The 62,027-nt window shown below is 31.8% G+C and overlaps 4 protein-coding genes across 6 annotated transcripts; 2 read left to right on the top strand and 2 right to left on the bottom strand.

Moving 5' to 3' along the window:
- Nucleotides 1-11,531: 11,531 nt before the first annotated feature.
- On the bottom strand, nt 11,532-17,205 carry LOC126841825 (N-alpha-acetyltransferase 25, NatB auxiliary subunit). The gene is made up of 15 exons (XM_050578496.1): nt 16,987-17,205; nt 16,817-16,902; nt 16,625-16,763; nt 16,366-16,559; nt 16,161-16,298; nt 15,733-15,887; nt 14,456-14,712; nt 14,210-14,379; nt 13,737-13,900; nt 13,507-13,679; nt 13,264-13,433; nt 13,019-13,186; nt 12,266-12,958; nt 12,065-12,196; nt 11,532-11,981 (listed from the first exon to the last, which is right to left on the bottom strand). The coding sequence occupies exons 1-15, from the start codon at nt 17,054-17,056 to the stop codon at nt 11,631-11,633; spliced, it is 3,060 nt and encodes a 1,019-aa protein (XP_050434453.1). The 5' UTR covers nt 17,057-17,205; the 3' UTR covers nt 11,532-11,630.
- Nucleotides 17,206-17,287: 82 nt separating this feature from the next.
- Nucleotides 17,288-26,531, top strand: LOC126841826 (PHD finger protein 12). 3 transcript variants are annotated; one of them, XM_050578499.1, is made up of 12 exons: nt 17,289-17,557; nt 17,640-17,835; nt 20,106-20,281; nt 20,352-20,415; nt 21,164-21,434; nt 21,496-21,707; nt 21,813-21,956; nt 22,622-22,680; nt 23,187-23,239; nt 23,944-24,120; nt 24,670-24,752; nt 24,954-26,531. In XM_050578499.1, exons 2-12 carry the CDS (start codon nt 17,788-17,790, stop codon nt 26,355-26,357), a joined length of 2,691 nt encoding a protein of 896 aa, XP_050434456.1. In that variant the 5' UTR covers nt 17,289-17,557; nt 17,640-17,787; the 3' UTR covers nt 26,358-26,531. The 3 variants fall into 3 exon arrangements, with proteins under 3 accessions (XP_050434457.1, XP_050434456.1, XP_050434454.1); XM_050578500.1 differs by having other exon boundaries at nt 17,288-17,835; nt 21,819-21,956; XM_050578497.1 differs by having other exon boundaries at nt 17,289-17,835.
- Nucleotides 26,532-27,238: 707 nt separating this feature from the next.
- Nucleotides 27,239-29,761, top strand: LOC126841858 (protein ABHD11-like). Its single transcript, XM_050578598.1, has 5 exons — nt 27,239-27,444; nt 27,540-27,816; nt 28,903-29,076; nt 29,141-29,311; nt 29,384-29,761. The coding sequence occupies exons 2-5, from the start codon at nt 27,580-27,582 to the stop codon at nt 29,705-29,707; spliced, it is 906 nt and encodes a 301-aa protein (XP_050434555.1). The 5' UTR covers nt 27,239-27,444; nt 27,540-27,579; the 3' UTR covers nt 29,708-29,761.
- A 361-nt stretch (nt 29,762-30,122) lies between these two features.
- LOC126841857 (nuclear pore complex protein Nup88) lies at nt 30,123-60,334 on the bottom strand. Its single transcript, XM_050578596.1, has 10 exons — nt 60,029-60,334; nt 40,608-40,777; nt 32,755-33,074; nt 32,258-32,475; nt 31,949-32,192; nt 31,614-31,882; nt 31,055-31,168; nt 30,770-30,996; nt 30,444-30,692; nt 30,123-30,374 (listed from the first exon to the last, which is right to left on the bottom strand). Exons 1-10 carry the CDS (start codon nt 60,230-60,232, stop codon nt 30,302-30,304), a joined length of 2,088 nt encoding a protein of 695 aa, XP_050434553.1. The 5' UTR covers nt 60,233-60,334; the 3' UTR covers nt 30,123-30,301.
- Between the last annotated feature and the right edge of the window lie 1,693 nt (nt 60,335-62,027).

Raw genomic sequence — 62,027 nt, 5'->3', positions numbered from 1 at the left:
CGACCGGGTCGAGTAATTATTGTATCTCTTTATCGATAAATTATTATTTAAATTAAAATTTTTGCGAGTTCTCTAATACTTTTCGATATTTCAATTAAAAAAAATAATAACACCGTCAATCATCTCTGATTATACTAATGTCATCGTTTGATTTCCTAATTGTAACTTACATGTTATATGACGGTTTTTGGTATTTAAAATATTAATAAGTAATGAAAAGTGTATTGAACAAAATTAAATCTTATGTAAATTTAAATCTTCTTCTTGGCATTCTACGCATTATTTAGGTCCATAGTCGACTACCAGCTACCTTCAACTATCCCTATCGTTTTCTAACTGTTCTCCATTTTTTAACGGGATCTCCTAATTGGAATAAGTCCTTGGCGATCCTATTTCTCAAGCGTTGCCTGGGCCGTCCTCTTGGCCGTGTTTTGTGTTTGGACTCTATGTTTTAATACAAATTAAATATTCGCTATTCATTACTTAAAGCATTTGAAATATTTATATAGCTGTCATAAATTAAAGACAAACTAAACAGAATTTTGATTTGTATTTTATTTACGTTTAATATATTTTATATTTAATTATTTAGTCATAAGTGAAATTTGTAAAAAAATAATATTTGTTTAGACGTTCTATTTAGTTACTATTTGACTACTGTCATTTATTAAATATTATACCTATTTTATTTGTACAAAACGATTTCTAAAATCAAAATTATAATAGTTAATATACGTTATTATAGCAAACACTAAATATCGTAATTTAAAATACATTAAACGTGCGCTATGGCGCTCTGTATATCATTTTCCTCGCTTGAAACCGTGAAACCCTATAGCGACTAATCTTGTTTAATTTAGAAAAAAAAATATTATTTATCAATGAAATAATGATAAATAAGATCATTTATTTGGCAAGTATGAATTGCATAATAATTAGAAAACGCAAGTCGAAATAGCCACATTTCCCATTAAATAAGTTAGGTACGAGCCTAAGGCTCCCAAATTAAAAGGGCCTCCCTTCAATTATTGTACATTCATTAATCAAATAACCAATAGTTTTTTCTTATTATATAAACAATACAAAACACAAACTAAAAACAAAACATAGTAGGTACTAGGTAGTGCAGTATTAATACATTGTATTAGGGCGTCACGATATTATTCAAGATATTTAAGTTTCAGTTGTCCTTATTGTATGTGGCTAATATCCTGTTTATGGGAGGGGGGAATAACTGTAGTCTCCATGTAAAGAGAGATGGATGACGATCGATTTCTAGTTATAGAAAAGAACAGCTATATTTAAAAATATTAGGCTAAGTAGAAAATATATTTATACAAAACAAAAGATGTTTTTTAAATTCGCTATCTGGAGTTGCTATGTTCCTTTTAAAAAAAATTTGGTTTGAAATTTGATATGTGTCAAGTACTTTTTTAAGTCAGCTGTGACGGTAAAAATTAAACATTACTTTTGTTGTGGCTGCCTTTCAAAAACAAATTAGTATTATTACTCAATTAAGTCGTTCCTAGTAGTAGTAATATAATATAATAAGAATTTTAACTGTAGTTTTTATTAACCTTGTTGGTTTATAAAATAATCTTATTTCTAGGTACAAACAAATAACGGATTTTTTAATTGTTCATCTTCTAAATGTTCTAAAAAACTATCTGTTCAAAAGTTGTTTGGTAGGGGTTTCAGTAATATCGTGCGCATAGATGAAGAAACTTGGCAGTCTGCTTTTAACTTCGTACTTACCTAGATGATGGAATACGAATTTTTACATTTTTTTTTGTAAGAAGAATCATATCATCGCTTTATCGTTTTATTTGGATGTATTTACTAAATGTAGTACTCAATGACTCTCTATAAAAATATTTTGTTAAATCCTTTGTGTGTAATCCGGACAGTATGCGTTTATGTGGAAAATGACTCATCAGTACAGAAATTACGTTCGACGAATCGGAAAACTGTATACTCTGTAGCATTTTGACTTGTTCTAAATAATCACCACCGTCACTGTATTTTTAAAATATATTGTAATGGTGCATTTTTTTCCAAGTATGATTCCATGTACTAGGTATACAGGTAAAAGATTATGTCTTTTCTCGTAAATTTTATATTTATTGGCATAGGTTCCCGGTGAAGCGGAAGAGAGGATAACATCTGAAAAGAAACGTCATCGGATCAACGTCTATGGTTGTTTAATATAAAATATATATACATAATATATAATACTTGTGGTTTAAAATGTTTACAGTGTTGATAGATCATGTTTTCTAGTGGGTCTGCATTGTCAGTACTTACCGGAAGTAAAACGGCATACAACAATTTGGATCCTATATACGTTTGTAATAAGCATATATAATATTTTTCATAGAGATATTACAATAATGCCACACTTTTTTTTTTGTTGTACAAGGGAAGTCATGGATAAATCATATTTTGCTCGTGGGAAAAATGAAATCTGCAATGCTCTCTTTGGGTATTTTTACGTATACAAGTACACTGTTGGTTTTTATACAGTTTAGTGTTTAACCGACAAAGAATTAAGACTTTGCCGGTATAGTCTCTTAAGCGTAATGCATGTACATTAACGAATATGCTTACATGCACTCGAGTAAGTAAGCCATACAATCATCCTCGTTCAATTATTCCATAAGTGAAGTGTGAAGAAAATATGCAAAGGCACGTGGAACAAATTAACATTCACCGATATTTTAATGTAGGACAAATAATACTAAATGATCAGAACAGCTGTATAGCAAGCCGGTCAAAGAACACGGATGAGCTCTAATACAGGTAGGTATACTTGCACTGTGGCGTTTCTTGTATGCATCGGTGGCCGCGTTGGAATCTATACTTAATGGGGCCGACCGACAAATCCGAATTAACCGCGGTCACGTGACACTATTGACGGCGGCGGTTATGATAACCATCAATGGCTAAGATAATATATTATGTTTTATTCAAATTGCTCAAGAGGAGGTCGAATCGGTACGTACAACGTTTTTAATTGTAATTGTCTGTGTAACACGCGTATAACATACCAAATAAATGTCACAAGTACGTGTCACGCACGCAATATATCTTATACCCATGTCCCAAATGACTATAATATACCAGCTGGTGGTGGTTTATCGTGCAGGTGTAGTATACTGTATACACGATAAAAAGTGTATTGATAGCTGATTATTTATACATCTACATACCCTGTACAGGTTAACGTGTACTACAAATATTAAATATAAAAAAAGACATGGCTACGACTTAATTTTTTTTATTATTCAGTGTCGGATCAATCAGGAATAAGAAAATCAGAGTCTAGCTTAGGTTAGAGCATCTCAGTTGGAATTTATAGATCAGCGCCTGATCTTAACAGCTTACGCAATTTCAACTTAATGAGTTTTTGTCATTTGATATTCGCATAGTTGTTAAAACAAATGTATTTTTTAATTGCGTACTAGGTATATCGCACACCTAGATCAAAACTGTAGCAACTTAAAAAACACCTCTTTTCAGGAATTCCAAAAACCTTATTTTGAAGTTTAATTATTTTAACCTTTCAATTAAACTTTAACTGTTTATTTTAATAAAATAGTTTTGTACAACCAACACATGTGCGCTCCGCTTGATGTTCGGGCACTGGGCAGAAACTAAAGTTTTAAACGTTTTTGGTAGTATTATGGGTTAGTCATTTTCACAAATAGTACCTACAGCGCTATCTTTTGTAGAGTAATCAAGATAAATTACATTTTTTTTTGTTGATTCATGCAACTTCGGTTGCAAATAACTAAAAATACCCACTTTTTGAGTTGCTACAGTTTTGATCTAGGCGTGCGATATCAATTATAATGAAGTAATAGTTTAAAATTTACCTACAATTTTAATATTTTATGAAAGTTTAATAATTATGTAATACTATTAATTTATAGGCTGATTTCACTTTTAATAAAGAACAAATTTTTTTATAATTTTTTTTTTTAAATATCAATGTTTTTACAAGTATTTTGCCTTAGAACTAAATTAAATTATGTATTTATTTAACATTTTTATGAATATGGTACAGGAGTGTGTATAGTTACATTTATTTATTTATATTAATAATTGCTTATGAAGTGGTGTTTTTGTTTGAAAATTATTTTTCGTCCAGGAAGATGTCTTGAGAAAAGTGTGGGTTTAAGTGTCTCTTTGGCGTTTTTTCCTAGATGCAATTGTTTTGCCCCATAGGTATTTAATAGTTTTTTTAAATTGGGTTTTCATTTAAATTCAATCAAATAAAAACCGAGATTCCAGTGTTATTGTGTATTCGGCTATTACAACCACGAAGCTTTAATACATATTCTTGAAATTTATTTTGGAGACTTCGTAATTTTTGTTATAGCTATAGATTACTAGACTAGGCAGGCATAGAGATGCCCAAGTTAATTTTTTGTCTAAATGACCGCCGAGGTCTTATGCCGGTATTTACCACCTTGAAATTGATAAAAGAGAGTAAACTATTAGGTATAGTAGCTCTATTCTAATTTTGTTGTATTGTGTGTTGAAGTCTTGATTATTTTAATAAATATCTGTACTATTGTGTGTGTGGTTTCTATGATCAAAGTATACGTACGCACGCTAATTATTATAAAAATTAAATTAAACATAAAAACATTGTATGCATTGTAGTCGTAGAGGTGTGGTTCGGTTTCGCTGATCTTGATCGATTATTATGTAAATTTAAATAAAATCCATTCCAAAGACACGTCTTCATTATTTTTTCATCGTTTTAATTTTGAAGTATTTGAAACGTCCACTCTTTGTCTTAAAATAACTAAACCAATATATAATGTCATCTTTTTTTTTTAAAATCCGTAACAGGTCAACACACCTTATATAATGTCCTCACACAAAAGAGATTTAATTAAAATGCACCCGGTAAACTCTATCATGTTTCCCTGTACTCAATAGACTCAAATTAACAGTATATTAGACTTGAATTTCGTTATCTATAGAATCTATACATAATACACATCATTGGTTATTGTACAAAAACAAAAAAAAGCTCTAAATTTTGAACAAAAAAAGTGATTTAGGATAATTATATTTTCATATATTCTGTAATGTCAAAATACTTGATGTTGTAAATCCAATCTTAGTCAATGTATTATAATCAAAATAAAGATACAGAGTGATTTGTCGATGTCTCTTCAATTGAATAGTAGTTTATGACAATAAACACCGATAGAGTAGTAGATACTTATTTCAACTAAAATGTACTAGTATACTAATTACTACTGAAATTATGAATATATTTTACTAAATCCACATATTTTTGCGTTAAATATTATAGTTCTGTATTTATTATTGTTTGATGTCATAACAGCTCATAGCGCAATCAACTCGTTGGCCAAAAAATTAAAAATCGCTTTCCGGCCGTTACGGCAATGCGGTTGTTTCGTTTTGTCATTTGCGATTAGCGAAGCATTATTTCTGGTGGCTAGCTCATCACTAGTGCATTTTGATTTTTGATGGTTAATTAAGTTGTTGTTAATCCACAGGGAGGAGAGGGGCTTACGCTATGGCTGTTACACTTCTTTGATTGCCGAATGTCCGGAAGATAATTTGACAACTGGAAAACTTAGAGAGACCTTGAATCAGACAAAAGGGCCTATTGAAGCATAAATTGTTATTATCTAACAGCCCATTAGAACCGTGTAAATAAATCTATCCATATAATGGAGATTAGAAGTATCAATAAAAAAAAACCCCAAATAAATCACCAAAAGTATGTAAAAAGGACATATAATGACAATAATGTAATACTTTTTGTTAAATAAATACAATCAACATATTATTTTATAACAGGTAATCGAACATTAAATCAACATTTTTAGGGGTTACATAATTTTAAAAAAAAAAACGTATTATGTTGCATTAAAATTAATATTTTGTCATAAAATAATTCTTTAACTAATAAAAAGCTAAGTTTCAAGAAGACTACGGAAAGTTTTATATCAATATTGCTAAAATGTTTCAAGTTGTATTAATAAATGCGATTTCATACAATTTTTTTTTACATTTATATAACTATTATTACATTATAAATACATATATATTTGCTTTTTAGTAAATTATACCATATAAGTTAGTTATTTAGTTAAAAACACAAATTATTATCATCATCCATCGTGTAATTATATTATAATTTATATGTACTTGTTTTTTAAAAAAAAACAATTGTGTGATTTAGCTGATTAATTAAAATGTCTGTCTATCTTGTTTATTTCAAGGTATACACTTATACAATATGAGCATTTTAAATCTTGACCATAGGCGTGAAAATAACAATAACAGGTTTTTTGAACCTGAATGCGGCGTTTACTCTACTAGTATTTGAATCAGTATATGATTCATATACTCATTACTCAAGTATTATATTATGTTTGTGGAAAATGTAAAATTAATTAACTACGCATTTCCGGCCGGACCTATATATTAATATATATTTTAAATGAGTCATATTTTTGTAAAATGCCACTAATGGCCAATGTGAAATATAATTAATAAACATCCAGGTATTTGAGACAATATAACAAACAACCAATACATCGCATAATACTAATAAATATATATTTTTATTAGCTATTAGTTTTATACATATCTAGAATCTACTACAAAAATTTAACTAGTTTAAAATGTATACTTATGTATACATTCTGATCATTGTTTTTATATACTAATTAATATATTGTTATATTTATAATACTATACTTATGGGTTATTACATAATATTTTATTATAAATCCAGTTTGTTAATTATTTATTTCGAAGATAAATAAAAAAATGTTAAATTTCAATTATTAATTTGCAAGTTGAAAAGTAGATTGAAATATATTCCATATAGATAGCAGCTGTCGACATTTTTTACTTTATAAATTGGAAACACTGTAACTTGTAAGTATTACAACATTTTTATGAAGATTAAAGTCCAAACAAATGACAATAATATACGAGCATTGATTTACCTATAACTAGGTAGGTGAGTTGCGGCCCGACAGTTTTCGATGGACGTATGAGTTTCGGCCCGCGTAACCTTTTTTTATCTTGAAACTTTTATCGTATTTAGTTATACAGGTTGGTTTTTTTAAAGAGATCCACTCAATATCTTACAGGATTAAATTCGTTTTTAAATTTGTGTTTTTCGCATTGTTTTTATATTATGTGATTTCGTTACTTTTAAAGTTATTAGAGTGTAAAAGTTAGAACAGATGGAGAAGTGCGGTTGTATATAATGCGTGTAGATAAAAATAATACTACATCCTACTCTTCTCAGACTGGTTATCGACCAGTCAACATTTTTAGTAATTTATTTTTAATTTAAAAAGTTAATGAAATATATACGTTACGTTTTAATTTACAAAAGTTGACATAAAAAAAATTAATGTAGGAGGGGTTAAATTGTTAAAAACATATAAGTGTTCGAAAAAATCACTCTGTATGTGCATAATTATTCTTAAAGTATCGCATCAAAACACCGATATGAAATAAAATAAAATGTCAAAAAAGAAAATACAGATATTCCAAAAATATTGCTTGATAGTTCAGACGCAAAATAGTGAATATATTATATTTTATAGTTGAAAGTAACACTGATCATAACCATAGAAAAACTGACGAAAAAATTCTAAATAGGCAAATTTTGAGTAATTCTCTGAAAAGAAAAGCAATAAAAGACATTTCCTGTAAACATGCAAAACTTATTCGCACGGAATTAAAAAAACAAGGTGATATACCGACTTAAAAAACCAATGATTAATCATTAATTATGCATAATATTCATCGTGCTCGTTTATGTGTACACCCCTTTGCCAAATAGCGTTGAGTAATTACATGCTGCTTTGGGAATTGGAGTTAATGGACATCAAGACCAACATAGGCGAAACATTTTTATTTGTAAATGACAAAGTATCATCTATGATTGGTTTTTCTACGCAACAAAATATAAGAGAACAAATGACAAATCTCGAAAAAAAAGGAATTGGACAGTTTGAAATTGTTAAAACTTAAAGTTTTAAATTTTTGCCAAACCAATGTTAAAAAAAAACTAAAATGACAACGACAGAACCGCTTATCACCTAAAATAACATTATTTTAAAAACTTGACCAAAAAACATTTTTGGGAGACAACTCAGCCAACCTCCCCGTGGTGTCTCCTGGGTAACGCTATAATAGGCTGATATAAAGTGGTAATTATTATGTGGCCGTAACTCATACGTCCAGGGTCGTATTTAGGAATTTGTCCCCCTGGGGCAACAACAAAAAAAAAAAAACGCCCTATTATAATATAATACAAATTTAATGCAATATAAAAAAATTTAGTCGCCCATTCATAATCAGCCGCCCGGGGCAACAGCCCCCTGTTGCCCCCCTAAATACGGCATACGTCCCACTCATAAACCCGGGCCGCAACTCACCAATACCGACTATAATATGATATATTTTAATCTACATACCTAGGTACTTGAATATATTATGTTTTTCTGATAAAATACGGTAATTGCAGATTACATACTAATTATAAAGATTGTAGCTTAATAACATAATTACGGTAAACGTCACGAGTTACGACAATCCATTAGAAGTTAACATACAATTAGATTCGGGTCATAAGCTGAATTAGGTATTGCATGATTCATAAATAGGGATTTTCTTGCACATGCCCCAATACAGCACAAAACAATATATTATTATGTAATACATCATTATTGAAATATTCCTCACAGAATAAGCGAATAGATATAATACGCGTACCGATATTTATCATTAGTTTAGCTTAAATTATATTTGTTAGTAGAAAATATAATAAAAAAAATACCTATAGGTTATTGCATTGTTAGGTCAAAAATCATCGTGACGTTATAAATTGACATGTTGGTATATACTGTCAACGTGTACTTTAATATATATCAGTTAAAACCAGACTTGTCAATGTTTTTTTTACATTCCATTAGCCACTTTGGTTTGCGCGTTAACCGCAATTATACCTATATTTTATATACATATCTATGATGTTATTCGTATTTGATATCCAATTTAGTCAGTTAATTCCTCGACAACCGTGTGAGTTGGAGATAAAAAATTATCGAATTTCCAAAACCGAATATACATATAAATTATAAATAATCGTACCTACCTATACGGTAATCGAGTACTGGTGCGTAACATTGGTTCGTAAATGTATATGAGGTTTATACAGATACTATAAGTATTGCACATGCCTCGCCGTTTTTCGCCCATGTCGAGATTCTTTCGGCGTAGGTACGTAAATGTGTATACACGCCCGTGACCAATTGACATAAAAATATTCTTGTAAAAAAATATATATAACAATAATATCGATTCATTATGAATTATCGAAATGTATATCTGACGGCTACAACAATAGCAATTCTGTTTCCTATAAACTCGCTGAGGCGTGTTTCTGACACAGAGGATGCTCCGGATGACCAATTTCATCCGGTCTGTGAATCTACCCTTTCCCCTGGACTTTTTTTTGTCTACTAAGCAGTAGACAATTCACCGAGTATCGATATTTTTTTTCTTTTGAAATTCAATTGAGGTTTTTAAGTTTAAAAAAAAACATCGATGTCGTTTTCGATAATAATGCCATGATGCGCGAATTCGGCTCACCTTTACAACTTGTTACACCCGTGTTATACGGGGTGAACAACATCAGACAACTCCTATGACCCATAATGCATTTCACTATATTCTTGCGTTCATTTATAAAATTAATCGTCAATCCTTCTATTTTTAACGAGTTGAAATTAAATAGTATACATATTTTTTAGTTTGAAAATATAATTTTAAAATGTACACATTATATATAATTTAATCAAGAATTCAGTCACAATTTAAGTAAAATATCGCAGTTATTTGTGTCTTAAAAATGTATATTAATTTGTATAATAAATACAAAACAAATTATTACCAAAAATGATTTTTCATTAAATGTGATATAATCCACAAAACGTAAAAAATAAAATACATCACAAAAATAAAAATGTTAACAGATCAGTGATGATAACACTGATTAAAAAGAAAAAATAACTTATTGATGATTTTATAAAACACAACTACCTCACTTATTACTTACAGCGCAGAGACATTAACACAGAAATAGAAAAGAAGAGAGAGAAACTAAGCCAGAGAAAGTGTTCAATTTAATAAATAAAAATTTGATAATAGTTGTACCCTATTGCTAGGTGATTGAATCTATACTTGGAAAACATATTTTATAAAATGCATTTACTGTTGAATTTTTTTTTTTTTTGTTAAGTTTGTAAGACTTGCGTTACCTTAAAAAAATAGCTGTATGTAACTATATGAGCTATTATTTTGCGTTAGAACTGCCAATTTAAAGGGAACAATAGAAGTAGATGTTCTTAAAAGAATAATGTATATTAAAAATAGGCAGTATTTTAATATAAAGTTTTTATATCAATCAAGTCTTGTTTAAGTAGACAAATTACCTACTTAAGAGGATTGTGGTCTCTTTTTTTTGACGTTTTAGACCAAAAAACCAGACAAAATTTCGACCACTTAGGGTGGTCCGATTTCAATTCTGTAAAGACATACAAGTCCTTTGGCAACTTTACTAGGTCACGTAACAAACAAAATTTTGAATTTTTCTATGAAAAAAAATTGGGATTTAATACTGAAAAAATTGCAAATTTAATTGCAAGAAACTGACATTTTTAAATGAAAATCGGCTCCCACATAACAGTAAATTAGCCAAAGAACTCAATCTCATTACAGACTTAGGCGTTTACGAATATATTGGTTGCAACAGGTACTATCACTATCAGCGCTCACAATAGGAGTGTTTAGTGTATTACTTGTTTAATGGTGTTCTACGTAAACAAAATTGTTGCTCAGGTTTTTCTAGATAATTAAACACTTTTAGTTTAAAACCTATTTTTGTGATTTCTTTGTTTTCACTTAAAAATAAAAAACTTTTCACTTGAAGTTTTTTTGGTTCAGTTTTATATATATATATATATTTTTTTTTTATCAAGGGTATTCCATATTTTATACAATTCTTATATTATAAGAAGAAAGTATATTGAGTTAAAACTCTAAGTGCTATAAGAAATTATAAATTAGCTAAAATAATAATACAATTAAAATTTTAAAAGTGAAGTTAGACATGTTATGTGAAAGTAAATTTTGAGATGACAATTTCCAATAATATTTAGAATTTTTTAAGTATCTAAATTAAAAAAATTCTTGTTGAAATACTGACAACTAGTTATAAATATTAACAAGTATACTATATTATGCAATGTTAATTAATAAAATAACTCTTTGAAATAATTTTGTTTAACTTCATAATTTTAAATATATTATTAAGTGTAATAATAATTATTTATAGCCAAAAGTTCTTACTAAAATACTGTAACTTAAAATTTGGAATACACTGTCCAAAAAAATTATTAAATGTAATATCAGGTTTAACAATAGGATATCTTTTAAACAAGTCACCTATTTAAGAGTGTACATCTTAAATAGTTAAATAATCTCTAATTTGGTATATATATAATTGTTTTTATATTTTACATAATTTACAAAATAACAGCAATTTATTTTCAACATACCATAATTTTATTAATAAATACCTGTTTTTTATTTAATGTCTTTAACATTTCATCTAAAGCGCCACTATAACTGTCACTAATTTTCTTATCAATAGTGGCAACTAATTGTCGCCATCTATCTGCTGTAATTTGCCTCATTTTTATTGCTTCTCGTTCTTCATCCGTATCATAGCTCACCGTATCAGGATCATTCTTCTTTAACATTAACTCAGCGGCGTTGCCACAACCCAATCTCTCCCATGTTTCTTCTACATTTTTTACAATAGAAATTAATTGACTAGTACTATTTTGTACAGTTTTAACAATGTTTCCAATAGTCTCTGATTTGTCTTTTGACACAGCCTAAAAAAAAAGTTATAAAATATATTATTGTTGACTTCTTATGGCATGACTACACTAGAATACTGATTACAATAACAATTTACCTCATTTTGAACTATAGTAGATTGATTTTTTCGTTTGGCTTTGATTTTTTTTTGATCTGTAACTACCCTGTTTTGCATACCTTTTGTTAGAAGTATTACCAATGATGTAAGTACACATGAAATATTAATTAACTAAAAAATAAAACATTTATTTAACTAATGGACAGAACTATTAGATACTGACTACAATTTATAACTCACTTCAACCATAACCGAAAGTACTTCTAAAACTTCTTTTCTGCCTTCTAATTTTATATCGGGGTCTAGTTCATTTAGTGTTTTAGCAGTAACACACTGACAACAACCTATTGCCTTTTCAAATTCATTATTTAAACTGACAGTATCAGTTTTCAATTTGTTCACCCATTCAGAGTCCGAAGAGTTAATATTTTTCACCGTCATACCGATTGTTCGAACTAGCTCTATAAAACTAATGGCTATGGTCATTGTGATTTTACATCTTTCATAACAAAATAACTTGGAATCAAAAAAGCTTCCAAAAACGTTTTTAGGAACAGAAATAGGAGGATCTTTTTCCAATTTAGCTATTAACAGTTTTAATTTTTCTAAATGCAAATCTAATTGTTCGAGATGCTCTGACTTGTGTGCATTATTATTTAAACTAAGACCATTTAATTCGGTAGGATTAATATGAAAGTCTTTTGTTTCGTATTCTTTAATTGCATTAGCACAGTGATAAAAACAACTTAATATAGTAGAGCGAATTTCAAGGAGACACAAATCGTGCGCAAAGATTTGCATAGAATGGTCAGCTGTCAAACATCGAGTAGGCGGGTTGTAATTAATTAGAACTGAATAATCTCTGTTGTTTATCATTTTCTCAAGATGAGATTTTGTTGAAATTTCGGTAACATCGTGCATCTTTAAAACGATCTATTTAATCACAAAAGCAAATTAATAAATCAATTAATAGGCGATTAATTGTTATAATACCTCTAAATAATCTTCCGTGCTATCAATATCGTTTAATGAAACAAAATAGTTTTCTATGACACTCATAGAATTATGAACTGAATACTTGAGTTTTTCCCGAAATTCCACAAATTCAATAATTTTTATAAAGGAACCATACTTGTATGAAATGGTTAAATGGTCGGCTACCTATAATGAACAATTAACAAAAATAAAATGTCATCCAATTGTTTCATCAGTTAACTAATTTTGCTGTTTTTTCTTACCTCACGATAATTATGTGAGAAAAACTTGACTGTTGTTGAATACAATTTTGACGCATTTTGAAAACGGCCTTCACTGAAAACTTGAAATGTATGCAGATATCCTAGAGAATCCAATTGAGTGTTTTTGATTTCCAAATTTACATAAGCTGTATTTGATGCATCGGCAGCTCCTAAAATAAGATTTGATTAATTCATACATTATGTAGGTTCGACAAACATTTAAACCTTAAATATTTTACTTACCTAACATGTGGTAAAATTTTAATAACAATAGTTTGATATGAAAATTTGAGGGACTTAATGAATACGCATACTCAAGTACAACCGTTGCTTCTCTTATATATGTAAGTCTATTATTTTCTACCCAAATATCATACATGATGTGTGCCATCATGATAACAAATGTATCATTAGCCCTAAAATGTGTAAATAATGATCAGTTTGTATAGTCTAAATAATTAATAGAAACTTACATTATTTCTGATGATCGTTTACTGGTATTAAATATTTCACATCTATGGTAACATCTAAGTAAAAGATCAGCAAGGTTTAGTTTCTGCTCGGTGTTTAGCTGGTCGTGCATACCAGCATAACGAGCTAATTGAAGTTTTGTCAAGTAATGTTCCATTTGAGGTTTCTATAAAAAAATAAAATGGTTGAATAGATTTAAAATTAAAAAAAAATTGGGACTCATAATATTAAATTGATTTAATTTGAAAAAGAGTCTTATTTGTGTTTTATTATAACTATAGATCAAATGGATAGGCAACGCTAATGTAACAACCGGCAACATTATTTTAATAGCATTTCTAGATTACACTGTGTTAAGACTATTATAAAAACCTAAAAGAGCGGCATCAAATCTATACACAGACGTTGTCCATCCATTCTACAACATTTAATCTATGGTGTTACAAATTGTATAACTATGATTTAAAGTTCTTACGGTTTTGGGAAAGTCTCCGTCTTTCAAATCTACAATTTCGTCGAGATCTTTCATAAAAGAAATGAGCATTTCACCTTGTAATAGTGACACATATGGCCTCAGATCATTAAAACAACATGGTTTTTGTCCAAATATTTTGAAATACTCGGTTAGCAATTTAATTGGGCAGCCTGTAATCAGATTTACGCAATCATTAGTCTTACAATAAGACACAATTAATAAATAAAAATAGATTGGCTATTATACCCAAATATTTTTCAGCATCATTCTTTAATCTTGAAAATAGTTCAAGATGAGCAAGATAAACTCCTCTTTTAGGATAATTTTGAGCAGAATTCAGCTTTTGTAGTTCTTTAAGAAATGACAAAGCATCTTCAATAGATGAGTCATATTTGACAGCAGACTTTTCATTTCCTCCATCGCCGTTAGTATATTTATCTTTCATTTCAATTATTTTGAACAGAGAGTCAAAGTACTTAGTATAGTAAAACCACGAATCTATGCTGTAGATTTTTATTAATTAAAACTACATCAAAAAAAAGTTTTTTTTAAGTTGTAAAGAAATACAAATATTTAAGTAAATATAGATTTTTTTTTTTTTGGGCCAAATCTAGAAGCCTAACCTAACTGAAATCTATTGCAATAGATACAAGTGATAAATAGTACAAGTGTTCGTTTCCATGTTATTGAATTGAACGTCCAAGTGTCTCGTTTATTTACTTAAAAGATAAACCCGCCAAAAAATGTAGCAAACAAAATTAAGTAAATGTTTTTTTCATTTACCTAGTAACTAACAATTTAAGAGCACGCCGTACCACACATTTATTAAGGAATAAAGTATATGCAAAATTTAACAAAGCTTAAATTACAGCTTGAACTGTAGGACATTTTTATTAAAACAGTAATGAGGGTACTATATTAGTCGATTTTTTTTTTGTCACACTATCATAGTCAATTCTATAGAAAAAATTACATTTTTTCCTATCGAAACTGCTTTGAGCGGGACAAACTTATGAGGACAGTATTCACAGTAGATTTACCAAATTTTCCTAATACATAGAAAATAACTCTATCTGTGTTGTAGCCCTTTTATTATTGATATCAATACTTGCTAATTTTTAAAAAAATAATCTTAACAAATGAATAATATGGAATGTGTTCAAGTTATCTGAAAAATAAAACTATATATGACACAGATAAATTTATTTTCTGTGTGCTTTATAATCTTTCATGAGTACAACCCAAGTAACCTTGTTCCCTGCACAAGATTGACCGCCAAAATACCGGTAGTGTGATATACTCTTAAAGTGAGGTCTTATTATCATAGTAGTCCTACTACAATTAAAAATTTAATATTATCTTTATGTTGATACTTAAAATGTAGGAATTTTGTTGCCATATTTAGTTGATCATTTGAAAATATTTAATTTGATAGTAAAAATATCAAGTCTTTTCATTCAATTAAAATTTAATAACGCAACACCATAGTAATATCGAAACAAAAATATGTAAACAAAACTTACTCATCTAAAATTAAACTCTTTAGGTAAGAATTAGCTTCGGTGTACATTTCCAATTCAAAGTAAATATCTATTTTTTTACGATTCAAACCCACAGTACGATTTAATTTTTCTCCCAATGGTCCATTGAGAATATCTAAGCTTTCTTTGTATTTTTTCTGAAAATTTATTTTTTTTAACTTAGGTTACAAACATTAGCTAAATAGAAGGGGGGGGGGGGGCTAAGAAGTTCAAACTCGTTCAGGTTTTAAAAAAAACTACAGCAACCAATCAGGTACAGTTTCCCGAATAAGGTTTAACATTTTTAATGCAACTCTGAGAGAGTTTTCAGAAGTTTTAAAAGGTCTGACTGAACTTCCTTAGCACCCCCTCTAGATGCGCCAATGATTTCAAATTATATTTAGTGAAAAAATATTAAAAAACTCATTTACTTGCATATCTAATATCATCAAATAAAGTTGAATTTCTTGTTCAGCATTAACTTTATTATCATTTATATGTTTTTGTACCATACGTTCAGCTAATGGTAATGTTATTCTTTTCGATATTTCATCATTAGCTTGATATGCCTTGTAATATAAAATAAACAAATTATGGTATTAATAAAATACAATGCTATAATTTCTGAACTCTTACTTGCATTACGATACTCATAATAGCCCAAAAATAATAAGGGTTATTTGGTTTAACTTTGTGCAACGCTAATGCTGTCTGTTGTTGTTTTTTATAGTCACAAATTCGAACGTACGACATGAACAGACTAGATAGCAATTCTTCATTAACAGGATCTTGAAGTAACGCATCCTCATATACTTCACACACCAACTGAGCTGCAGAAATTTACAAGAAGTTATGAATGTGATCAAATGGTAACACAAAGTGATAAGTAGTTTACGTTGTTTCAACTCTCTATAACATGCTGTTAATGCTAATAAAGTAGATTCGTCAGATGGTTTGAAACCCCGTACATCTTCAAGAAGCGTTTCTGCTTCTTGATTTCTGCCCAGACGTACTAATGTCAAACATTTTAGTGCCTGAAATCATGAATCATTTAAATAACAACATTGTTAGAATATTTTATACATACTTTTGAACAATTTTGAGTTGGCACTTTTTTTAAGAGCTTATCGAGCTCGTGCAATGCTTTTTTGTAGTTACCATTATCGATCCACTCTATAAAATAATAATTAAATATATTTAAAAATATGTAAATTACTTGAAAACAATATATTCAAACGTTATAATACTATAATGTACCATAAATCGGTCGCAATCGACGTTCTGCCATAGAGTTGTCATTTCTAGCGAGCCTGCCTCTAGATGCCATTTGAATTCGTTTTTTCCGGTTATGTTTTTTAAAATTAATACTAACTAACTATTTACTAAAGTATACTTATTTCAACGTCGAAAAAAAAAATTAAAACGCCGAAATTTTTACTAATTTAGTGATTGAGAATCACATTTGCGGTGTTTATAACCACAAAAAACAACTAGCTACCAGTGTGGTAAGAGCAGATAAAATAAAAGTCAAAATGTTTTTCAAAACAATGTCGTAAAATACGTAGATAAAAGATAGGTAAACAAAAATACAAAATTATGTTTGTTTCTCGGAGCAATCAATCTGAAAAATTTCATCCGAATTTCTGATGAAAAAAATTTTGAAAGTTGTTGTTCGTAGGTATTGGTAATTACCGCGCTGTTCGCCTAAATCGTTTATTATCCGCAGAAGAGGTCGATCGTTTACGTGATGAATATGTTAGTGCACCGCGACTAATGCTGTTCACCCAGTTATGCCAATGAAGTAAATAGATTTATGATGAGAACTTTGGTATGTTACTTGCTTCAAATTTCCGTAAGATGTGCTCGCCTAAGTCTACATGATCTGCCTTGAGTATCAATTTGTTAAATAGGCGTACCGTGTAACATCACATTTAGAGCATATCTGTTAGTAATTTTAAATCCTGGAGAATTCCTATATCACCGTAAAAGTTCTGTCAATGTTAATGCAATCCACTCTTGGTTGTACACAAACTAACGGTAATCTCTAAAGCGTATATAATGGCTTACAAGAGACCGGTTTCGCCTCGTCCTATTGAACTAATGAAGGTAAGCGACATAACATTATAAGAATTACAATAGTATCGTGGCGTAGCTAAGCGGGTGCAGCTGCTCCAGGGCGCATTCTAATTTAGGGCATTTTTCTATGATTTACTGTACACATTAACTAACATGTAATATATGGTGCAAAAAAAATGTCTTGCACCTGGGCGCTTTAGTCTCTAGTTACGCCACTGATTGCTTATAAATTTATCTGCCATCGTTCTATTTAGCTTAAGAGATTATATTATTATTTTAGAATAATATGATATACTGCAATATAAGAAATCGAATACAAGGAACAATTCTAGTTTAGCTAACTTTCGATATTTTTGAATTTTTTTCTTCTTCAAAATGTGTGTTTTTGCATGCTTAATTCAAATCTGTAATCAGAAATTGTCGGACTCGTGTAGTTCAAAAGTTACAGCTATTTGAAGTTACAATATATCGTTGCGCATGGCACCGCGTGGCGCGGTGCGGCGAGCGCAGACCTGTCGATGCGCGGCGACGCGAATCGCAGTTCGTTTTTTTCTTAATTTTTTTAACTTTTCAACATTTTAATTTGACTTTACTTTAAACCTGTTACCTCCTCCTAGACTGTAGCCTGCAAACCTAGGATGTTTTTAGTTTAGCGGAGCGAAGCGACGGCGCCGAGCGAGCGAGTGCCAAAATACTCGGTGACCTGCCGTACGATAATAGATCGCAATATAAGGTGTAAGCCCCCATCCCAAGTAGCTTTTAACTACTTAACTAACTACTAAAAAATTAAGAAAAAAACACGAACTACGATTTGCGTCGTCGCGCATCGATAGGTCTGCGCTCGCCGCACCGCGCCACGCGGTGCCATGCGCAACAATATATTGTAACTTCAAATAGCTGTAACTTTTGAACTACACGAGTCCGACAATTTCTGATTACAGATTTGAATTAAGCATGCAAAAACACACATTTTGAAGAAAAAAAAAATTCAAAAATATCGAAAGTTAGCTAAACTAGAATTATGCCAAATACAAATGTAATTAAAACTCTTTTCGGATTAGTAATAAAAAAAAAACAGAAAACTAGTCATTAAAAAAAAAAAATCAACAATTGGCATACTGCTGTTAAATACAAATGCTCAAATGCTACAAATACCGGCATGTTTTTGTGTCTCGCATTATTATAGTTAAAATAATATGGTATTAATGGTTATATAGCAAGTTTTGGTTTTGTAGATAATGGTTTTTTTTAGCTTTATAATGTAAGGAGTGTTTCTATATTGACATGTATATGATGACAAGAGGAATAAAAATAGAATATTTACTTATAAACACTATTATAATTAGGTATAATATTATGCATCAATGAACTAATAAAATTACGTAGTTTATCCACCAAAAAGTAGTTGCAGAACAGGACGTGTATAACAGAGCCGAATTATTGAGATAGTACTGTAATTAGGAATGTTGATGTATTTTTTTTCTTGAAGGGGATTGAAAACTGTTTATTTTTAAGGGGTAATATTTAGGCGTATATTATTAACATGCGGGTAGCTCGAAAATGTGCTATAAGTAAATAAATATTAATTTGTGTGATTTCCCTTTGCACCGCCTATTGCAAGCTTATATTTTACGTACATGTATATATATATATATGTATATATCAATCGTATTTTTTTATATCATTCTGCTAAGTAAAACTCCTGTTTTTGTTAAACAGTACTCGTAAATTTTATTGTAAATTAAGAAACTGCGAATGGATTTCTCAGCATCTTTTCTAAGGAATGACTTTCCTACTTATTTTTGTAGATAAATTTGTATTATTTTTATAATTTAATGCCCACAAGTTTTAAACCTATAAGGAAAAAAAAAAAAGTGATTTCCAAAAAAAGTTTCTGAAGAATTAAAATTTCTTATTCCATTATTATATTGATTACCAATCAGTAGTTTTTTTTTATCAGAAAATATGATAATTTTCAATCGCCATAATATATTATATCAATTTTATTAACACAATTGTCTTTAACTTCTATATTTTTTTTACTAGTGGTCTTAAACCTAATCTATGGAATTAGTAGTGGGTTTGAAAGTTAGGCCAAAAGTATGAAAATGAAATAGTGAAATGAGTTGGTAAAATAGATTTGTCGAGAGGTATTTCAAGATGTTGATCAAGTTTTAAAAGTAAATACTTTATAGAATGAATGAGTTATATAGAATGAATGAAAAAGTGATAGGAGATTTAAATATATTAAAAGAAATTATGTTAAAATATGTTATGATTATAATGTATTTATTTTTTAGGATATTATGAAATTGATAGCTGAACCAATTTCAGTGAACAAGAAAAAATATGTTGAAGACACTTATTTTCGTCAACCTGGTAAAGAGCATAATCATGACTTTTGTGATGCTTGTCGTGAAGGTGGTGATATTGTCTGCTGTGATAGATGTCCAAGATCCTACCATATTAGTTGCCAGTAAGTGAAAAATTAAAAATTGCAAAATTATAACAAACAAAACATTGATTAATTTTATTTTATATTTCAGCATTCCACCTTTAGATAAACTACCTGATGGTGAATGGCTGTGTAGAAGGTGTTCAAAGAAGAATGTAAGTTATATTGTGTTTTTTCCAATTCAAACAATACATAATATGCGAGCTAGACATATGAAATAATTTAAACATGTTGAGAAAGAAGTGTGGAGGAATTGTAATTGAAGTTTTGAGCATAATACCATAGTAAAATGTCTATCAAGTAAATTGTTTAAGATTCAAACTTGGTACTTGTTAGGTTCTTTGAAACTCGCATACAGTGAAACAGACATGGTCTTTCCTTTTTGGAAAGGGGAGATGATATTCAATTATGCATTGACACCTCTAACTCAAAAATGCTACCAATCGATATTGTAAAAAATGTTTAAAACTATTTAACATATAATTTCGGGAGGTTTTAAATCATTATTCCCAAAAATAAAAGCTGATACATCTGAAAGTAATAAAAATTAATATTTAAAAACCTATGAATTTGTTTAGGGAGTAATTTAAGTTGAAAGAACTCGGATAATAATAATACAATTCTAATAAATGCCTTATTATCAAAATAAATAATAAATGAAATACATAAATTAGGTGAAAATTCTTTTTTATAACTTAAACTTCTTTTAAATCAATCATTTAATATTTTAAATATTGCACTTTTATTCTTAACATGAATATGTTTTATGACTCATATTCATGATTCAAATGTTTCTTCTTGAAGATTTTATTTCGTTTTTATAACATATTGAATTGAACGATTATTTTTTATTATAATTGAGTTTTTACGTTTAAAAGATACTAATTATTGATAATTTTACAGGGTGAGCCGATGTGTGAAGTTCCTATTAATAATGTTGATAAGACTGAAAATGACGATACTGGGTGCCCTTACGATTATGTGGCCAAAGATAAATTTGAAGTCGACATGTTGCCAAGTGTTGTTCATCAAATAATTGGAAAAAGTGATTCTTCCAAATGCATTATATTCACAGATATTAAATCAGTAATGAAGCGTAAATTTGATTCTCAGACTCCACGTTTCTTACCAAAGTTGAAGTCTGTTTATAAAATGCCTTTAGTGCGAAAATATAGTAAGTAATCGTGAGATATTTTTTAAAAATTATTTTAAAATGTGACATGTTTTATTTTAAGATGGTAAACCTACTGCGCGAAGGCAGTTAGACAAATTAAAGCTTCTCCGCAAAGATGATAAATGTTGGTTGTGTAATAGAGGTGTACTTGGAGGCCGATTAGTACAATGTGATTTTTGTAATCATCTTTATCATCTCGACTGTTTAGACCCACCTATTCGTGATTGGGACCATAGTATGAAATGGTTATGTCCAGAACACGACAAATTCTATGTAAGATATTATTTTTTAAATGTAAAATTTTAGTTTGTACAATTGTTTATACTACATAAAATGTTATTAGGTTTAGATTTAAATTTATTAAACTATTTTTCCCAGGAACAGGTTTATCCGAAAATTTTTAAAGGTGATCGATTGTATTCAGATCGCATAACCTTAAAAAGATTACGATGTCAAATACCTAGCCAAACTGTAAATACATTAATTAGTATACCTAATCATATTGATGCCATGTATAAAAAGGTAATTATACTTTTAAAGACTAACCCAATAGCAGTAGGGAAGACTTATGTCTTTTTGTGTGTATTACAAATTTGATAGGAATTTTTATCTAATATATAAGAAGGGCACAGGGTATTTGTTCATTTATGACAATTTTTCAGGAGACAACAAAGTTAATTTACCCGTACAACCCTTATATATCAACCGGTTTTAAAGCGCTAAACTTCTCTATTGCCAAATGGATTTCAATATAGTAGTCTCAATGTATTATTGAATGGTACCATTATCTCAAAATTGAAAAAAAAACAAATACCCTTCTTCCTCTGTGCACTTCATATATAAATGTATTGTTTTAATAACTAAGTACAATATTACATAATCTACTATCAACTTTTAAATTATATGTTAGTTTTTGGTAAATATATCCCTCGTATTTGATATGGACTACTGAAATTAAAAAACACAAACATTTGAATCATTGAAACATTATTCTATAATAATAAGAACAATGTTTTTTGTTTAAATGAAAAATATTAACTAATCAATAATTTTATTTTCAATTATTGTTTTACTGTTTTTACAAGTGGTGTTCTGTATTATGCTCATGGCCTAAAACAATTATTTTGGCTAAATATTATATTTTACTATAAATATAGAACTTAATTATAATCAATTTTTTTGTTTAGAGTGATGAAGATGACATTCCAACAACACCATCTAAAGGTGCTTCCTTAGAAATTTTATGGTAATTTTTAATTATAATTATGTTCAAGTTAAAAAAAATAAAACTGCTCATACTTCAAATACTAAAATAATTGTGCTTGGATAAATACTATTAATTATAAAAAAATGTTGTGATATTACTTATTTAGCATTATGCTTATTTACTAAAAAATATATATCAACTGGTTTGGTTTTCAGTGTAGGAATTATTTTTAGGATAAGCAATTTAAATTAAAGTAAAATCAGCAGTTATTAAGTTGTAAAATGGACCAAATACACGTAACCGGCTAGGAAATAAAAAGAGGCTCCATAGGGTTTCTATGATTTAAGATTTTATGCCAGTATGTGACACATTATGTAGACATTCACCTTATGAAATGTATTAATTATGTTAGTTTTTGGAGTATGAGAAGTTTTGAGTTTCAATTAATACTAGAGATTAGAAACATTTATTTTTCTCCTACTTGCTTTTTCTGAAATTGTATTTTTATGTATATTGTATAATCATGAACACAATTTTGTTTTTAGTGATATTGCAACGTTTGAATTGAAATCAATGATTCCTGATAATTTGATCGATAGTAAGTAGTTATCATGTGTTCATTATTGTTTTTTATTATTTACATTAAACATGGGCACATTTCTGAGAAAGTTAACTTTCTCTAGTAATTTTTTTTTCGAGTCAGGGTAGCTATAAAATATACTGGAGCCCCATCAGACATCCTAAGACATAATAATGAGAAAAGATCATATTATGGGGGACATCACAGGTGTACAAGAATTATTTTAATTAAAAGTGATAAAATCACTTTGAAAGAAATGCTTTGCTACAGATTCTGTAATGGTAGAAATACAAATATCGATAAAAGCGTTGTACCCAATGACAATCATGTGCTTAAAAATATTTTTTTTAGTATTTATAGGGGGTACGAATAGTGTTAATCATCTGTAATAATTTATTACCATAGGTACTACCTTACATAGTAATTATCCATATAATGACAATATTTACAAATACCTGTTGACTGACACATAGCGACCTAAAAATTTACTAAGGTCAGTGTAATTTTTCTCTTTTTGGGGGTTTTCTGATATATCTAGGATATATTTCTGGGATAACTGATCTAAAGAGTTCCTACAGAAAGAAATTGGTTTAGTGTTTTAAAAGATACTGTTGGTCCTCAAAAAAAAAAAAAAAACATTGTAAAAACAATACCTTTTTCTCAGCTACGCATCAAAGCTGAGAATGTAATAATATTTGTTGTATACATTATTATTTTTCCAGATGCTGATTTAAAAGTTTCAAATGATATTGCTCTACAGTTCCTAGCACTTCAAAGTCTTTACCAATTGCAAGAAAGCCATTTATCGTTACCAACAAAACCTCTCGCTTATCTTTCCTGTTTAACATCACCCAACACGACTACTTGTATTCAAAAAATTGCATTTACCATAGGAGCTTGTAAGTACTAGTATAAATATTATTGTCTATTACAAAATTTATTTTGAATTTGTTCAGAGGCTGCCTAAGTATCAATCAGTCCAAAAAGAATTGAAAAATATACCACACCTTTTTTCATATACATTAACTCAATTAATATCCCCATAAGTATTGAGCAAAACTTACAAGCTTATAGTATTATTATTATTTGAATCGCTTACTACAGAAAGGGGACAAGTCCACTTTTTCTAAGTTTTCAAGAAACACAAAAAACTAAATAATACATACATACATAATATACAACTTTGAAAATTCCGAGCGCTATTTTTAGTTGTTTGGATGGTCAGATTTGTCTCTTTTCTGCAATAAACGATGCGTTTACGTGTGCTTAGTTCAAATTGGTAATAAAATCAAAATTGATAAAAACGGACTTGTCCCCTTTCTGTAGTTGCGATTCATTTAGTATTGGGTTCAAAAGATATATTTCCTAAACTCCCCTCAGCCTCTGGGTTTGTTTGTTCAACTATGTGATACTGTAGTAACTAATTGATTGTTTATACTAATCTTTAGCCCCCGACTGTGATCTCTGCTTACTTGGTTATGGAAATTGTGAAAATGTTTCTGATCTTCATGCTACAATTATATTTGATGAGGTACTTGTAAGATATATACATTTTTTAGTTAAATCAATTTATTTTGTAACTAATTACTAAATGGTAATATAAAAACTTAAATAAAATCACTTGAACTTAGAAAAATTTGAATTTTAAAACTAAATTATTAAAAAAAAAATAGAATTAAATTTTTTTATCTTATTATTGCTTAATTTTTATATTAAACAATTTTTTTTTTAGAATATTGGAGCTTTTAGCGTAACAAATCATAGCAAATATGGTATTATAGTGAATAACGTTTCATATTTTGGCAACCACCAACCTATAGATCTGACAATCAGAGATTTGAACAAAATTAATTTTCAAATTAAGAAACATATAAATAAACGGCGAAAAATTGTTCGAAGTCAACGTATGTTTAGCTTTAGTCAAACTAATAAAGAAAAGTTGTTAATAAAATATACAAGCAATAAGCGGGACCCCAAGCTTGATTACCGTTCTCTAACAAAGTATTATAGAAAAATGTTAAGTAGCACTAAATATACTTATTCAGATGTTGAGTGCTCGTGTTCAAAAAGGCTGATTCCTAAAGATGGATATCCAGGTTTAGCGTTTTTATCTAGTGGCTCAACAATGTTGATTGGCTGTATAAATTTTACTTTTACTCACGATCAATATGTTAGATCGGTTTCCATCAAACATATGAATACTGATGAGCCATTCATAAAAAGAGAAAAAACAATAGAAAATGAAATTTATTCTAAAACCAATGAAAAAGAGAACTCTGTTACTAGCAATAGAAGCCAAGGTGATGACAGAATTGAAGATGAAGTAGTTGTTACCAACAGTAAATGTTTTTCTCAAAATGAGAGTATCGTAAACTCTAACAATAGTAATAAAGAAAATCAACTAGAAGTTTTTATCAATGGAGATTGTTCATCTAAAAATAAAAATATCAAAAACACCTGTAAAACTAATAGAAAAGATGAAAATAAACACGAGGTCGTTACCAATGGTGATTGCTCACCTGAAAATGAGACTATTGTGAACACTCCTACCGAACAAAATTATATTAAACTAGATAATTCTGTAAATGATTCCATAGTTAATGGTTTATCAATTAGTTACAAAAACAATACATCAATTGAAGATGTAAATAAGTCCAACTCGTTTGATGATACTGAATCGACTAAATGGTTAAATACAAATGGAGTTTCGAACAAAATGCAATCTTGTTCTGCCAGTGATTTAATACAAGAGGTAGAAGTTGATGCTAACTACGAGTGTTTTAATGAAACGTACAACAATGAACATAATATACAGGAAGAAATTGTGTATGAGATGGATTACCTAGAACCAAGCCACAGCAGAGTTGAATATGTTAGTGAAGCTGATGCTCAAAACTGGATCATTGAAGAAATATTGGAAGAAGAAGACAATATGAATATTAGTAGTAGCAGTGAAATTGTCAACGAGTCGAATTCATTTGATGATCAGCTCTCGGGTAGTAAGGTATCAAACAATTCTTCAATAGAATACTCCGTATCTGGATGTAATTATAAAGAGTATAAGACTGAAAATGTGTATTATCATGCGTCTAGTCCGTGCGATGAAACTATTGTCATATCAGATGATGATGAATGATGATTAAGATTAAAAAACCAAAGATAATTTTTTGTTATTGATTTATTAAGTTTTGTTGAAGTTATTTTGTTTAAAATGCCAGTATTATATATTTTTTTAATGTCAATTAATTTTTTTGTCATTTATTATTTTTGTAAATGCTGATAAAACAGTCATTATTGTTAAACTATTTTCATCTCCAATTAAAAAAAAATAATCATATTTATAGTATGTTTGATGTGTAAATAAATAATTTTATCGCAAATCAATAGATACTTAAAAAAAATTTTTTTTTTTTTAATAAACATTTATTATTATACAAAGTATATTAGTTTTGATTAGTTTAAAAAGAAAACGATTTGTTTTTTAAACAAGGACCACTTGAGTGAAATTTATTTAGCATAATCAAAGATTGGTGTAAGTTGAAGTACGGTGAAGGACAAAGGTAACAAAATGCTGGTAAACTTAAGCAATTAAAAAAATTAGCAATGCCTATGTGGTATAAATAGTCCCCATCCAACGTTAGGTAATAAAGAAATTTAACAATTGTTATTGCAGTATGCATTTTAAAGAAGATTGAATTTAAAAGCTCCCTTTATTCCAAATAAGTTATTGAATGAACTTTGGGGTGAAATTTTTATTAAATGGTTTTATTCACATCTAACGTAAATATTCAAGTAATACAAAATGTAGAATGTTTCGTCCCAAGATGTACGTACGTTCCTGGCAAGGTCAATGGCCTGTGGCAAATACTATTCTATTTTTGTATAATTGTTTTTAATATCTATTATCTATGACTATATTATCAAAGTTCTCTTAACAGCACGGTCGATAAGAATAAAAACAAGCCAAAATAATTGTAGATAATAATATAATATCTACCCATTATCAATGTAATTTTTTTTTTTGTAGTACCGAGTGACCTGAAATATCAGTCTATGAGTAACTTCCGTCTTCCATCCACCAAAGAGTATAATATCTAATTAATAAAGTTAATAATTATTTTTTGAATTGAAATATTATTTAGTGTTTGTATACTTTTTAAAATTGTTATCGTCTGCTACAATATATGGTATAACATAGCTACTGGTCTGCATACTTGTCTAAGGTATTTTTGTCTAAACCTTTCCAATTTCGAAACGCAGATGAAATGTATTAAAAAACCAGTAACGTCAGGTTATTTTTGAAATTTTTTTTGGTAAGCTCACTTTTTGTACCAAAAAAATCATTTTACCGAGTTACAATGATCAAGTCAAAAGCAACTTGTCTGTTACGGACATACCTTTTGAGTGATTACCGGACGATTAGCTGCCGGCAAATGAGTATGAAATCAAAGCCTGTTAAAATGTCTTACACTTCATATGAGTCAGCAAGTGATAGCAATCAGGATTCACCATTGATCATCATGCACGGACTCTTCGGGTCAAAATCCAATTGGAATAGCTTGGCCAAAGCCCTTCACAATTTAACAAGTAGAAAAGTATGTATAATTCAAAGAATTTTTTAAAAATAATAATTCAAGATTTTTAATTTATTAATAAGATGTGTTATTATAAATTAATATTGATTTCTATATTAAATAGGCTAGTTTATATAAACTCTATAAAAATATTTAAAATTATTAAACTGTTAATAATTTATTCTACAGACACAAGATATCCTAATATTTTTATATACACTACGTTTACATTCCTTTTTTTTTTTAGTGACAACTGACATGATATTTGACTGTTACAATCGTAAAATGTTAGAGGTCAAAACTGGGTAACTTAAGGTTTTTTGAATGAATTTGTTATTAAATGGCTTATCGCTCTTAGTTTTTATGAGAATACAATTTTGCTAGACAGCATCAATATAACTATATTTTGTCAGTTTGCCACAATTTTATACTGTCAGTGTCAAACTAAACCACCAACAATAAGATATTTTTTTTTTGCTTCAGACATTTATTGCCAAACTGGTAACTGCTAATCAAATTCTACTAGACTGATGAAATTTAACTATGTGACCTTAATCACTAAAATAAATTAAGTTCAACCCGTTTCTTTAATTACTAATTATACTTGGTTTTTGCCATTAATGTATACACTTATAGGTAGGTACATAATATTTCCAAAAATTGTATTGAGAGGTTGGGGGAGAGAATGTCAATTTCTATGAACTGTAAATTTGTTTAAGTTGTAACTTATATAACATGTAGATTGTCGACCTTTGTTATTTTAAGTGATTTTTTTATGCCTACTATGGATAATGCTTGACCTTTAGGTTAGAACTATTTCATCGAAGTGTTCAATTTATCACTTTTTTTAATATTTATCAGTTCAGGAACATTTTATATTAACAATTTAGCGAAATGTTTTATAACAGACTACTAGTTTGTAAATATACGTTAGTGTACCTTATTGATTAAATTGTAGAACATAGATAACCTTATCTAACATACTTTGACATTGCTTGCAAGATACAATATAAAATATTTATTGTTATCAGTTTAGTAAATAGACGCAATTCAATTTTTTTTTGTTATATAGCCTTTATTATTATAAAATAATTTTTTTTGTTTAAGGTCATTACTGTGGACGCAAGAAATCATGGAGATTCACCTCACTCAGATGAACATACGTACGCACATATGGCAGAAGACATAAAATTATTAATGGATGATTTAGGTTTGAAAAAGGCTTCGATGATTGGCCATAGTATGGGCGGCAGAGCAATGATGTATTTTGCCATCGTCTATGTAAGGTTTGTTTTCTTACTTGTCAGATACTGTGTTGAACTTTCTAGTCCGTTAATAATTTTAGCCAGATCTTCTAGAGTCTCTAATACCAGTTGATATATCACCGGTCAACAGTAAAGAGGTGACCGATATTCGAAGTATTATCGACGCCCTTACGATGATTGATCTCGACTTCAATGTACCCATATCGAAAGCTCGATTATTAGTCGACGATCAAATGTCCAACTCCATAGAGGTTTGAATGTCATTTTTACTTATTTAATTATAATGTAATTAATAGTTTCACATTGCTTACTGGTTATTACAGAGTCCGGTGCTTAGACAATTCCTTCTAATCAATCTTATACGAGTGGATAACCGCTATAGGTGGCGTATCAATTTGTCGGCAATAGACTCTAATTTTGATAAGCACATAAGTCAATTTCCACAAGTACAGTCGACATATACTGGACCGACTTTTTTTATTGGTGGCGGTCTTTCTAAATTTATAAAACCAGAAGATCACGACGAGATACAAAATATATTTCCTAATTCAAAATTTGCATACATAGATGGTGCTGGTCATTGGTTGCACGCTGAAAAGCCAAGTGAATTTCTAAAACTAGTTACCGATTTTCTAGCCACCCAGTAGTCATTACAAGTTGTACACTAAATAACGCTTTTGTAATAAACAAATTGTAAAGCATGTTTTAATTTTTTTATTTTAAAGTTAAGAAACAGTTTGGTAAGGTTGGATTTGCAATTAACTTTAAATTGCCGAGGTAGTTAAGATAAATAACCAAAGAAGTCAGAATTAAAAAAAGAAAACAAGTAAGCTTTGACCACTAATAACTTTTTAACTCTTAGGTAAAATTCCTTGTAAATACTGTCCATTGGTTCAAAATCAGTAACCGAGAAAGACCGCCTAAAGATTTCTTTAATTTTTAGCCTTAAAATACTACACATTTTGATTTTGTAAAAATTATTATTCAAAACTAGTAAAAATATTGTATTATTACTAGCAGACTATTATACTGCTTCTCTAAAGTTTAAATATTTAATATTATTATACAACATAATCGGTTTTTATTGTCGATAAAAGGGGTTAACTTATATGCGGTACACAAAATTAATTATAATGCAAAATACTTTTAAGAATTAATGAATAATATTATGAACAAAAATGTTAAATAGAAAATGGAATATTCATGAACTGAACAATCTCACATTAGACAGTAGGTATATATTAATTAGCGAATGAATTGATTACTGTTCGGAGGTCTCTGATTTTCTTTTCTAGCTCTAATATGGTAGATCCCCTAAAAAAAAAAAAAAAAATTAATATAATACACTAGTTTGTAGTTTTATATTGTTAAGTTAATCATTACATTTCAGATAAGTTGCCTTTGATGACCAGTTCTTGTTCAAGGGTTAGCCTAAATGAACGATTTCCTGACGTTTGTCGTGCCGAGGACGTTGATTCCTGTTGAACAACATTCCACTTATCTCTGGCCTCTTCGATACGTTTGTTCATAATCTCCATTTTGGATTTGTACATCTCCAGCAACTCTCGTTTTTTCTTGGTAGATATGCTTTCAGGCGCTACGGAAACTAGTCTCATAAGTACTGCAGATGCTCTACAAATCAGGCAAACAGCATTTTTTATCGCTGCCCTAGAAAGTGTTGTATTTAATAATATCAAAGAGACACGTACCTTTTGGTCAACTCTTCTTGCTTGTTTGCAATTTCATCTAATTTTTCAGCTTTGTTCTCCACATCGTTTTGTAATTTTTGTCGAGCCTCTTCTAATTGTTTCATTTCTAACAGTTGCCTTTCTTTAGCTTTGCTCAACATTCGCACTCTACGTTCAATTTCTTCAGATACCGTTTTGTGTTTCTTTAACGTGTCTTCTCGCATTGTAGTCATGGCTTGTAGTACCATCTGTACTTAACAATGTATGTTAAACGTAAAACATAGCATAAATTATGTAATATCTCACCTGCATCACTATGTGAGGAGCAAGTTTCGGCCCTAATTTCAGAAGGGTGTTTTTAGATCCCCCGCCTCTTTGCAAGATAGATGATATGAATGAACTAAAGTTGTTCTGATCGTTCTAAAATAAATATTACAAAAATATTTAATCAAACAAAACATAAATATTTCAAATGTAATGTCACTATTTTAAACAATTAATTGACAACAATTTTACGAGATCACATCTGCTCTTTTTGAAGAATGACTCACTAATGTCCGTTATATAAACGCCTATTAAAGTTCTAGTATGTATTTTTCATCAGCCACTATACTTAAAGTTGTTTATTTATTCAACAAGTAATAATTACTAGAGTAGTAATCCTTAACTTAGCAGGGGCAATTTTTAAGTATCAAAAATAATTAAAATAATAGTACTTCTTAGGTTGGCCACGAAACAATTTATATACAAAATATTATGTATAACTTATTTTTTCAAAACATATTCTAAAATAATTATCTGAATAAAATCAAGGTTCGCCTAATGTAACATTAGCTTCATAAAAGTGTAAAATTGACCAATTTACATTATCGACCAAGTCTATCTGATCTTCCAGGGCCGTTTCGTTTTCGGTCATGTACAAGTTGGCGATGGACGACTTATTATGAGTATAGTCCGGTATAGACTGAGTGACAATCTCTCCGCTACTCAACAAAGTCACCAGCAAGTCGGTGGGGAAGTTGACCACGGCGAATCCTTTAACTGGCTTCGTCTCGCCGTTCATGAGTCCCGTACAAATGTAGTACTCCACAAAACTTTGACCGTGTAAGTCCGGCGAACCGAGGTGTTTATCGTCTGCAAAAAAAAAAAAAACGTTACGGCAAACAGTCGAGCGAGTGGTCGAGGCACATTTCAGTTTACCGGTATCGGTTTTGGAGAACTCGTCCAGCAACTCGTCTAACGGTACGGTAACCGAATGTACACCAGTGTTATGCAAACACCAGTACCTCGAACTGACGGACGTGTCCTTTTTCAACTGCAACACAGTCGAGCTATCGTATTCGTCGTCGTTGGCGGTCACGTCCAGCCCCAATTCCAGCTCGATGGTCTCGATGATGTGCAAGCTGTACTCCAACTGCTTGTCGCTGGACGTGTACTCGTCGTCCTGCAGTAAACAACGGACGAAACATTACAATAATGTACGGGAAACAATAGCATGATTGTACAGACTTTGTTCTGAGCGACGGGCAACAGCAGACAGTTGTAGAGTTCGCCAAAGCTGGAGGCGATGATCACGGACGGGGGTACGGTGTCCAAGACTAGTATGGAACAAGCGTCTTCGCTGTAGTTGTCGTCGGCCGGCGGGTACATGGTCAACGGGCCGGTTATTTTGGCCGACTGAATGGTCATGGATTCGTCGACGGTCGTGTTCAAGCACAACACTTCGCCTGTCGAAACACGGTAAACACTGCAGATGGAGTAATACATTATTTATTCCAAGGCGGTCGAATGGATTAGAAAACAATAAACTAAATTCTACTCGGCTTCATATTCTCTGAACAACGCCACATTGGGTTAGGTTAGGTTCTGACGGATCGTTAATTTTCAATTGGATACATTTAGGTACAGTGTAAAAGGGTATATAGATGTGTTTATACTCGAGGGTATTTATCGTTATTTTGAAAACGTTGTGTTTCTAGTTCGTCAGCGTACAGAGCACGTCTTACCGTTTCCTTGTAACACGAGAATGGGCCAAACGATAGACGGTTCGGACCGGGTTCGGTCTCCCAGCAGTATCGGAGCGGCAAAGTCGAAATCGACGGCCGTGTCTCCCAGCGAAGCCGACATGCGAGAAGTATGCGGTCCCAACTGCCACACGGACACCAATTTGCCAGAATTATTTTCCACCTTGAACAGCCGCAAACAGTTCTTGTCGTTGGTCAAAACCACGAGATGATTGTCTTCGGGGCTACCCGGATACCACCGGACTCGTTTTACGCCCGTCAAGTGTCTGGATACGAAGAATCTGTCTTGCAGGAGAGACGTGCTGTGAAAAAACCAAAAATATATATTCATATTATTTAAATTTAATACAATGTCTAGTCAACTACTCAGAAAAAAAATGTCTAGATTACACAACACGGTAATGGAAATTTATTTCCAGCTGCATTAAAAAAAAAAAAGACAAGTAAAACTAAACTGTTTTATGCGAATAGTAAGACACGAATAGAGGTATTAAATTAAAAGGGTTTTAAGAAATTTATTGCATGTACTGAATAAATAGTTCGCACAACGGACAGCGATAAAATGGAAACAAAAGTTCAAAAGACTCCAGCCGTGGCAAAAGTCAAAACGAGAAAAAAATTGCAATTTTAAAACAAGATAATATAGAAAGCAAAAAAAAATTGAATTATAATAGTCCAACCCCGGATTTTAAAAACGAATGCGTTTTCTTTCGGTCAAAGTACACGTGCCCTTTGTGTTTCACGTGTAGCTCTCAAGGTAACCAGATAGTCGTCCGAATGTACACATTTCACTTTGATATGCAAATGCACTCAATTAACATTTATGTACTCGCAAACGTTATAAAAACACATTTCAGCAACAAAAATACATTCATTTCGAACACATAAATGTGTAGTTGCGGCCCAAACAATTATTATTATAATAATATATTATGCCACACACGTACATTGCAATAGCGTAATGACAATGTCCCCACACGAAGACCACTAGGAAGTCAACTCGTGGCGGCAAAGGGACGGCTAAAAATAATTTTAAGCTAAAAAAACAACGTTTAAGCTACAGCGGTCGGCATTTTCATTTTACACAAACGGTATTCAGTATAACATTAAGGTAATATAGTATATACTTATATATTACATTGACAGAGAGATATGTCGGTCCTTGAAGTTCCATCTTCCATCACTACACGCATTGGCGCAGCTAGAGTGGGGGCTGGGGGGAAGTTCTATTATAATCTTTCTAATCTCGTTCAAGCTTTTAAAAAAAAAATATCAGTGACCAATCAGGCATAACCCCCGACTAAGGTTTATAATTTTTACTAAAATTCTAACGGGAGCTTTCAGTTTTTAAAAGGCCCGAACTTCCTCAGCCCCCTCCCCCCCCCCCTAGTTACGCCAATGACTATACGCTTTTACTTTTATAGGCAGATACTACAAGACATAAGGAAACCATGCGTTTTATGTATGTAGTCATGAATAAATCAGCCGAATTTCAAATAACAAACCGTTTGGAGTTGTTCAAATTCGTTAAGTCAATAAAGTTTAACGTTATTAGTAAAGTTTGCGTGGCGTAGAGCGGCGGTGGCGGCGGAGCAAACAAACAACAGACGTCGGAGAGGTAGAGCTGTTTACGATCGTACATAGGTACCATGTCTATACCGTTATTGTTTGTGTTATTAACGTTTGAATGAAAATCAAACCGAACGCAGAAATACCGTTTCGTGTTTATTGCAGTCTTCGAATATTAAAATGTAATAACATTTTGTACGCTTGTTGTATACATGTGGCGACGGCCGATATAAAAGGCAACGACTGCGGGGATCATCAACGACGATTAGCCTTGTAGGGGTACTTTGTCCAATGGCATTTCATATAATCGTCGCGGGCGGTTTGTTCGGTAATAAAGTATACAAATCTGGTGCCCGTTTTCCCTCGAAAACCCTAAGGTACATAAACAAACCCGCCTACCTGGGAGATGATGAAGTAAGTTATAAAATCATGACTTCTACGAGTAATAGTCAATAATATAATAATATAAAACTGTATAAACAACACTTCAGTGATGTCACTGAGCGTCCTCGATCATAAACGTTTAATACCCCGACTGTCCAACTACGAGTAAAAGTATTTTGTACATAATTTTTAGTATTTTAAACCATCAAAATACGTTATTTGTACTTAGGCGGAAAGAAATCTGTATTTTGCCAAAGGTTAACGACGGTTTGTTAGTTTTATGTCTTTTTTTTTTTTGGTTTACATCTGATAGACACACATGTTACTATACATAGAATAAGCAAATGGATGTATGCACTCAAGAGTATTTGAGACCAAACCCAATAAAGGATAAGCATTCAGTTTTAATTATTTTTAAAGATTTAAAACTAAGTCGTTGATAGAAAATTGTCAATTGGTATGGCCCGAAATTAAATTTGATTTCTACATAAACATAAATTATGAGGTAAACGGGCAATATAGGAATCGACAAACGCCTCCGCGCTGGTTTAAAGTTTTGACTTGAACGGTACGCTTTTTGTATCGATTCCGTGATTAGCGATATCGTTCGAGCATATCAATTATGCACCCCTTAAAAAGGCGCATTAAACCTTTTCCCGTTAGATATCCACTCCTCTTTTGGTCGTCTGCGATATCGTCCAGGTATCCATTATAATTGCCGTATCAATAATTTACTAACTCTAATTTGTTTTTAGCTCATGGTTCCTGTCAATTAACGTCGAATGACACGGGGCGGCCGACGTCAATGGTTTTCCCTCTTTTCCCGATAGAGTAAGCACAAAAAAAAAAAAGATAAACATTCGTAAATAAATTATCACATAAAAAGGGTGTGTAGCGCCGGTTACATTTGGCAAGTCACTCCGGATACACCGTGTTGTGTTTGATAAGCTCCAATTTGATTGCGCTTTACTTCCGGCCAAAATTGGACGCCTCCAACGTAATCGGAGCAAAAGATTTTTGGCCCCGTTTTTAATAAAACGCACGTTAAGCATCCGAGTGCACAACCCCTGGACGTACTCTCTCCCTCTTTCTTTTTCTTTTCGGAGAAAAATTAAATCAAACCGACTAGAAACCATGCGAAATTAATGGTACATTGTTATGTTACATTCGTGTAAACTTTTGGGTATCACCTGCATAAAAAAAAAAACTACGCCTCTCCGAATAAACGACACTATCCACACTACAAAACGGTTACACAATGGTTCGTAAAACGTAGATAAACGCATAAGTGTAAAAGCGGGCGGTTTCAATGCACGTATTACACGATGAACAAATACCATAAGGTTCGGGAGAGTTCCAATCACACAACGGCTATTTCAACGTGCTCGAATAGGTCCGTGGTCGGCACATACGGTGAGCGGGCTAAGAGGGACGATGGCGGTAGCCGGTGTGGTATCGATAGAAAGCGACTCGCGATGGCATCACAACACAGAGCCTCCTCCTTCGGGCCACTGCGGACGAGCCCTTAATAGCCGGTCCATTAGCGTTAAAGTTAATCGTTGGTATAATATACACACACCGGATAGCTCGTAAAATACACTCGGCGCGAACAAAAACAAAAGTGCGAGCGGCGTCCGCGGCAGTTCTTTATTAAACGAGTAGACTGTATATGTGTGTGCGGTTCTCGCCCTCTCGGATATGCCCGCGATGCGAAGTAGAAAAACCCCTCGAAACCATTATCGGCGGCCGAGGTATAATTAAGAATCGCTGCGGATCACGTGTGCCGGCGGATTTTGTTTAATACGAGCACCTCGGCCGAGATCTGTGGCCGACCTATAAAAAAAAATCCTCCCTGCGCCCGAAGACTTACTTTCCGGTTTCTTGTACACGGTACGTATCTTGTAACCAACGGGGAGTAGTATCGTCTATTATTTATGGAATTCATTAAAACTTCCCCTCGCTAACACCTAAACGCGCAGTAGTGTAGTCGTCCACAGATCAACGTAATCACTGATGACCCAGCCAGTCGTCGAAAGTCGAGGGAATCGCTAAGGGTACGGGTGTAAAAATACTCTAAAGAGCCGTCCGTAAAGTATATTTAACTAAATTTTAGGTACAGAAACATTTGGGCATTCAAACACATGTATATTACAATAGTTAGATCTATCCATGTTGTCATTAGTTGGCTACATTTCGAAACTATTGTAGCGTCCACGTTCAGTGAGATAGTCACCGTTCCACTATTTGCCATAGTATACTGGAAAATGCATAGGCGTTTTCTACCACGGTTGCAATAAAGACATGAATACCAGGTAGGCAACAAGCGATGTACTCATTCTAGTCGCGACAGTGGAACGGTGACTATTTCTTTGGAGATGGGCCCTGCAATGGGTTTAAAACTAATGACAATACATGGATTCGATAATAATCGAACTAATAGTTCACTAATGATACATAAAGCTGAATTAAATAATGTCAATATAATTAAAAAGTCGAATTATATACAACACGTTTAGTTGTTAAAAAAAGTATTGAAATTATGTTTTGCTATTGAATTATTTTTGAAAATATCATTTTTTTATAATTATTGTAACCTTCCCAGACCAAATTTTCGAAATAAATATACTCTTTTTTTTTTTTTTTTTAATAGCCTTTAAAAATGTACGGTTGAAAAGGAGTCATTACCGTAAAGTAAACAGTATATATATAATATAATTCACAATATAATTTGTTATGTAATAAATTATTGACATTAAAAATCATTTATAATGTTATTATTTTTGAATTAAGGGAAAAATAAGATTTTCAAATAAAATAATATTTATATAACAATATGTAAGTAAACAACTATACGGTCGTCTAAGTACAATTTAAATACATCCATTGTTTAATGATCGTTGTTAGAATAGTTAAAACTTAGTGAATACTATTATTAGTCATTCATTTTATTAAAAACGGTATTATTGAGTAGCACGCAACACGAAAAAGGCTCATTACGTTTTGTATCATATTGATTAAGTATAACAAAAAAATGTCATTTCATTATTCTTGTGCCTCGCCTACCCGTTAAAGCTATAATTGTAAAATAAAATACGGTTTGATAAGAACGATAATAAGTGTATTATACTGGATAACGAAAGTAATGCAAGATAAATTACTTGGTTATTCAAGGAAAGTTATACTATTATAATTATGATTACGTTTGTGCGAACCTTGGTAACTCGATCGGCATAGACTGCTGACTGGGTACAATAATTTTAAATATTATTTTTAGATTTACAAAACAATAAGGCAAGAATGGACCGGAATCTTGTACATAATATATAGACGATGTACAGCGGTGGAGAAAATACCAATTAAGCGTTGCATGAGTTTAGACAGTAACCACGAATAGTAAATGGCTATAATAATTATTAGGTACATACAAAGTTTGATGAAGACTAAGTACTATACTCGAATAACACAATACATTGGTGGTTCCAGTTCGTGTCGAGTGACTTCAACGACTCTGACTAACGTCAATGATGTCAGGCGAAAAAGAAGCAAGAATTATATTTATGCGAGCGTCGATAATTATTCAGTGTATAATTACTTTTTAGACATACTGGGGTTCATTAATAAGCAGTTTCGGCGAATAACCGTATTTTATGTTGCCACACAGAGAGAAAATATGAGTAAAATTATCACAAACCGGGACGTGTTCCTATATATTCACTCAGGGTACATCTTTTGGACGTGACTGAAAAAATGTCAAATTACTATCATTCGCGCCCCTACGAGAACTCCCTAAAAAGCGTATCACAAGTAAACGATCCTATGTCTTGGCAGACTCAATGTGTACGTCTATACTGAGCACTTGCATAATGCGTGGACTCATTATGACATGCAAGCCGGCAACACAGCCATGTATGTTTTAAATATTATAATGGTGATTGCGAATAGGAAGTCAATTAACTATTGATTATACCGCAAGCGCATCCCCACGGGGGACCTGAACAAACGTGAGGATTTTTATCATTAATCTCACGTGCTTTCGTTTATACCCTTTAGGACCTCGCCGGATAACGTGTACACACAACAATAATGTATAAATTCTTAATTTATTATACGGTACCACGAAGCCCGGGTACTCGGAACAGCCAGTAAATACGGTGGCGATCTCTGCGGTCAGATTGCGGCCAGAACGGGATAGTGTACATATATTATATACCTAGCTGGGTACGACGAGGAAGAATCCATGGAATAGGAATACTAATTAAAATTCTTCGCCGAAAACCTATTCGAAAGCGTGAGCCGTTTTACCCCACAATAGCTTATCGCGCAAAACGTGTTATTTGACGCCAAGTGTGTTTGCACATGTATTTTAGAGACGTCAAAATATCCGGTTATAGCTCGGAATTAGATTCCTTTTGGAAACATTCCACAATCGTACTGTCTCTTAACATGGTAAAAACAACCGCAGTGTTGTTGAGTTCAAAATAAATAACACACATTTGGGAAGAACCTGATTATAAAAAATAATGTTTATAATTAACTTAATTTAGACATTCAATAGTTAAAACGAGTTGGTAAGTTTTTTTTAAAATTCATTTTTAGGTTTACGCCGTTTAAAAATTTAATTTTTGTCTATAGTTTTAACATACACAACTGGCACAATTGATATTTGGCACGTTTTAAATGTACAAAATTGTTACCATTGTATTAAGTAGTGGGCGTAAAATTTGTTTGAAGAGAAACAAATTTAGATGGACCAGCATGATGGATTCAAAAGACAAAACTTATAGAACACTAAGGGTATACCTGCCATACAGGTCCACAGAGTAACGGGGCAAATAATTTTATAAGACAGATGCGGGACGTTCAAGCGGGGTTTAGTATATTATATACTCAATGGTATTATGTTAGATATATAAAGTATAGCACAAAGGAATTGTTTGAGTAATTAATGTTAACAATGTAATTTAAAGGGCAGATAACAAAACTGAAATAAATTAAATAATCTTGTACGATATTGTCAGATAAATACATAAACCATTTTATTATAAAAAAAAATGTATAAGTATATTTTTAGTATAGTATAGAACTCTACTAGTGACGGATACACGAATGTTAGTATGTTATTTATTGTTTTAAGAATACATTATATTATTCTAAGTTAACAAAGCTTTTTTTAAACAAAACTAATTACTTTTGAAATAACAATAGAGGCATTCCGTAAATTTTTATCTGATATGTCATACTCATGATGTGGATACGACGTCGGCTAAGGGTTAATTTTACGGACTACCGGACACGGTTGTGGACTTTCCCTATTTTCCATAACGTCAAAAGAACGTTATCCTGTACTCTTTTTCATCGTTAATGAATTCTCCTCCAGTCAAAAGATTATCACCGCGGGCCGCATTATACGTACACTACACATACTATATTATACACATATATACCATCAAGTAAAATCCTCGATGTTTCTGTCACATAAAGTTTTATCCCTTTGAACCTAATTTATGATGATATTCAATTTTGACGATTTGAATTTATACAACGTATATTAGGGTAGTCCTAGTTAAACAGGTATAATTATGACAATATAAAAAAAAAAATCGATTAGACTTAAAAGTCGACGAAGTACCGAATATTTTCGGTAAAAATATTGAAAAATGTACTTCGCAGAAAACCCAAAATTTAAATTTTAGTTTTATTAAATCACTTACCTTCGACTAACAAATATTTTATTATTGAAAAATAAGGACCACCACATTTTCTTTCCATAATATTTAGGTCTACTGATTAGGTACTTAAAAACGATTTTCTGAAGGCAATATCTCTACAGAGCTTAATCATTGTAGTATAAGTTTTTATAAATTATGTATATTATACAATACCTGCACGTTATACCACCTCCGCCGCTGTCATACAATGACTTGGAGCCCATCCGATTCGGGAATCTCATCACCAAAACGCCTTTCGAGCCCACTAGGGCGCACAGGGTGCCCGGCTCGTTGATCAATATTTCGTCCACGTCGAACAGTGGTGGGGTGCCGGGAAAGAGTTTCTGGAAAAAAAAGGTTACAAAAAAAAAAAAATTAACAAAACATATCATAAATTAATATATTATGCGCACTTAAGCCGGGCCCGAAGGGTAAAGAATACTGCGGCCATGGCGGTGACCTGGCCGGATTAGTAAGTATGTAAGGGACATGTGGCCCATCGTTTTTAAATACGCGCGCAATATACGTTTTGTGTTTTTTCCCCTTTAGGTCTTTGTTTTCTGCGAGTCGTTTAATCCTTTTTTGAAAAGAGAAGGGATTAAACGCACAACCAGCCGGCCGCGGCCGCATTTACAATCCGAGAGAGACGAAGAAAAATGAAAATCTCGAAAAAAAAAACCCTCTCGACCTGGCCGATATTATGCGATTATGGTGTTATGTGTATCTTTTGAACAAGCATACGAGTATTAGCTCGGCGACGTAGTACGAAATGTGTATATAATAATATAATAACAATACTATAATAGCGTTATTGTTATTATTTTCGACGTCGCGTAGCTCATTGCGTTACTGAACCCCTTGTTGCAGTGGACAGTGCAGGTAGACAGGGCCGTAGCGAAATTGCCTACTTACAATCGCCGTGCGATAACCTAATCTAACCGAACACACGCACGTGCGGTTTTCTTTCTTTCAACAGCACTTTCCGAGGCAACGGTTTCTGTTAATTAATCGTACTGAAGGTCTCGAGGCTTATCAATTGCGACCATTCGTCCGGCGAGTAGGAGACGCGTGACCATAATACCACCCCAGCAATAACGACAATTCATGTGACCTGCAGAAATCATAAGACGTATTGTTTGAATATACTATACTCTTCTATTGATAGCCTGAGACGGACAATTGTTTCGATCGGCCATAGCCCATAGTACATACTTGGCATTTTGTTTTTAAAGTGTTTAGACGTTGAAAAATGTATTTGGTAAAAAGTTTACACGTATACGCCGCGGCGGTCAAAAGCGACGTTACATATTGTGACACGTTTGGAATTTGCAAGAACAAGTGGTGCTTGTGCGACCGTGACCAAAAAGATAATAGCGCATAGTTTCCAGTCTTTCGGAAGACATAAATTTCCAGTGTAGTCCCTTTTGTGCGCGCTCTGCTGTGCCGTCGAAGGAGACCGCCAGCGAATGCCGAAGCAACACACGTCACACTATACCCGATCCCGGTGGTGTACACACATAATGTTGTATTAATGAAGAACAAGAATTTCATTAACCGGTGTCATTTTATAATGCGCTTGCACACGGCGGGTAAGGGCAATACATTATCAAAAAAGGGGGTCCTCTCCATATTCGCGTTTTCCAAGAGTTTTGCCCTAACGTTAATTAAAAGGGTAACAAATTGACCGGACCCGCCTCCCTTCCAATCCGTCCTCCTCCTCCTATACCGTGCCGATTTGTTATAAATAACCACCGCGTCGTTTAGAGCGACCGAGTCTGTTTTATTAGATTACAATTTTGCCCAATAAATACGCGGGGTAAACGGAAAACTTATACACTATATAATAGACGGGTTGAGGGAACGGTGGAACAAGATGAACAAAAAAATTATACTAAACACTTGGATAACACACTAAGACTTACTGAATAAAATATAATAGCGTTACATATATGTATAGCTAATGTTGTAACACTGATAAGGAAAGTTACATTATCGTAGGGGTCTTTCGTAGGTCAATTCGGAATAATTAAACTAACTAACAATATCCAAAGACGTTTTTATTGGGCCTATAACTAATATATGGCGTACGCAAGTCGTATATGCGTAACACACAGTACCAACTATCCTATCAAACATACTGTAATTCAATAAAGAGCGAAGAAAGTTTACACAGGCTTTTAGTTCAGTCTTCACAACCGGTTAACGTTTAAAGAAAAACGTTACCTACAAAAATGTAAATAGTTTTATAATTTTTCGCTTTTGAGAACAATAGATGTACGTCCACACACAATAATCAGTTAAACAAAAAAAGCATTAGTCTTTAAGTATCTATTAAGAGATTACTCGAGTTACCCGACATAATATTGAGATAAAAAGATTATTTCAAATATTGTACTGATTTTTTACTCTGTTATAACTCTTTAAAACCCGTTTATCGCCTTTTAAACTACTGTCGAGTTTACTTCGCAGGCTGCTTAACGAATACGCCAACTACTGAGATTAGCTTTTACACAGAATGACAATACTTCCTTAATACTTTTCTTTGCTCGTTAAGACTCCAGGAAAAAACGCAATCTCGTTAAAAACTTTATAAACTCAATGTTTGCTGAGAAAAAGGCGAGAAGCACATACAAATCGCCCATTTAACGGTTCAAAGGGTCGGAAGATATTTTTTTTATTTTCAAATCAAAAGGTTTTCTTGCTCGGTGTTTACGGGTTTGTCGAACCGTTATCTGGCTTTGATTTTTTTTATACAAATTTTTATTGATAAAGTCATTAGACTCGAGCCGCCAATTACTGTGTACCGTCCGCTACCCCAATGCCGGTTTCAAGAGCGGAAATCACGAGCATTCGATAAAGACCTCACAGCCACTAATACAAAAAGGGAAAAAAGTAGCATGTAATTTTTTTTTACGTCATTATTGAATTTACACAAACAGCAAAAAGAAACAGAATCACACAAACACAAATCAAAATTGTTTGGAGAAGCGTGTCGAATTCTCGTGGCGTGTAAATAATCCAAAAAAGTGAACAAAAACAAGGGATCAAAGAAACGAAACAAGGAAATGATTTCAAAAACCATAAGTCGGCACACTTAAAATTCGATTCGTTGATTTCGAAAAAAAGGGGGCGATTAAACGTTGCGCTAAGACGAGCATTTTAATGAACAAGCGGTTGGTTATGATGGTGGTAAGTTAATTAAAACATATTTATTGAAGCAGTAATTGAATTTTATACACGGGCAGAGAACGCTGATGATGCACTTATACAATGTAAGAACGATATCATCATATTATAAACACACACAAAGACTCATACAGAAATGTTGCGTTTCAGAAAACCAGAAGAGTCATTTGAATTTGTAAAAAAAGTGCACAAGCGACCGACAAGGATGTAATTATTCACTTGAAAACAACGATAAAAACATTGAAGTTGATTTACAACAGCATTTTAATTTTCGCCCACGAGTAACTCAAGAAATGCCTAGGCGTTTTGAAGTGTCGTTTTATCTTTACAACTGTAACATAGTTATTCTCAATATAATTTTTTTTTATATAGATGTGCAGGATCAACAAAGTCGTACATTTTTTTAAAATTAAATATATTTTAGTACGTTTTATACATTTTATACTCAAATCAAATAATAATAATAATAAAAAGCCATTGTTTATTTTCGAACGTATTGCATATTATAATAATCAATAGTTTACCTTTATAATTATTATAAATACTTAATACGCTAAAAATAATATACATATATCAACCAACCAACTAGACAGTATAGAAGACGAAGAGGTGAATATAACTAATTTTTAATTTTTGGTTTTCTTTTTGACAATTCGCTAATTAATCGCATGATAACACATTACGGTAGATAAATTTATATTAAGAAGTTTTTAATTAAGATTAAATATTTCGAGCGAATAAAATAAACATCCAGTGGTGTAAATTATAATCAACTAAACCATAGCCAAAAAATGTACAACGAATTTAATTATTTCTATTAAGATATATTTTCGAGTTAATGTAATTAACATAGCATCATGATGTTCAGTTTTTTTTATTAAGCACCCGCGTATCTTAGATAATTGAGTAGGTACATTAAATATCCTGCACTAAAATAATAATTTAGTATTAATACATATACGAGCATAAATATCATATATATGTGTTGTACTATATAATAATTTCATGCGCTAGGTTGTCTGAAAGTTTGAAGTTTTTTCTTTATTTGATTTCAATATTCTAATCTAACAATGATCAAAATGCTTAAACTTCATTAGTTGCTTTGATATAGTTTAATGTCTATCAGAATATTATGTATTTTTGAATTCATTTTACTTAGCACTTCAAAACTTAAATTATATTTTGTGTGCTTTTCATATACGAGTATTGTAAATCAATATTTTTAACTTCTATTCCATTAAAATTTTTAAATATAATAAATGCATAATTTTTGCTCCACCTTATGAAGTATATTATATAAAGTTAATGCTTTATATTTAACAGTGTATTGTTTAAGTACAATGTAGCGCATATTTCTTTAATTTTTTTAGAAATTAGCATGATCAAGATTTAGCTTGATTAAGTTGCAAGATATAACTATTAACTATAAATTAATGAAACTAATTCTTGAACAGAAACCCTATTTCTATCTAGCCCTTAAAGAAAACAAAACGGAGAGGGAGTGAGGCTTTGTGGTTTTAACGCCGAAAAAACTTGGGAAAATTCGCCCGAAACTCATTTAAAATCGCTAGAAGAAGAATCAACCAGCGTGCTTGTATATAAATATATAAAATATACATACAAGAGTAGGTATACATGTATAATCAATCGGGAAGAGCCTGTTTTCGCTTCACATAACGATTACGCTCCACGGATATTTATTATAATAATATTATAAAACTTTCATCTCCCTCCTCTGAATCGTTTTCAATTTAAACTTTTATTAAAACATCCAATACGCAGTGGCGGCAGTCTTTTCTCCATCAAAGATTATTGCTTTCTACGTGTTGGGCGTGTAAAGACGAAATTGGTTGTGAGAACACCGTCGCGTCGCCGCGAATGGAGGGGCAGGCAATAAGGATGAACAAGAAAAGAAAATCGTCTTTTGTTTTCGAGATAGAATATTATACTCACACTCGTGTACTCAAGAGTATTAATAATATGCAATGGCGAGAGGTTACGTTTGTTAACGACGTTGTGGTAACCGGAGAAGCTGAACCACAACATAGAAAATACACATAGGTAAAGGTTGTCAGCAAAATATTGAATAGTTATCCTACATTTTTAGTCGAGGCTACTGTTAATGCATATTGTATGGAAGACTGATATAAACCCCGAGATGCTTAAATTTTGGAATAACGTCAGAGTTGGAAAATAAAAGCTTCAGACGTGTATGTTTTGAGATACCGAGAAGTTGTTTTATTTATGTGTACAAACAAACACAGTATTAAGTTAATTTATCATTTCCCTTTACCTCGGCCGACAAGAAGTACAAATGTAATCATTCGTGAGAATATTATACACTTGTATTTTATGGCATATTGTTGTGCTTCGAGTACGGCGGATCGCAATCGATTTTATGGCCGAGTTATTCCCCCAGGAAAAACAAGTCATTTTGCGAAAGCGAGTAAAAAAAAAAAAAAAATTAAAACAAATATAAATAAATATAAAAAAAAACCTAATTTTACGAAATATGGCCTTCGGTCGTTTGCAGGCGATATTATTCGGTCGGTTGTTCTTATTATTTATTTCCTTTTATTATTATTATTTCATTTTTTTCCCTTTTCGTTCTCGTGCCGCCACCTCCGCTGAGGAGGGTTCGACGGGGCTCAAAGTGTAGACGATTAAAGAGCTCGGATACGGCAACGGAGCATGGAAAATAATAAATAAATAACGAATAATAATATAAAAAAAAGCGGAAAAACGCCCTCGGTAAAGTTTTTAAGAACAATATCTTCGATTAAACAGTATTTCATATTAATGGCTCTGGTCGCTTATGTGTGCGCGTGTATGTATGTATATATGTGTTTGTTTCTCATTTCGAAAAACTGCGGTGAATAAATAATAACAATAATGATCGAAATAGAGCGGGGTGCGAGTGGAGGGACAGAAAGGAAAAAAATTTCCGTTCGAGAAGTTTTTATAAGTACGACCAGCAAGAAGAGCATAGTGTGTATGTAGAAGACCCCGTTGTGTGCGGTTAGCGCGACTTCCCAGGCGCATATAAATCAATCGGTGCACATAACCGAACATAAATAGTGCCGCCGCATAAAAGCTTTCTGCCACCCATTAAGCGCGGCACGAGAATATACATAGTGAGCACAACACGTAAAACTGCAAAACCGAGATAATGGTAACTGTTTGATATATAAATTAACCGGCAGTTTTGAGCACATCACTTCTTCCGCCTTTGCACCGTGATGTGTTTGCTGCAATATCGAGCTAGCCAATGTTTTATGACCCGATCTAAATACTGTCTACCCTATAGACAGTTACAAACAAAAATGTTTAATAGAAACAGTCAAGTCACATATTACTTGTTATAAATGGAAAACTCGTGAAAAACAATACACCCTCGTAGAATGCAGAAAATGTCTTATTTTTCTCAGAAAATCTGATATGTTCCATTAACAACCGACCTTTATTCGGTTTCGTCAAGACTACACAATTAATAAAAATCCAATCTAACCAATATTAGTTCAAATAAGTTTGTAAGTAGATAGATACTAACAACTGAGTTAATGTAATATTAATTCTTTTAATAATTGTAAATGAATAGCATTATAAATTGCTTATAAGAATGAATTTAGCCCAAGAGTTTTGTAATATTTTTTTCAAATGTTTTTTTTTTACAATCATTGACGGGTTAAAGCTAAGAAAAATGTTTATTTGATTTAATAAAACATTTTACAAGTTGCAATTACCGTTATTAATTTGGTAAATATCAAGAAGTATTGACAAAATCAAATCATACACATTAAATCAAAGAACATTTATCAATATACTTAATACTTGAGAGCAATAAATAGCAATTCAAAACAAAGTTTATAACAAAATATTATGGTTGTTGGTGTATAGATCAAGTACAGTGACAACTTTTTTTCCGAATACAGTGAACGAGAACGATTAAGTAGCACAAAAATGTGTGTGCATACAGTATACAAATCCTAGACTGTCAAAGGTATGGTGATAATACCTACCTACGTCTGGGTCGCGACACGATGGAATAATACATGAAGCGCATATCACAAACGTGGGCACGGCCATCATAAAATAGGATGCACAATGCCTTGTATTTTGCCATAATTAATATTTTTATTTTAAAATGACCCAGGCGAGGTAAAATTAATAATCAGCAAACGTTATGGAATAACGAGCTCCGACAAGGAGAAAGACAAGGGTAAAAGTTTTTCAGAAAGCCCGAGCACAAAAGCCTTTGTGATTAAACGTCCGAAAATCCAACAGGTACACTCGTATATCACAGGGCACGCGAATTACGACGGACGACAGACAACCCGCGCACACCTATATATACCTAACCTATGTGTATTGTGTACTTATATATACATATACACCATCATCCCCCGCATGTGGATTTAATTTAATTGCGAAGGTGACGTCGGGGGCGGCGAGAGACCATTATTTAAAACTCTCAGAGAGAACACAAGATTTGGCCAGATTACACGCACGGCGGTGATAATATTGCTGCTGCTGTTGTTGTTGTTATTATTATTGTTATTATTATTATTATAATTACCGGCAATATATTACTAGTATGTGTGCCCCGCGGAAAAGCTTAATGGCCGAGTTGAAAGGATGCCACTCTCACAAAGGACCTTTGTGCAAAGTCCGAACCATAAGCCCTGGCTGTTGTTATTACGGCCATTCGTCTTCCTTTGAAGCCGTTCCTACAAAACGGAAAATTAAGTTTTCGTCTAAAATTTAAACAAAAATATCCGATGACCGGTGTAGTGGTGGCACATACGTTAAGGTAAGCGCTTACGGCAATGCATCTGTTGAAAACAAACCATGGAAGTCGCTTAGGTTAAGCCATATATATATTAGATAATATATATATTATATATCTGCAACAACGAACCTTTGACGGTATTCGTTATTGCTAATGGGGTAAAATATAAATAATACAGAAAGTAAAATATATAGGTTTCTCAAGAAGTAACTTATTATTTAAAACTCTAATACATGCAATACGTTCAACGATTTCGACTCAAAAATTATTGTTTATTAGAACAACAATTGCTGATTGATAATCATTGTTTTGAAGTCCGCTATAACGTCTAATACGTTCACTTCCGAATGTCACAATAATATGTAAGGTTCTTATTTTCTGCCGAATAAATCACACACGCAGCCGAGTTGTCTTATAGTTCTTTGACAAACCCGTTTAAAATGACTACATTTCCGGTACGGTAGGAAATTCGATGTTATCAATCAAAACGAAAAATACCAAAAAAAAAACGGTGCGCGAGTGTTTGTGTGGAAGAGGGCAATAATGGGGATGATTGATTCCGGCCTACTTCAATAGGTCGCGTGACGCCACCGTTTGCTTTGCGGTTTTTTTTCTTATACATTTTTTATTTTTTTTTTATTGCTTTTCCTCGAAAAAAACTCACACAAAACCCGATAAATCGCTTCCAAAACGATGTCGTGACAATCAAATCCTTTTGTTAACGAAAAAAAAAACACAACGCGGTAAAGTTTTCCCTTATCTGAGTGCCCCTTCTCCTAACACCGGAGACCAAACTTCGGCAATCCCGATCTCATTCACACGCGATGTACGCCACCGTGCAATTTAACAATCGGCGCATAATGGAGCGAATTTCCACGTGCACACAATCGGTGTGTGTGTGTGTGTGTGTTGTTTCCCATAAAAAAAAGGTTTTCCTCGTGTATTTTTCACGGATGCAGATGGCGAACACGTATATTATTACAAGCCCGACGCGCCGCGGAGTTCATAATAAAAATAATAATTGTTTTATTTACCAGAAACTCGATCGCCGGATTTGCCTAATCGCCCCGGCCGTGTGTATATTTTGCATATCAATACGAGTGAGAAAAAATATCATATAAATATATCTAAAAAAAAAGTACACATATAAGGCTTTGGTCGGCGGGTAGGGGAGGGCAATAAATAATATCAAGCTAGGCGGGAAGGGAAAAAAACGATACACGCCGCTCGTAATCCGTCGGCTTTTTATTATCATCGACGATATAATGCACACCGGTTCATTGAGTAATAACGAAGAAATGATACGGCCGTATATCATCCGGCGGTGGAAAGGGTTGATAGGAAGAGGTCCACGAATAAGTGATAGGGTTGGCGTTTAAAACTGTTGTATTTTTGTTTGTTGTTTTTTTTTACACTCCCTATAGCCGTTAAAACAAAACCATAAAACCGTAATAATGTTTGACCTTTTTTTTCCAACATAATTTATTCACATCACGGTTATTTAACTAAAAAAAAACGTGACAAAATAATATATAATTACATTTCAATAATACAAATTTCCGTGTAATAAAAAGTTTCTGATATACTCGTATTTATACGCAAACCTACATATTTGCTTGTGTAATTTAATTAATACTACATTACATTTTATAAAAATAATAATTAGTGTCTACCAAAATCACGGAAAAATTAAACCTATCGATTAAATAAGAAATAATATCCGAATCTCTTAATTAATTATTGTTTAAAGTAGAACTAAAAAATCAATCTTTGTTATACACAATGATTTTTATATTTAATGTAATAATCGTACTTATTTTTTTAAGCCAATGTGGATTAAAATACGTAAAATGTTGTTTGAAATCGAATAAAAAGTAGATTACTGTTTATATTGCCTTAAGAAAAGGTTTAAAAAAAATAAAATATTAAGAAAATATTCACATTGCCGTATTTAGTCGAACAAGCCGGCAGCGTTAAGTAGTAAAAAATAAAACTAAGGAATGGAATGGATATTTCTGTAGAAAAAGTTACCCCAGGGTGTTTGCTTCTGCATTTTTAAAAAATACCATTTTAACCCTTTTATTATATTATATAAAAAATTTTTTTTTCGTTTAGCTGGTAAACGAAAACTAGAATTAAACTTTTAATTATTTTTCTTAAATTAAAAAAAAACATCACTTTGTCAACAATGTTGCAAACCCGAGTGCAAGCTTTCTTGGCTTAAAGCGACAATAAATGTATTTTACCATATGTGGTTTTTTTTTATAAATAACATCATCAACTTTAAATATTTATAATAGTTTATATTATATTACATATGTACAACAGAAAAACAGCAAAAATCATTTGTTTTGTATTTTTTAAACTAAACATGTCTACAGGCTCAGCAAAAGTTAGTTCAGCGAATAAAAATAAAAAAAATAAAATAGAAACTAGTTTTTTACTAGTCCAAATAACACTAACTATTGATTTTCATAAAAGCGTCAGTAAATACTTCAATAATTTATTTCATTATTTTTCTATTTTTACACTCTAAATCACATTAGTTGAATAGATTATTTTTGTTTGAAAACTATGAATATTTAATTAATACTAAAAGTTATATAGATGTATACAAATATGGTTACCAAACTTCACAATTCATACAGTAAAACATGGCCATAGCTCGACCAAATTTTCTGTAAGGGATTATCATCTGGAAGTAAAAACTTAAATACATTGACACTATTTACATGACTTGAGGTTACTCCTACTTGGATGTCTTGAGTAGTTAAATACATTGAATTTTTGAATATTATATATCAAAATAATTATGTATAGTATATAATTTAAAAAAAACTTTCGCAATAATTGGCGTAAATGATTTCTGGTAAGATTCTTACCTCCAAAACTACCTAAAATATGGCTTTAAACCGAATATATTTGTTAATTCCTTATGGAATTGCCAATAAAAATTTCGAGCGCTATATCATAAGTTTAAAAAATAAGGGTAAAACTATACGTTTGATTGTGGTTAGTAATTTATCTTCTCTCTCTCTCCTATAAAAAAAAATATGTATACATTTATCAAGTAACTTGCAAACAGTAATGACATTACGGCATTAGGCGAAAGAACATACGTGAAGGTAATGTTTTTTTCCGAGATATCAGTCGTGTTGCGTTAATCTGATAAGGCGCTTTAAGAATGGTGTATTTTTTGACGCTGTATAAGTCTAAATAAAAAATATAGGGTTCACGAACTGACCGTGCGGTTTTCTCCGCATCGGTCGTTATATCATCCAGGACTTATGGACACCCTCGAAAAACTGCCGGCCCTCTATGATTGTCTTAGGCGTTTTTAGATTTTTTTTTCTTTCTGAGAAATCGTCCGCCTTCGTTGATCTCCAACCATTTTTCAGTATTAAACCTACCGCTTTTCAATCATTGTCCCTCAAATTACACGAACGTGATGAGAGTCCCCGATGTCATTCATCTATTTCCCCGGTCGGCCGACGGCCCATATTATATACATTGCCCGTCGGATGTTTTTCATTATCATCGCCGTGTGATCCCGGCCGGACGCACGCACACTGGGCTTATATACGAAAAATGACAATTTTTTCGTTTTTAAGTCTCTCGAGATTGTTATCATTTATAACAGCGGCGTCGTTGGCGAATTACTATAAATCGATTTGCCGGCGGTCCTCCGTCACCCGCAATACCTATATGTGCTATCGTGTGTACACCCAATAGGTACGTACTTAAACATGACGACTTTTGGTGTCTGCCTATCGAAAACTACGAATTAACGGTCGAAGCCGAAGAGCAACCCTTAAAGGTCTTTTCGGTTAAAAAGCAATGGGTTCTAAGGGAGGTATAGAACAGCAGACGGTTAGAGCTATACGCCACCGCCGCGTGCATAGCGCACATAAATCGTTCAAATTGTCACCGCAAACAAAGTCTCGTTTCCCAGAGGTCTGAAATCTGCACATAAATTTGTTCGCTACCCCTACCCCGGTTTCTTCCCACCGTTCCGTTCATGACCCCGAGGGCTTGTAATTAAAGCCGCCTGTATATATGCACGCTTATATATATTTATACACATATAAATACACACCAGGCTTTTAACGGTATTTTCTATCGGTCTCCACCGCCTCACCACCGTCAACGGACTTTTAATTAAACGTTTAATTATTCCGATACCGAGTATAATACTTGCACAGTCCACCAATCCCAAGACAAAACTACAGTTAGCACATTTTTTTATGCCATTATAACACAAAAACACGCGTAGGTGTTATACATAAGCAATTTTATTTACATACGTTCATTCACAGTGTCACTGCGGTACAAAATACTCCATATTCGACTTAGCTATTTAAATGGTATGCAATACAAATAATAACTTGCTACAACAAAAAAAGAGGACGTACTTTACTTTTACTTACACCGTTGCGTTTCACCAAAGTTTAAAATGGTTGACATTTGTGTTAATGTTTAACAATAATGATTTGTCCATATTAACCAAAGACTGGGCATTTTCTTGTAGTTTTTAAATAACGAGTTTTGAAAGTGAAACATCGCCATTTGCTATATCGAAATATAATATTATTATTATTACGATATTCGTAATGTAGTTATAAATTATACACAATTTTTATAAAATAGTAACTTTCTTTTATCTGTATCTTAAACTAAAATACTTGTGGGCTAAACTGGACGAGTTTGTGAGGAATAAATAATTATTGTAATTAATTTATTATCTATTATATTGTTATAAAAAATAGTCTAAACTATTTATAATTAGAAACTTTAGATAATATTTTTTTTTGTTACCTTATTATTGGCCAGTATAGTTTTGTAATTAAGCTTGAAATAATTCAGGTTAAAAGAAATATTACGAATGTATTAAAATAGCACAGACTCCATGCTTGTAAATAATGGAACTGTATAAGGTTAGATTAACTAAGTCTTTAACTGTTATTTAGTTGAGCGTTTGACCCAAACCCCGCTGGTATTATCATTATTAAAATGATATTTTAAAACATATACACGAAGCAGCTTTTTTTTTTTTGTCGATTATGCGCGCGGTTATTATTCATGCGAGTCTACGAGAATAATCAAAGAGAATTCTACGAGTGGGTATTTACGATTACAAAACGGGGAAAAAAAATAATAAAAAGGAAGACGCGGAGGGAGGGGAGAGGGTCTCAAAAACCTTTACTGTGGAGTAGGATATGATTTGATGCACAATTAAAAAAAATTCCGAGTAGCCACTTATAAAAGCTGCAACGGAAATCCAGTGTCGGGGTGACTTTTTCAAATGTCTTTTTAAACTGCGTTTAATCCTAAAATGTCCTTTAGACTGCCGTTTATTTTTTTTGCGCTGTTTTCGTCCTCTGTTTGGTAATCCTTTACGTGTCCGAGCTTAAGAATACCGCAGATTACAAAAACCCACTCGGACCTGCATATCTAATTACCGAAGGCAACTTCCGTTGTAATCTCCTAGAACGAAGAGGACACAAGGCGGCAGAAGAGCCGAATGGGTTAAATTTAAAATCCTAATTGCAACATAATGAACAAAATAAAAATGTCACGCGCTCTCTCTTTTCAACTATTTCCACCAGGCAATCCCAACGAAGAGAATCCCCTTTGTGCTAGTTTTTTTTTCACCAAACGCCTGCACCCTCTTACCATTTTCGACCAATCCGAAATATCTTCGCTATAATGTCTTATAATTTTTCTACGTCCGCCGATGGTTTTCATTATTTATTATATTGCAGAGTAAAACCCGTTGATTACCGTGTCACGGATTTGAGCGGCCGACTACTCAATACAGAGGGCGCGCAAAAGGTCTAATGGCCGCGGATTTAACTTAATTCCATGTTGTTTTAAAGCAAGAAAAATCGAGTCGAATAAAACATTTCCCCTTTAGATTGCACGGGCTAGATAGAGGTATTTTTTTTTATCTCCAGATATATTTTTCATAAAGTGAGAAACGCGACAGTAAATAAGTAAAAGTTTGGCCCTTGATGACGATAGTAGTAATAAGAACAGAGAAAAAGAAATAGAAAGGCCCGAACAAAAAAAAAAATAAGAAAAAGAAAGTTCATCCAATAAAAACGCGTGCCTGATCCGTCTGGATTTTCTCCCGGGACAATGCCAACATAACGGGTGTAATCGCATCACATCCGTTATGAGTGCCTTTTCTCTGACACCAGATAATGAATTAACCTGGACTTGTATTTATTGGATTGGTGTAGGGAAGTAGTAAACAATGTATATAATACGCACTCTCTAAAAGGTTCTCTTTCGATATTATATTATTACCCTAAGAAAAACGTATTAACCTTTAATCGTCATCAACGGCATTAACCTTTACTAACCGATATATTATTTTATTATTAGCATACAGACCTTTTTGCTATTGATTAGCTTCTGAAAAAATGATATGGCCCATAAATTTCATTGAATTCACAGCACTTATATTTGAGATCCATTATGGTGCAGACAAAACAAAAACTTCGAAATAAAAAAAACTTATGTTTTGTTACAAAATACTATGTAACCTTTAACCTAACATTATAAACAGTAGGACACATTTGTAATGCTTATAGTATTCAATTTTATAATGCATAATTAGAATAAAATTATGACTAGCTATTGCATTTTATATCTATAAATATCATCATTATCACAGTATCTACAGTGCATATAAATAATATCAGAATTCTGTAACTTAAAATATTACACTTGGATACCTAGTATTGATAATTTCCTAATGTATACTCAAACCCTTTTTTCGGCGTACCGCATAATTATTCAAGTAATATGCATGTATTATAATAATATAAATAATTTTAGGTTATTAACGGAACCCACCCCTGACAATAATGAATTCTTTGACAACACGGTCAGCGTGACCATAGTCGATTACTATACACACAGGGCCCGAACCGCAGTTTCATTTGCGCGTCCATCACTCAAGTCATTAATATTTTATTTATCACTGTTATTTTATACATGAACATCATATGACAAACGAACACACATAAACATTGCCTAATATTCTAATGACTTCAAAAGGGTGTGGTTCCACGGTTTCGACATATTATTATTTTTTTTACGCTCTTCCCAAAACGATATTCATTTTTATTACCATAATACGAAAAGTAATAACGATAATTACCGATCATATTTAGAATGACGGGTGTATGTTATACATTTTTTTCGTTGGTTTTTTTTTAATTAATTAAGCTAATACGATTATTTTCTGATACGGAATTGTAACATAATATTTCGGACACGCCCTGTATTTTTATTCCCCAAAAAAAATGTTCAATATTCGAGGTCGATTTAATCTCCAACCGCCACCGCCGCTTCTATACATAGTATATATTACATTTAATAGAGAGTATGAGTATACATATACATATTTTTTTTTTTTAAATTCAACGTTCATTAAACGCAAACTCCGACGGGGTTCGACAGCGGCGCGTGTTCTAAAAATGTGCATAATAAACATCAGTCTTCGAAACGGCACTCGGTATTAAAATAACAATAAAAGGAAGTACGAAAAGAGGAAGGGACAAAGTGGATATATACGACAAGACACTAATGTAGCGTGTAAATTTAAAGACTTTGGTTTTTAGTACGGTAGACGACCAAATGGATCGAAAGCTATGATGATGCGTGAACGCATAAAATAGATTTGCAGTTTATTTTTTCCAAGCCGAATATTACTGATGAGCTAGGGACAATTTGGGTACAATGCAATAATAAGAACAATCGTTCATCACTCGACAATAATATTGTTTTCCAAAATGTTAATATTTTTTCGCCTTATTTCAGGTATTTTAATGAAGCATTAAAAATTATAAACTATAATACTCAATATTATGGATGCAATTTGTAATAGAAATCCCAAAAAAATTGATGTTATGTTATTGCAAAATATTTGCCATTTTATAGATTTGAACGTAATTTATTCAATTGCCTATTAAATGAAAACAATTCATTAAAACATTGGCTAATAAAAAACTAGCCTCAAAATTATACGAGTGTAATTTACTGTATTAAACGCATTCTACTTAACAGTATAAACTACGTAAATGATCGATATTGACATTCTAAAAAAGTTATATTTTCCACCAAATTATTTATTTAGAAATTACAATTTTCATTAGAGGAATAATTGTTTTTAAAATATATTTACCGTGTGACCATATAACAAATTGTAGTCTGTACACCTATTTATAATAATAATTTTATATTTTCGAAGTGTGCTAACTACAAATCATAAGTACGAGGGCACGTCATGGGAAGTAGAGAGGAAATTTGGCTGCGTATACAGACATTGTCGTGAGCCTCTATTGTCAAATCCGCAGTCGTTCCTTCGTGGGACTCCTTTCCTGCGGGGTTTATTAGCATTAATAGAGCCGTTTTGTGCTGGCGGAGAATAAGAACAGGACAGTAATAAATGATAATTCAGACGGTCGCGCGCGTGCAACCGGACGAAGACGTTTCTGCCGACGATTCGTGCCAGCGGTTTACCCTAAAAGGCGGCGGCCGCTAACAGGAAGAGGAAAAGGATGGAATGACGGGCGAAGAGACACCACTATACAGCGACGGTGGACATATACATAATTACACATAATAATATTATATAAGGAACAATCGGGGGCGATAATAGCAATTTATTATTCCATTTTTACTACGCTTCTCCTTTTGCAAGCGTACATACACACCGGCGACAAACAAACTCTCGGCGCAACAACAATAGCTTCAAAAAGATAAACCGCGTCTTTGGTGTTCGTCGTTGTCGTCGCACCGAGGGAAGCTCGGGAAGGTCTGGTTATATTTATGATAATTGTTAAGTAAAACCCCTTAGCCCCGTACATAGCGTATCCCGTCGACACCAGTGTCGAGAGCGGGGGGGGGGTGGGGGAGAAATCTCTTCCCCTTTACCCCGCAATGTCTATACTATCGTTTGTTAACGGTCCGTGTTTATATTGCGCGATTCCGAATAGGAACTTATATTTCATGTCGATTTATGACCACTAAACGGAAACCACGGAAAAACGGCGGAGAAATCAACGCCAAATGGCACTTACTTACTGTGCCTTTGCCGTGAAGAACTCTATATTATATAAACACCACTAACTCCGCGCCGCATAACTCTTCTTTCACCGTTTACACAGGAAGAAAGTCCCCGGTACTTAATTCATAAATTAATGGAAATTATTATTATTGTGCTACACAAATAAGGCGAGTCTCGAGTTTAGCTCGCATTATTAACGGCACAATCACCATGTTTCACCAACACTTGTTAAGTATTTAACCACCAAATACCTAAAAGTTAACGTTTGTGCTAAAGATTAACTATGCATGGTTGAAATACACAGATGCATGTATGTATGAAAACATGATTTACAGGAATTTGATTCTATGAATTATGTTTTTTTTATAGAACAGCTAGTATATGTCGCTGTACAAAGAAAACAAACTATATGATAATATTAAATATGAACACATTAAGAAAGTAACTACGTATGAAATATCAGCCTGTTGAGAAAAATACAATCAAATATTACCTCTCAGTTAAAACCCGCATGTTTATTAAATGGTCCGAAAAATAGCTATATAAGGTACAAATTAAAATTAAATTTTTAAGAAACCAAATTCAAACATTTATTTTGTACTTTTTAGCATATTTTGAAGTTTTTTTTTCATATTTACGTACATTATTTTAATATTTTCGATATTTGCAGCATAAATTCCATTTTTAAATTGTGTTTATTTAAAAGTATCAAGTGTAAGTTAAATACCTATCGAAAATTCCATTCAAATTTATATTATATTCTAAATACATATAAACCAGAAATTATTGAATCTATACACTATCATACACATTTAATTGTAACCGTGTTAGGGGAATAAATTAAAATTAGTTTGCAATCTTGTGTTTTACAAAGGAAAGTTAGTGGTTAAATGTATTTATCAAAATAAAAGATTAGTGAACAGTTAAATAATTTTGTTCGATTAACTGTGAGTATATGGCACAAAAATACAAAACGGAGGTAAAAAAAAGAAGAAAGTTTGCATTTCAACCTACTCGCAGAGCAGATTTCTAAAAATAAATAGCAAAAGAGTATTTATACAATGAAATTATAGTTGTAATTTAAAAATTAGATGAACAATAACAAAATTATTTTAAATAAATGGATTTCTGGTCATGCTGGTATTAATGATAATAAAAAAACATACACTCTATTAAGTCAATAGCTATTAAAATCTAATAGAGTGAATCAAATTAAAAAAATAAGACAAGAGATTTATTGAATGTATTTTATCAGAAAAAATATTTACTCAATATAAATTTCAAGAACGGACAGAAAAAATGTTGTACAAAAATGTGTGTTTACAAAAAAAAGCAGTAAGAAATTTATAAAAAATTACATAGAAAATTTACAACGTTGCATTTAAATTTAAGTCAAATAAAACCCAATAAATCATAAAAACCCAATTATTTCATTTTTACTATTAAGTATGCTTAAAAATATTACTATAATTTATTAGTAAAATCTTGTTAAAAGGTATTTAAAAACAAATTAGATTGAATAATTGATTGTTGATAATATAAGCTATAGGAGTATAAATTTACAAATTATTACTTAAAACATTTATAATTATTATATTTAATATTTACTTTGGAAAGTTTAAATCTGGGAAGAAGTAGTTTAAAAATATGCAGTAGAAAATACTTAACCTTAAACATTTGAATAGGAATAACCAACTAAATTTATTTTACAATAAAATGCCTAAACTGAATTTTCCTCAAGTAAATATGGAATATTAACATAATAACTGATGAAAAAGTTTTCTTATATTATCTAATAGAATACAAATAAACACATTTTCATATAATTTACCAATTATAATGGTATTTTAGTATATTGTAAAGAAAGATAAATAGCATTCATGTTATATTAGTATTTTTACTTAAATATCGTAGATTCTAACCATGTAAACATTATTGCCAATGGTCGATGCCAAATTATAAACAAAAATTATTTTGTTATTACTTCCAGTAACTAATACAAAATTAAGAAAAAGTAGTATGATAAAATTAATTTTGTTACTATGATTTTTATAACTAGTGTTTCATTCACTATACAATATAAAAAAAAATGTAAACCTAAAACAGTAATTAAATTAAATTAAATTTCTACCTTTCCATTAAAGTGTACCGATTAGTATGTATAAATTACACGTACCAGTTACTTGTAACATATTGAAAATTGGTAATGTATAATAGGCAATTTATAATAATATTCTGACAGTAGACTCAAGTTGACTGTTTAGTTTGCTCAAAGGTTTTATGCGGTTTTCGCTATAAAGTGGTGTCAACATTGACCCGACATGCAATCACGGTTGTGTGGACCCAACTTGATACCACACAATAAGTAAACTAAAGTAAATAGATTAACATACACGCATTGTAGAGAAGTATCTAACAAATCCATGAGTAGGTTAATAAACTGTATTAGATGATTGAATTACAATGTACGATTGATAACCGAAGTGAATGCATTGTGGAATTAATGTTATACAAACAAAAAATATGTCTCTTACGACTTACCTTATACAAAGGATTTTTTTCGTGAACAGTGGACAAAAGTATTGAATACAAGCAGCATTCTTCCGAGTTCCACACGTACAATAATTGATCCTTGTAAGCTATCAAATTTTGAATCGAGTCTGATCCGTTTTTCTCCAACTGTTTCTTTAATGTTTGGAATATTTCAAGTTTGTTCAAATTTAATATGTCTGTAACGGACGTCATCTTCAGGTTTCGATTAAAAACAAGTAAAACAAATTAATAGTAAATTGTAAAATAAATTGCAAACAATAATTATTCAAAAACAACATGAACGGAAAATCTGAAATCAAGATTTTCATTTTTATCACGCGGTAAACCAAGCCGGGAAGCGATAAGCCCATCTCATACAGTGTGACCACTCACTCCAGTACAATAATTCGTTAAAAAAGGCGGGATTTTCTTTTCAAAAAATATGTTTTTATCAAGTTAATGAATTGGTATGAATAGAATAAAGAATATTATGTACAACTTAAATTGATGGAAAAAACAAACTACTTGTCAAACGGATTACCTACGGGACACGGTAATAAAATACAATTTTATAGCTACATAAGATATAATAATATGATTGTATAGCATAACTTAGGTGTTGTATAAAATGAATAGTTACTAGTATTATTGTTCATGAAATAATATTATAATTTCTCGGTAATATAATGCATCATTATGCTAGCTTTAACAATTTATTTATATTCACGACAAATTACTTAATAACTACGAAGTTATAAAAATAATATTTATTTGAATAAATTATTTAAAAATGATTCCAATAATTTATTAGTTAAAATATATTATTTATAAAAAGTGACCAACCAATTTTGTAGGTTACTTAACTATTTAAGTTTTATTATATTTAATATTGTCTATAACACATGTAACATTGTCAACTAAAATTCAGTGGACGTTACACAAATCATTTTCCAATGTAAAAACTTGACTACATTCAAGTTTTACTTGCTTAATAGTGGATTTAGATGTAATAGCAAAAACATTTCATGTAATATATTAAGAAAAATACTGAAAATACTAAAAAACAAATATAACAATCCCTCCAACATATGTCATCATCTTTGAATTTCTTAATGTGTGTATTTGCTTTGAAACCATCATGGCCCGAGTAAAGTGCATTATACGTAATGTTTATGACGTCTTGGTTTGATCGTCGATCGGGTAGGTACTATTTTTTATGTTGATCATCACCGAACATTATACGGCACACATTCACCGATTAATAGGTCTCTCACCATCTGTAATTCTATTAAATTTGATTTATTTTTTGATAATATAAACAAAATTAAAAAATCCACCCTTACTTTCTCTTAATTTATTTGTTATTTTTACATATCGTTTGCATGTAAACCTCAATTTTTACTGTTTTTTTAAGTTATAATTTGTACTGATACTCTAAGCTTTCGGGCGTTTATGAAAGAATAAATTAATTTTAATCAATTGTGATTGGTGGTATAACTCGACTGACTAGGATTAAATCAGAAAAGACACGGACAGGGCCTTTTATCTTTGATAAAATGTTGTATATACATCACGCTTGCTATTTTAACATTTAATATACTAGATGATTTCTCTTGGGTCACCGGGGTCGCGATATACAGTATAGATACCGGATAGCTGTACGCGGGATTGTCTAAATGGTCATTTGTTGTTTTCCGTTTCAGACACAGAACGGGGGCGGCAGTAAAAATTATAAAGGAAAGATGACGGAAGAAGAGGTGGTGGTGGTGGTGGATGGGGTGGACGAGAAGGTAAAATTCCGGTCACGTACTCGAAAAACACAAACATATAATAACGTGTGTGTATGTGTATAATATGGACGCGAACACAGGCACCCTCGAATTAAGAACTATGGTTGAGGGAGGGGGGAGGGGGGGAGATGGAGTTTTGGGGTAAAAGGTATACAACGAAGAAGGGGCGGTCGTACAAGCTCATTACACAAAACGGTCGCACGACACACTGTAATATA

The sequence above is a fragment of the Adelges cooleyi genome, unplaced genomic scaffold (genome assembly GCF_023614345.1).
Source record: "Adelges cooleyi isolate 19-005CV unplaced genomic scaffold, UGA_ACOO_1.1 ACOO_flye_CR_arks_rails_tigmint_CR_PRNA_41, whole genome shotgun sequence".
NCBI classification, from domain to species: Eukaryota; Metazoa; Arthropoda; class Insecta; order Hemiptera; family Adelgidae; genus Adelges; species Adelges cooleyi.
Note: the sequence above shows the minus strand (reverse complement) of the source record. Positions and strands in the feature narration are given on the sequence as shown.

What these genes read in the sequence shown, in the direction of transcription:
- LOC126841825 (XM_050578496.1), bottom strand. Translation starts at nt 17,056, where the DNA reads ATGGCATCTAGAGGCAGGCTCGCTAGAAATGACAACTCTATGGCAGAA. An exon ending in CAACTCAAAATTGTTCAAAA is followed by an intron (nt 16,764 to 16,816) that starts GTATGTATAAAA and finishes TCATGATTTCAG; the next exon opens with GCACTAAAATGTTTGACATT. An exon ending in CTACTATAGTTCAAAATGAG is followed by an intron (nt 11,982 to 12,064) that starts GTAAATTGTTAT and finishes CTTTTTTTTTAG; the next exon opens with GCTGTGTCAAAAGACAAATC.
- LOC126841826 (XM_050578499.1), top strand. Translation starts at nt 17,788, where the DNA reads ATGGCTTACAAGAGACCGGTTTCGCCTCGTCCTATTGAACTAATGAAG. An exon ending in GCCTTTAGTGCGAAAATATA is followed by an intron (nt 21,435 to 21,495) that starts GTAAGTAATCGT and finishes TTTTATTTTAAG; the next exon opens with ATGGTAAACCTACTGCGCGA. An exon ending in GCTTCCTTAGAAATTTTATG is followed by an intron (nt 22,681 to 23,186) that starts GTAATTTTTAAT and finishes TTTTGTTTTTAG; the next exon opens with TGATATTGCAACGTTTGAAT.
- LOC126841858 (XM_050578598.1), top strand. Translation starts at nt 27,580, where the DNA reads ATGATCAAGTCAAAAGCAACTTGTCTGTTACGGACATACCTTTTGAGT. An exon ending in TGTATTTTGCCATCGTCTAT is followed by an intron (nt 29,077 to 29,140) that starts GTAAGGTTTGTT and finishes TAATAATTTTAG; the next exon opens with CCAGATCTTCTAGAGTCTCT. An exon ending in AAATGTCCAACTCCATAGAG is followed by an intron (nt 29,312 to 29,383) that starts GTTTGAATGTCA and finishes TGGTTATTACAG; the next exon opens with AGTCCGGTGCTTAGACAATT.
- LOC126841857 (XM_050578596.1), bottom strand. Translation starts at nt 60,232, where the DNA reads ATGACGTCCGTTACAGACATATTAAATTTGAACAAACTTGAAATATTC. An exon ending in GTTCTCCAAAACCGATACCG is followed by an intron (nt 31,883 to 31,948) that starts GTAAACTGAAAT and finishes TTTTTTTTGCAG; the next exon opens with ACGATAAACACCTCGGTTCG. An exon ending in CAAGAAGAGTTGACCAAAAG is followed by an intron (nt 30,693 to 30,769) that starts GTACGTGTCTCT and finishes CCTGATTTGTAG; the next exon opens with AGCATCTGCAGTACTTATGA.